Here is a 72,089-nt window from a genome sequence, read left to right on the forward strand (position 1 = left end):
TTATTTCGAAATTAATAAATAGATTAAACGGGCTAATTAGAATATAGAACGCTATCTTTAAACGTATTATAATTATATATAAGACGATTAGTCTAGATAGTTATCTATTATCGAGTTTATCGATAATAATACTATATTTATAACTACGAATATTCTATTATTCTTTATAAATAAGAGCTTTTACTCTTAAATAAGTTTTAGCTTAGATATTATCGACTATAATATTACTCGTAAGCGCCTTAACGCTACTTAAGCGAAGAATATTATCGAGTATATATAGTAAATTCTCGACTATATTTAAAGTAATATAAATTATATTTAAAAGGCTATAATAATCTAGATTAATAAGCGACGCTAGAAGATTACTTTTAAAGTAGACGATATAATCTTTCTTAGTAATAAGAATATTACTTCGAATCGATCGTTATGAAAGCTAAATAATAAGAGATATAGTTTATTTAAAGTAATAGATCTCGTAGAAACCTCTTATCGCTTAGAGCTCTCAGTGAGTATAAAGATTTATAATATATTTTATCTTAATCTCTTAAGCCTCGTATCGATAAACCTCTTATCTAAATAAATTAATTCTTTATCGAAGTATATTACTATCGAAGATCGAATTAAATAAGTAATAAAGAAGATTATCGCCTTTAAATTTATTAATAATCGCTTTAAGTATTAGATGAAATAGAAGAGTCTTAATAAGAATCTTAAATAATATAACTCGAATAGTAGCGAATTTGAAAATTATTAAGATATAATTAATAATTTTTATAAGTAATACTCGTAAGTAGTTTACTAAGCTCGATAATACTATAAATATCGTATTTTTAAACGAATTAAAATCGTTCGATATTTTATAATAACTTTATTTTCTTCGCGTTCGCGATTCGATTTCTTAGATCTATATTACTTTATAATAGCCGCATTTTAGATTTATTAGATCGTCTCCTCTTATTAATATAACTCTTAATATATTTCGAGACTATATTAGATTATACGCGAATCTTACTATCGTTATCGCTAGATATAATCGATATTAACTAGATAACTTATTATAAAGAAGTCTATATTAAACTAATTTAATACTAAATTAAAATTTAGCGTTTACGACTTAATTTAATTTAAGATCTCTCGATTAATTAACTCGCACTATTTTATTAATATTCTTTATACTAAAATATTAACTCGAAAATTATTATTATCTATTAAAATACTTATATTTATTACTCGTCTATTACTATATCGATTTCTTTTAGATTAGAACTTCTATACTCGTTATATCTTTAACTAGCGACGATATTAACGCGAAGATCGAGATATAAGCTCTTACTATCTATACTATCGTCGAGAAAGATCGTAGTATTAAAGATTCTAAATATTAAAAGTTCTTTATTATTTTATTAATTTTTAAGCGAGCGTATATATATACTAGTTTTATTACTCTTTTACTTATTAATTATAAGAGTATAATTCTATAAAAGAGAGAGGTAGTATTACGATCGTATTCTATATCTTTCTTAATATATTATTTAATTCTATAATCTATTAGAGTCTAGCGTATCTTAATAGAGTTATCTACTATTATTTAATATCTTCTATCTATATAGTTATTCGATATCTAATTATCTTATTTAATATATCTATATTAATATTACATCTATATCGATTCTAATAAATCTCGCGATTAAGATTTTAAAAATATATTTAATATAGAATTATAAGATAAGTTTAGTATTTAAATTAAATAACGAGTACGTAATATTAATAGCTATTTATCTTTTCTTATTATTTTTTTAATTAAATATATTATAATCGTAATAAAAGTTAATATTTATATATCTTTCTCGAAATATAACTTAAATATTCTTCTATTCGATTAAAACGACTAAAATATTTCGAATATAATAAAAGAATTTATAAAATATATTATTAGCTAATTAAAGTTAATTTAGAAAATACGATTAAAAGATAAGTAATATCTTCTATAGAAACTAATTTACTTAAAACTATATAGTTCTATATCGCTTAATTACTTATTTAAAATTAAAATTAATAAAATTATATCGATTAAACTCTAAGTTATCTAAAAAACTATTATTAGAAATCTTATTATTATTATAACGAAGCGCTTAGCGTTAAAATTACTCTTATTAATATTTATAATTTTTTATTTTTTTTAATATTAATTTAGATTATTATAATAATATAACTTCTTTTATAATTAATATAAAAGTATAATAATAAGCGCTAATCGTAATTTTATAAAGACGCTATTAAGTTTTTAAAGTAATGAAATAATTATTTAACTCGAGATAAGTTTTAATCGCTAATACTTTTAAATATACTATTTATCTATTTAGATAAACTAATATAAACTTATTAACTTCTTTAATTAAAAGTATCTAATAAAAGCGATAAGAGTCTTCGATAATTAAGATTTTTATCTAATTATCTATAGATAAATAGCTATTAATATTATTTATAGATAATATTAAATTATTAAGTCTCTAGATATTCGATAAAAAAGCGATAATCTATACGATAGTAATCGAGTAATCGTCGATATTAAATTCGTAATATATAAAGAATAGCTATTTTATATAGTATTTCGACTATATATTAAATAAGAATTTTATTTTTATTAAATCTTTTAATATAATAGCGACTCTTTACTTACTCTTTTTATATTCTTTAATTATATTAAGTTATTTTAGATAAGATTCTCGAGTATTAATTATAATTTAATTATATTAATTTACTTTAAAGTATTTATTAATATAGAATTAAGAGAACTCTAAGTCTTTAAAGTCGTTATTATTAAATATAAAATAATTTTTAAATAATATAGCGAATAGATCTTTATTATTATTATAAATCTTATTATAAATAAGATTTTCTTTATTTTATAATAGATTACTTAAGCTTAATTTAATAAAGATTAAATCTATATTACGCGTTAATATAAAAGAATATTATAAGACTATAAAATAATATACGATCTATCGAAGATTATAGAATTTTTATACTTATTATTTAAGATAGTATATTTTTTATAATAATATAATATCGTTAATAACGAAAATATCTTTAACTTTAATATTAAGTTACGTATTATTTTAACTTAAATAACTCTTATTATAAATATTATAATAGAATTTTATAAGCTTAAGAAAGTTATATTTTATTAAGATAAGACTATTATATTAAATTAAGCTCTTAAGATTATAAATTATAACGATTAATATTAAATTTATAAACTTAGAATATTTATTACTCTTATAAAATATATATTTTTAAAATTATTTTAATAAGTTAATAGATAATAAATAATTAATATTAATTAAATAATTAGCGTTATTAATACTTTACTCTTTTTTAATATATATCTTATAGTTTATATTAATATAGCTTCTCGACTAATACTATTATATATAATAATTATAAATATCTCTAAGCGTAGATTAAATAATATTATTAATTTATCTATTTTATTCGTTATTATTTAGATATATAATATCGAAATTAGCTATTAAAAAGTAAGAAAAGAAAATATAAATAGTAATTTTTAAGTCGCTATCGATAACGTTATAGTCTAAGCGAAGTTATTTTATCTTATATAGTTTTAAATTATAAATAACAAGTAAAGGCCTATGAATTAAATTCATGGAGTTGGATTTTTCATTTTTCTAAGTCAAATGGAGTTGGATTTTTCTAAGTCAAATCGAATTTTAGCCCTAGCCCTAAGTCAAATCGGACTCTGATCGCTTGCTGTACGTTTTTGACCTACTTCCACCACTACAAAATTGATTTAATCTATGTAGTATAGACATATATGTGCGGAGAGAGGCGCGCTAAGGCCTAATTAGGAAGGTATATCGAGTGTGGAGGATTGATCCGTAACAATTACCTACAAAAAACAGAGAAAGGCCATGTCCTCATGGCAAGAAGTATCGAAATACCGGAAAGAAATGGAGATAACGTGTCAATTAGTGCTGTGAATCCCACAATATCTCCTGCCGCAGTGAAATCTTTCGAATAATGAGATAGCTGTAGACATCGGACGGTTTCAATTCGTCCAAATATGCATCGTCCGATGTCCCTCCTGCAGAGGCCCAATTGACTGTGATCGTCGCAGTAGATCCTCCTCTTGTAACGTCATTGCAGTGATGTACCATATTAGTGGGGATGACAGGCCAAGTTGCAGTGGTGTTCTCCGCTTGCTGAGTGATGATTTGACGTGGGATCTTGGAGAGCTGAGCCGTGTTCTTGACGATGGTGGCCTTGTTGCCGCTTGGTTTCTCCGCAGTGTTCTCCGCATTTGCCTGTTGTAGTTCCTCCTCTTGCTCCTCAATGTAGTGGGGATAACAGGCCAAGTTGCAGTGGTGTTCTCCGCTTGCTGAGTGATGATTTGATGTGGAACGGCCAAGTTGCAGTGGTGTTCTCCGCTTGCTGAGTGATGATTTGATGTGGAACCGTGGAGAGCATATGACGTGGGATCTTGGAGAGCTGAGCCGTGTTCTTGACGATGGTGGCCTTGTTGCCGCTTGGTTTCTCCGCAGTATTCTCCGCATTTGCCTGTTGTAGTTCCTCCTCTTACTCCTCAATGCAGTGGGGATGACAGGCCAAGTTACAGTGGTGTTCTCCGCTTGCTGAGTGATGATTTGATATGGAATCGTGGAGAGCATATAACGTGGGATCTTGGAGAGCTGAGCCGTGTTCTTGACGATGGTGGCCTTGTTGCCGCTTGGTTTCTCCGCAGTGTTCTCCGCATTTGCCTGTTGTAGTTCCTCCTCTTGCTCCTCCTCTTGTAGAGTATCAGACTGAGTGGCTAGCTCAGTGGCTGACTGAGTGGATGACTGATATGACGTGGGATCTTGGAGAGCTGAGCCGTGTTCTTGACGATGGTGGCCTTGTTGCCGCTTGGTTTCTCCGCAGTGTTCTCCGCATTTGCCTGTTGTAGTTCCTCCTCTTACTCCTCAATGCAGTGGGGATGACAGGCCAAGTTACAGTGGTGTTCTCCGCTTGCTGAGTGATGATTTGATGTGGAATCGTGTGGAATCGTGGAGAGCATATGACGTGGGATCTTGGAGAGCTGAGCCGTGTTCTTGACGATGGTGGCCTTGTTGCCGCTTGGTTTCTCCGCAGTGTTCTCCGCATTTGCCTGTTGTAGTTCCTCCTCTTACTCCTTAATGCAGTGGGGATGACAGGCCAAGTTACAGTGGTGTTCTCCGCTTGCTGAGTGATGATTTGATGTGGAATGGCCAAGTTGCAGTGGTGTTCTTCGCTTGCTGAGTGATGATTTGATGTGGAATCGTGGAGAGCATATGACGTCCGGACGCGTTTGGTGTGACTACAATATTTGAATGTTAGTTTAACCTATCTACCGCTGGCTTGGGAGGAGTATGTAGGGGAGGACGTATCCGTTCGGGCTCTTTTTGAGGGCCTTCCAACGCGTTTATGAGCAGTAGTAGGTAGCTGTTAGGCTCACTTGCGGCCTCGATTGCCAGCAGTAGCGGATTCGCCGAGGGGTGGCCTGGGGGCGTCAGTAAGGGGCTCTAATTGGGCGAGGGGTACCGAAGACGATTGTGTTCATATTGGTGGAATTGATAGAATTGGTAGAATTGGTAGAATAATGGAAGAATAACAAACAGGTGGCAGGATTATTATCCGATCCCGGACGCGTCTGGTGTGACTACTATGACTATTATATTTGAATATTTATTTAATTCACCAATAGTAGGCCAAACTTCATAGTTTTTACAGCGTTAGAAAGCGTAAACTGAGCTCTATAATTTAGGAAATTATGAAGAAATAGTATCCGTAGGGAGCTGGTTATTTCAGAGTGTAAAACTTCTACACACAAATTTTTGATAAGGGAAGCGCGGAAGGGCTACCGGGCTGACTTAGCCGGTCTAACTAAAAAGCGTATAGGACCCGAATTTATGATTGGCTGCACATACAAATTCAAGGTTTTCTAGCTTAGCCCTATCTTATTTTTTTATATATACTAATTACTCGTTAATTTTAGATAATTTATTATAAAAATAGTAATTAAAATATAAAGTAAAATCTACGTCGATAAATAGTTAAGCTCGAAATATTAAATATTATATTATTAATATTCTAAAAGCGTTAAAATATAAGATCTTTCTTTTAAGTCTAATATAAAAAGTATTTTTTTAATTTATTAAAATTAATAATAGCTAAATTCTTATTATTTATAAAAAAAGCTTTCTAATTAATAGTCTTAAAATCGTTTATTACTTTATCTCGCTCTATAATCTTATTCTAATATAAGAGATATAAAGCGTTATTAAAGAAGAATTTTATAAAAAGATACTAGTTTTAATAATTAATTATTTCGCGAAGAAAAAGAGTATCTTTAAAGATAATATTAAAATTATTCGCTATTTAACGTTAGTTAGATTTTAAAAAAGAGTTTAATAATAATATATTATAGATATAATAAGTCTTTTAGCTAGCTCTAAAAATCTTTATAATATTATTATATAAATTAATAGAGAGAATAATATCTTTAAATATAATTTCTAATCTTCTAGATTTATTTATAAAAATTAAAAAGCGATCGCGTCGCTCTAGTCTAGAGCTAAGATTATATATATTTTTTAATCTATAATTATATTTATCTAAATATTTTAAAAAGAGATTAATTATTAAAAGATTAGAAGTATTAAGATTAATTAGATTAAATTTAATTTCGCTTAATATTAAAAATCTCTTAAATTACGAAGAAAGAAAGAATTATATTAAAAGAAGTATATATAGAAAACTCTTAAATTAAGAAGAAAGAAAAGATTATATTAAAGAAAGTATAAATAGAGAACTCTTAAATTAAAAAAAAAGAGAAAATTATATCGAAAAAAGTATAAATAAAAAACTCTTAGATTAAAAAGAAAAGAAGAGTTATAGAGAAGAAAGCGAAGATAAAAAACTCTTAAATTAAGAAGAAAGAGAGGATTATAGAGAAGAGAGCGAACTTAAAAGTCTCTTTATAAATATATAAATATTTAATTATAATAATAAATATAGAAAACTTTATCGCTTAATTTTAATTATAGATATATATTTATAGCTAGAATATTTATAATCTTAATAAGATTCTAAGTAGATAGAATAATATGAGCCTATCTACTTAACCTACGCGATTTACTAAAATTTAAAAAAGTTTTTTTAAATAATAATCTAGTTAAAGATTAAGTAATTATATTACTCTTATTTTAAAATCTAATTAAAAGATTAAATATAGTTAAGAGAAAGAATTATTATCGCTATAATCTTATTTTAATTAGAATAATATCGTTATTTTCTCTTAACTCTCTTAGTAAATTAAATTTCTTTATAGTATTAATAAGCTAATTATTTTTTATTTAAGTTATCTTTTATTACTTAGCTATAACTCTAAAGAATAAAAAATTTACGAGATTTAAAAATTACGATAAAATAGTTATATCTACTTATAAAAATTAGATTTTATATTTAATTTAATATCTAGCTCGAAGTCTAATTATAGTCTCGCGAGCGAAAACGAGTTTTTCTTCTAGAATCTTTTTAGAATAAGTTATTATAACGAAGAAAAGAGAGAAAAAAAAAAAACTATACTCTTATAAGAGATAAGATTAGATTAAATATATAATAAACGCGTAGTAAATATAAGTTAAAGATAAAATTTTATATTAAAGTAGTTAGAAATAAAGTAGAAGAGAATTTATTTTTTATTTAAATAAATATTATCTATAGATAATAATAACTTATTAATAATATTTAATTAAATAAATTATATATAATAATAATAGCGTAAAGCTAGATTTAATTAAATATATTATTTATAATAATAGATAATATTAATTTTTAAGTAAAGTAAAGCTAGATTTAATTAAGTATATTATTTATAATAATATATAATATTAAAATATTTAGCTTCGCGCGTTATAGTATATAAAAGTTATTATTAAATAAAATATATTAAAATATATATAGTCTATAGATTTTAACGTCGCGATTATAGATTATTAAAAGATTTTAAATAAAGTAATATATAAAGAAGAAAGTAAACTAGATAATTAAAAATCGAGAATACTATTAAATTTAGTATATCCGCTTTTATAATCTTAGATCTTAATATTATTATAAAAAGACGTAAAATAATAAAATGAAAATCTAAAAGAAATTTTTTTTTTTTTTTTTTCTCTAAGTTTTATATATTTATCGCTATAATTCTAATCTCTTCGCCCGTCTAATAAGAAGTATATAAAGAAGAATATATTCATTTAAGCTATTTTTAAGAGTCTTTTAACGCGTTTATAAGTAGTAGTAGATAGTTATTAAACTCGCTTACGATCTTAATTATTAATAGTAATAAATTCGTTAAGAGATAATTTAGAGACGTTAATAAGGGGCTCTAATTAGATAAGAGATATCGAAGACGATTATATTTATATTAATGAAATTAATAGAATTAATAGAATTAATAGAATTAATAGAATAATAAAAGAATAATAAATAGATAAAAGAATTATTATTTAATCTCGAACGCGTCTAATATAACTATTATAACTATTATATTTAAATATTTATTTAATTTATTAATAGTAGATTAAACTTTATTATTTTTATAGCGTTAGAAAGCGTATATCGAGTTCTATAATTTACGAAATTATAAAGAAATAGTATTCGTAGAGAGCTAGTTATTTTAGAGTATAAAACTTTTATATATAAATTTTTAATAAGAGAGCTTAAGAGAGCTAGCGAGCTAACTTAGTTAGTCTAGCTAAAAAACGTAATAATCTTAAATTAATAATTAGCTATATATATAAATTTAAGATTTTTAAACTTAACTCTATCTTATTCTTTTATATATACTAATTAATATTTCGATAATTAGATATAAAATAAATTATTTATAATTAATAGTTCTAATAATAGAATTAAGTCGCTTATTAATTATATTATAAATATATTAAGTAAATATCTTACTTAAACTTTCTCTTATTAAAAATTAAGATTTTTTAAATTTTAAAAAATATATTATATTTAAGTAAGTTTCTTATATTATAATAATTCTTAAATTCTTAAATATTATCTTTTTATAAATACTTCTTCTCGAGAATTAATATTTAAAGAATTCTTATTTATACTTAAACTATTTAATACGATAAAATATTTATTATTAAAATTATATTTTTTATATATATAGCTTATACTATCTTTATAAGTTATCTTAATAATAATTAAAATAAAATTTAAAAGACTTTTAATTCTAGCTAGTTTCTACTATAATATAGAGAGAAGTTTATTAATTAATTCGTTTTCGCTTTTATAATTAAAACGTTTTAAAGATATATTAATAGAATTTATCTTATCTAATCTATATAAAATTAAGAAATTATATAAAGAGAGTTTTATTATCTAGCGAGCTTATCTACTATTTAATATTAATTACTTTATAAAATACTTTAAATTATTATAATTAATAAGAAGTTTAATAAAGTAAAAACTTCTTTTTAAATAGTAGCGCTAATATTTAAATATTATAATAATTATAAAAAATTCTTAATTATATATTTTATAAGTATACTCTATATCGATTATCTTTCTTAAATAAAAAGCGATTAAATATTACTATTTATTCGTATATAGCTAAGTTAATATACTCGCTATAGCGAATAATAAGATATTAATTTTAATTTAAATTAAAAGCTAAGAGTTAAAATACTTAAGAAGAGACGCGATTATAAAAGCGTCTTTTAGCTTTTTAAACGTATACTTTATAACGTCGAGCTATAGAAATAATTCTAACTTAATATCTTTTTCGCTTCTTTTAAAAAATTCTATTAAAGAGTTTATAATTTAAAAATAGTAATAAATAAATCTTCGATAGAATTTATAAATTTTAAAAAGATTTATATATTATAATAATCTTTTAATTTTAATTACTCTTAAATTATAGTTACTCTATATTTATCTATAATAATATTAATAATAAATATTATAAAGTCGAGAAATTCTACTTCTATAATAAAAAACTTATATTTCTTTAGATTTATATAAAGACTATATTATCTAAATTAATTAAATACTTACTTTATATAATTTAAATACTTCTTCTTTATTTTAAAATATATAAGAATATTATTTAAATATATTATATAAAACTAGTTAATTAGTTTAATTAAAGTTTTATTAATATAAATTTAAAAGATTACTAAGATATTAGTTAAGTTAAATAATATTATTAAATACTTAAAGTACTCGTAATATATATAAAACGCTATTTTTTATTTATCGCTCTTACGAATTTATATACGATAATAAATATTCTTTAAATTAAATTTAATATATCGCTTAAAACTATTTAGACGATTAAGTATCTTATTAATTAAGAATAATAAATATCGATTTTTAATAGTTATCTTATTTAGTCTATAATAGTTAATATATAAATATAAATCTTTATTCTTTTTTAAAATAAATAGAATTAAAGCTTTTATTAAACTCGTAAAGTATTTTATTTAACTTTTCGCTAGAGCTTTATTAAGATAAATTCTTAGCGCTATTAACTCTATATTAAATAAGTTATATAATAAATTAAATAATAGCTTCGCTATAATTTTAATAATATAATTATAATTCTTATATAATAATAATTAAGTTACTTCTTTCGATAAGAATATATCTTTATATTCTTTTAAGTTATTAGAAAGTTTAGAAATAACTTCTACGCTATTTATATAAACACTTTTTATTTTAATTATATTAATTTTATATTCTCTATCTACGATTATTATTTTAATTATAACTAATATATAAATAATCTTATATCTTTTTAAGACGTTCGCGAATTATTATAACGTTAGAATCTCGAGCGATTACTTTTCGATATTAAAACGCTAGATTTAATCTTTTATATTTATCTTAATTCGCTTATCGATTAAAATCGAAAGATCTAAAATTATCGAGAGATCTTTCTTATTAATAATATAGAAAATATATTTATAGCGCTTAATACGCTTTTAATTATTTTATAGACGATAAGTTATCGAGTAGATATTATAATAATAAATTAATTTTTTATTTATTTATATAGATTTTAATAAGAGATTATTAATTTTAATTAGATTCTACTTAATCGTAAAACGCTAACTTATTATATTTACCTCTATACTATTATTAAAATAAATTTTAATAAAAGTTTATAACTCGCTTTAATTATTTAAAAGTACTCTATCTTTATAGATAACGATAAAATAAATAATACTTCTATTTTTACTCTCGTTATTACGAAGTCTTCGATAAGAGTTTCTTTTTTCTCGCTAAGTTAATTGCGTAAAGCTTATAATTATTAATTAAATTAATTAATATACTATTAAGATTTTTTATTTTCGATTTTTTCGATTTAATATAGATAGTAATATAATATTCTTTTTCTTTATAATTATAATATTTTACACTATTTAAATAAAACTTATTATTCTTAAATTTATTCTTAAACTTATAATCTTAAAATTATTTATTTCTTAAATTAAAGTTATTTTATCTTCGCGATAATTATAATTTTTTAAATTAAAGATTTTAATTTTCTCGCTACTAGCTCTCTTATAAGTTAGAAATACTATTTACTTTATATTCTCGAGAAGATTCTTATTTTTTATTATTATTCTCTAAGCGTATTATAAGCGTTAGAAGCTTATCTTATTTTATTAATATAGTTTAAATATTAACTAGCTAATAACGAAGATTTAAATAAAACTTTATAAATAAATAATATACTTATTAATTTTTAATATAGAAATTTATTTAGATTTTTAATAATCGAAGATAATTATCGAATTAATATATAGTTTAATTTTATTTTTAATTAATATTTATATATACTTAGACGACGTTAAGTCTAAGATTTATTAAATCTTTAATTTAATTTAATAAAAAATTAATAAACTTTTATTATATATAGTTATAATTCGAAAATCTATCTTTCTTATTAGTCTATAATTCTTTCTAATTATTATTAAAAGATTAATAAATTTAAAGAATCTTATTCTTTTTTATAAGAAAATTTTTCGAGATTAAGCGAAATATCTTATTTATCTTTTATATTAAAGCTCGATACTCTTAAATACTCTTTTTATAATAAATTAATAATTTCTTTAATCGAATTATTTTTCGAGGCTATTAGATAATATTATTATATTTAAAATTAATATTATTTATAATTCTCTTTATTTCTAAAATCGCTAATAATCTCGATCTATTATTATCGCTATTACGATTATAATCTATAAATATTTTATCTTATTTAAGCGAATTAATCTTCGCTTTTAAAGATTAAAGATAATATTCTTATATAAGCGCGTCTTAGTAATAAGTAATATACTCTACTCTATCGTTTAGAATATAAATAAATTCATTAATCTATTCGTTAATATCTTATTTATTATTAAAGATACTCTTTTAACTATTAATAGTAATATCGTTATTATTATTACTACTTATTATTTTTTTATTAAATTATTATCTATAACTAATAAAAAGATCTCTTTATTAAAGTTTATAATATATTCTAATATATCTAATAATATTATAATAATATTTTAATTTAATATTATATTAGCTAATAATAAATCGTTTTATAAATATTAAGATTATACTCTAATAGTAATTACTATATTAATTTTAAATCGCTATCTCTTAGAAGAGTTAAAGAATTAGAATTATTAAATTTAAAGAGCTTTAAAATTATATAGTAATATAAAATTAGAAAAATAAATATATTTATATATCGATCTAATAGTAAAACTAATTCTTAAAAAAGTAAAGAAAACTCGAGAGAAATCGCTTACTTAAGCTTATTTGCTAAGACTTCGCTAAGACTTTATTAAGTATACGTTAAACGTATATAAGTTAAGTAATCTAGAGTTCTCTTACTTAGAATTCTTAAGTTTCTTTTCTAATATTAACGCTAATAGCTAAGTATAAGAGATTTAAAACGCTCTTCTAGAGATAGATAAAGTAAATTATTAATAAAGAGTTTAATAATAGAGTTAAATTAGTCGTTACTAACGACTAAATATAAAAGATTTATTATTAACGCTAACGACTAAGTATAAAAAGTCTAAGACGCTTATCTATAATTAATAAGCGAGAAGTTTTTTATAATAAATTATTAGAGATAAACGAAGTAAGTTATTAATAAAAAATTTAAAGATAGAGTTAAGTTAATTATTATTAACGACTAAGAATTTCTTAAAAGCTTAATATTTCTTTCGAAAATAATATCGACTTTAGTCGAATTAATTCTTAAATAATAGAATTCTTAGAGAGTATTAAGCTATTAAAGATTTTAAAAATTAGAATTAAGTTTATTAATTAAAAAGTCGAAAATTATAACTAGTTCGAAGAGTTTAAATATCTAATTTTTTCTAAATATATATTAATATAAACGAGATTCTTAGTAGATAAGTATTATTATTTATAGATAATATTTATTTTCTAATTAATATTAAATATCTTTAAATTACTTATTTAATCGAAAAAGAGATAATTAAAAGTTAGCGAGTTATAAAAATAAATTTAATAGCGTAAATACGATATTAATAAGTATTATTATTTATAAATAATATTCGTCTTCTAATTAATATTAAATATCTCTAAATTATTTATTTAATTAAAAAAGAGATAATTAAAAGTTAATAGATTACGAAAATAGATTCGATAACGTAAATACGATATTAATAAGTATTATTATTTATAGATAATATTTATCTTCTAATTAATATTAAGTACTTTTAAATTAATTATTTAATTAAAAAAGAGATAATCTCGAGTTAGCGAGTTATAAAAATAGATTTAATAGCGTAAATATAATATCGATAAATATTATTATCTATAGATAATATTTATCTTATAACTAATATTAAGTATCTTTAAATTACTTATTTATAAATTAAATCTTCGAGTAAATATCTTTATAAGTTATTAAAAAAGTAATAGTATATACTAAATTTAATAGCTTTATTCTTTTTTTATTAGAAAGAATATCGTCGATAATAAATAAACTATTAAAGCTAACTTATTAAAAGTATAAAAATACTTTATATATTAAGAAAGTAAAAGTAACTTAAATTATTAGAAAAAGACTAATATTATTAAATAATAGAATTAAAGAAAGATTAATATTAAAAAGTATATTACGCTATAGTAGAAGCTTTAAATAATATTATAAATATTCGAGATAATATAATTAAATAAATAAGATTCGCGAATAATAATAAGAATAAAATAATAATTTTAAGAATAAAAATAGATTATTTTATTATAGTAGAATAGAATATATTATTTTAGCTAATTAATATCTCTACTAATTCTCTATCTATTACTAATCTTTTTTAATATTTATACTTTTTTTTTAAAATATTTTTTTTTATTTTTTTTTTTTTTTAAAACCTCAAATTTCTTTTTTTTTCTTTTTTTTTTTTTTTTTTTTTTTTTTTTTTTTTTTTTTTTTTTTTTTTTTTTTTTTTTTTTTATACTTATTCTTATAGAATATATTATTATTAATTAAAATAAGTAACTACTTTATATAAGCGTCGAATTTAATAGTATAATTCTCTAATACTTAGTTATTTCTAATTATTTATACTATATTATAACTCTCCTAAATATATTAGAAAATAAATCGTATATCGAATAATAATATTAATAATATTATATAAATAAAATATTAACTATAAAGGTTACTAAGTAATATATATATCGAAGTTATTAGAGTATTAAGTCGCTAAGAAGCTAGCTCGAATAAAGTCTAGCGTAAGTCTAGAGAAGAAATATCGATTAAAACTATAATATTACTCTTTTCTTAAATAGTTATATCTCTATAATTTAAATTATAGCGACGACGAGGTAATAATAGCGAGACGATCGTTATAATTTATAATATACTAGCCTTTATAATCTAAAGTATATTTACTACCCTCTAAAATAATAACTTTAAACTTTTTCTCGTAGATACTCTTAGTATTCGATCGTAGTATTAAGCTAAATCTTATATAGTAGATTTACGAATATAGATAATAGAGGTATTAATATAAGATAATAGCTCGAGAAGATACTTAAAGTAATAGTATAGGGTGCTGAGAGATAGTATAGTAGATTCGTAGTTTTAGCGTATTGCCGAAAAAAGGGGAAAAAAAAATCGAAATCGAATAAGGTCAATTCGTTTAAAAACGCAAAGTTCGATAATTTATCGAATCGAAACTAATTTAAATGCGCTAGCCGTATGCGGCTAGGCGAAACGATTATTACTAGTTAGAAAAAGAAGAAGAAATTTATTACTACTACTATAGATAAGATCTATATCGTTATTACTTCTTTATAGTCTTCTCTATAGTCTATTTCTTAATTATAATAGCCTTTATCTCTTTAAACGATAATATCTTTAAGATTATATATATCTTAGTCTAATTAAATCGATAACTATAATTAAGATATTTAAAATATTAATCTTCTTTCTTTAACTAATTCTTTAGCTATTTTAAATAAAGTAATCGCTATAAGCTTAATTTAAACTTCTATTTATTAATCTCTTTTATATTTATATATATAGTCTTTAATTAATAGAGATCTTAATTAGTCTTTCGTAAATACTTAATAACTAAGCGAAAGAAAGATAATAAGATATCGATAATTTATAATTAAAGCTTAAGAGTAATAAGTCTTCGTAGTATAGCGATCTTATAACTTTCGCTATAGTCTAATAGCGTAATAATAGCTGAAAATCGAGTATAGAACTCGTTAAATATCTTCTTCTTTTTTATAATAAACGCCGAGTTATAGAGTAAGATATTATTCTTTATTAGCTTATCGTAATTATTAAATATACTATAAAGCTCTAAAATTATCTCTTTTATAGTATTATAGAGATTCTCGCTTAGTAAATTTACTCGTATCTTAAGTATATCGAATATAATTAACTTATAGTAGTCTCGAATATAATTTATTTTATCTTTTTACTAGAAAATAATACGATACTTTATCGAAACTTAAAGTTCAGATGAAATCGCTACTCGTCTTACTTCTCTTTTTTACTATAGAAGTAGAGTATATTAGAGTATTTCTTATTATTTCCGATAATAAGAATAGTAGAAATAGATATTCCCGTCTTAGTAACTTCTAATTTAATTAATTATTTATCTATATCGAAATTTAGAGACTCTATTAAAGTAATTATTTCTTCTTTAATAATTAAGATCTAAATTTTAGTTCTATAATTTCGTATTCGTAGTAGTAAGAGTCTTTATATTAAAACGATAAAGGTCTCGTAACTCTCGAAGTCGTATTATAATTATATTAAGATTCTAAATAATAGTATTAAGATTATAAATCTAGGCCTAATAATACTAAATCGTTAATAACGATTTAGAACGAGTTTCTTCTTAATTCGAGTTCATAACGAATTAGATAGAGATCTCTCTATTAATGTAGATAGATAATAAATAAGATAAGCGAGAGATAGTCGAAATATCTCCTCGTAGAGGCTGAGTAGATAGATAGATAGAGAATCTCTCTACTAATATAGGTAGGTAATAGGTAAGGTAAGCGAGAGATAGTCGAAATATCTCTCCGCAGAGGTAGGGTAGATAGATAGATAGAGAATCTCTCTACTAATGCAGGTAGATAACAGATAAGGCAAGCGAGAGATAGTCGAAATATCTCCTCACAGAGACAGGGTAGGCAGGCAGGTAGGGAATCGTCCGAATATCTTCTCCACAACAAGGCGATTAAATAATCGATATTCGAGAGATCCTCGCAGGATAGGATAGGCAGGCAGGCAGGCAGGTAGGGAATTATCCGGATATCTCCTCCACAATAAGGCGATTAAGTAGTCGATATTCGAGAGATCCCCGCAGAATAGGGCAGGCAGGCAGGCAGGCAGGTAGGGAATCGTTCGGATATCTCCTCCACAACAAGGCGATTGAGTAGTCGATATTCGAGAGATCTCCGCAGAGCAAAGCAGGCAGGCAGGCAGGCAGATAGGGAATCGTCCGAATATCTCCTCTACAACAAGGCGATTAAGTAGTGATATTTCGGTATTAGAGATCCAGGGCAGAGCAGATAGGCAGGCAGGAGCAGGCAGGCAACAATAGCTTAGCTCACAACTATATTAAATAGTTAATATTATATCAGAAAATGAATCGTATATCGAATAATAATATTAGTGGTATTATATAAATAAAATATTAACTATAAAGATTGCTAAGTAACATATATATCGAAGTTATTAGAGTACTAAGCCGTTAAGAAGCTAGCCCGAATAAAGCCTAGCGCAAGTCTGGAGAAGAAATGCCGGTTGAAATTATGATAAAATATTATAAAAATAAAACGCTATCGTCTATTTTAATCGTTTATTCTAGAACTAGAAAGAGATATAGATAATAAATAATTCTTAAGTTAAGATTTAGCTCGTAGTTAATTTAAGCTTTAACGCGATTATTAATTATCTTATAATTTAAAAAAATGAGCGAATATCTAATATTAATATTAGACTATATTCGAATACTTTTTACTTATAAATCTTAGAAATAAGTTATTTAATAATATAGAGATATTAATAGATTTAGCGATAATTTAATAAGTAAAAGAGATTTATTAAATAGTTAACTTCTAGAATATATAAGTAATTAAACTTTAGAAATTTAATATATTATTTAGATTCTCTAAAGACTTAGCTTCGAATATCGTCTAAATACGCGTCGGTCGCACCGGCGGTACAGAACTTTCTGACACGAGTGGACTCCCACGCCCGTCGTCAATCTTAATGGCTAAGACACGGCTCTCGATACATGCCACCCCTACCTCTCTGGGCTCCTTCGGCGCTTCAATATGGAGCTCCAAGAGAAAATGAACAAATTGGGAGAATGGAACTCCTCTCGACCCCTACCGCCACCCCCTCAATACTTCAGTTGGAGAAATCGCAACTACGCAACCCGTCTAGCTAAGCAACACTAGAAACCAAATAATCGACCGAAAGCGTCGCAAGTTAGACGGGTCCATGTGCTGTGACATCTTGAGCGCTGATGTTGAGCCTCCAGGGTACAGGTGGCCGTGTAAGAATGACAAGCTGCAACCAAACTCCTTTCGCTGCTAAGTGTACCTTTGAGCACTACAAGGCTCGTCGCTAGCTTTTTGAATGGTCTGGAATAGAAGCACCTTCAAGTGCAGGTGCCTCCAGGATTCTCTCAATAGGGTCACGACTTGCTTCACCGTGCGTGCTTGAACAAGTGCACTTTCGGCGATCGCTGATGGATGATTATACCGGGGTGACAAGGCGTTGGGAGGCACGGTCAACATTTCCAGCTTCACCTGTGGATTCGGTATGGTTGAGGCATCTCTTCGAGGACCGTGGGACGACACACCTCAAGATGATTGCGTAGGGGTCACTACCGTCAAGGTGGCTTACTTGTGGGTACCCAGCATCCATAGCTCCCAGACTGGATGACGGCTCTTCAAAACAGCTTACTTTCGCCAGCACCATACCTCCATTTACAGACCGATCTGCCATGCTTACTCCTGTAACGACTACCATAATCCAGTGAACAGAAACTTCCTGCTTGCTCTCTCTGCAATTCAGGTCTATCATGCACAGCTTCTTTACCTGTGCATGTCACGGGGTGAAGTCGGCCCGTAATGTCAAGCATTGCTGAGATTTTCGCCAGGATCTTCGTTGAGCGAGTATTTATGTGATGTTCTTTTTTATTTTGTCTCATCCCTTAAGAAATCTCAGGCATCTATTTGTACTTTCTTCCTTATCTTCCGTCTTGTACATAGATCAGACCCTAAAAATAAAAATCATAACTAGTGATAGTCAGCATCCCAGCCTCAGTCCTTAACACTGGAAAGAAACATAAAAAAATGTGAGAAAGTAATCGTCCAAATGTTACCCTAGCAAGGTCAAATTGCAACAACAGCCAGATTCTTTGATTTGCTGAAATGCTTCAACGCGAGTGTAGAATTTTTTAAGAGAGCAAAGTTGTACAATCTCGGTCAAAAGACTTCGAGCTCCTGGCGACCTACCCCATCATGAAACTGTCTCTTAAAACCTTTGCAAGAACCTTGGCGCTATTGAGATACTCATCTTCTTGCTCGGGACGATGTGATAACCTGGACCCAGAAGAGTGGGCAATGGTATTTCATCTCGCCGTCTAGGATACCAGAACACGCGGAGAAACCAGCCTACGGCATTCTTCAAGCCAACACTCCAAGTGGAAGTTGAAGCTAACGATCCATTGACACAGCACTGCACCCAAGGTCGCCGAGGCGCCATGAATTATGGGCGTACAGAGTGTGAAAAGGTTTTAAAATGGCCTTTACCGAACTTGAATCTATGCTAATTGTGAAGGTCCTCTTGTTTCATCGGGCTGATGCTATCTCCTATAATGATTGTACTTCATACCTGTTGTTCAAAGCAACAGCAAGTGATCAGATCAAATAGTCTCAGTGTGAGGGTCTTGCTGTTCAATTGCAAGTAGCAATAAGTGTCCAAAATCTTGAGACGAGTCAGAGGAGATGCGGAAAGATGGGAGCTAAGCACAGAGCAAGCAAGAATACAGCTCCGTGGAAGCAAGCTGCAGCGTATGGGAACCATCTCATACCTTGGCATATACGACAGTACTATTAGCCTACAAAACAATCTAGACGAGGATAGCTAAGCTTTGCGACACACACTCACGGTACTGCCAGCGGTCTAATTCTAGAGAGCTACCATGGCTGACTCCAATGATGGCTTTGAAGTTTGAATGGGTTTCACGTCTTTCAAGTCGTCCGAGTTTAACGCGGGCCAACTTGACATGAGACAGGTGCTGCACGCATGAATGGACGAGTTGAGAATGCACAATCTCGCATCAAAAAGAGAGGGGCAACGGATCATGACATTGAACCCATCAACGCTGAGACCTTGTTGGACTGATATCACGAATGTTGTTCTCTAAATGCTTTTGCTTTCTGGTATCTAGTCATGGGTCGCAGCACATTTTGCAACCGAGAAAATACTTTCGCTAACATCGCGCAACGTGCTCCATGACTAAACTCTCTTCTTGATGAAAAATTGCTGAATAACAGACCTCCAGGCGGCATGCTTTGAGGGTGGACCCGCCGTAGAAGCTTGCGTCTGAGACTATCATGGCTATTTAGCGGTCTGTATGTCGTTTTGTTCCTGGCGACACAAAGGTTACTTCGTTGTATCACATTCGAGAAAACTCGGAGGCGGCTGGAAGTTTTCTCGAGACTGCGCGGGTCTTGTTTTTCCACTAGTGAGCTGCGCTTACAGGACTTTGGTGTGATGGCAATTTCGTATGTTAAGCCCCTGGTGGTGCTACACCCTTATCTCAAGATCCAAGCGCCACAAAGAGTATCTTGTTTATTCGAGAGTCTTAATTTCTGAAGGATCGCTAGGAGGTGTGAAGAAATCGGTCTTTGTGCGCTCCATCTGAGCAGGAGGTGTAGGCATGCTGATTTTTTCTGGCGGTCCTCCATTCTGAAGGTGATGTTGCAGAACGCCACCTGCGGGGACTGGTTGATCGTGTAGAGATGCAACGCTGAGATCTGCGTTCGGGGCAGGTTGGATACCCGTAGGTTGGCTTGAGGGCGTCGCCTGGCCTTTGGAGGCAGGGCGACCGGGTAGTGCTGTTTGATTGTGATGTGTGAATGGCCGACTTGCGGGCGCACCCACAGTCTCGGTTCCCTGACGCTGTGTATGTCTGCTCGAACTTGTGGCAACGCGAACAGCAAGAGAGTGCAGCGTTGCGACGGCCTCCTTCCTTTGTTTCCCGTCGATGCTTCCCACGCCCAAGGCTGTCATCTCGTCGTCTCCAGCATCGATCCATCTGACCGGTGCTGAGAGAAATAATCTTTCTGCATCTGAGCCTGCTGCTATGCTGAGACAGTCTCTAACTTGTTGGTCTAAAACTGGTGTTTTCCCGCATTCAAAGTCCAATTCCCCGCCGTACTTCATGGGTATGTTTGCGATATCGATGAAGGATATTAAAGTAGGTAGGACTTGTTTGTGAGAGAGGATGAATATTTTGGAGGTAGTAATAGGGTCGAACCATTTCTTAATCCAACCCCAGACAGTTGGGAAGAATGAGGGTGCACCGATAATCTGGGGAGTCTAGTCAGCACACACCATTCAGTGGCATGTCGGGTAGCAACTCACGAATATTCGATCCAATGTTTCGGGGTAATGAGCCGTAGCCAGCGTGCTTGCGTCCTGCATATGACTCTTCAGATTCCAGAATTGCTTAAGTCCTACATGTGAAATATCGACAATGTTGTTCGACTGGTCGACGGGTGTTTCAGGGTTGGGTCTTCCGGGTACCGCAGAGCATAGGGGCATGACAAACCGAGTGAGGTTCTCATACAACGCGAAAAGCCGGAGCATCCTCGAAGGCGAGGGACCTTTTTCCTTGGATTTGGAGGTGGAGGAGGAGTATGCTATCATCTTTTTGGAATCTAGCTTGCCAACTTCGTAGAGATAGACGGGAATGCCACGTCTGTCTCGGCGACCAGTCCATTGTGGGTACTTTGAGAATCAGCGTTCCGTGCAACTCATCTCGAAGAGCCTCTCTAGCTCACGACACTCCTAGCCTCCTGATAGTCATGGATATCTATTTTCTCATAAAGAGCGTCCAAGTCGTTATCCTTGCGCCATATCTCTGTGTCTTTGAACTGGGCAAAGGCCTCTTGAGGGACGAACTTTCGAGCTCGTAGGTAGCGGCTGGAGAAGGATTAGCGGTGGGCCAGTAGAGGTATGTGAAATGCATACATGAGGGTACCATCGTCATGACTGGCTTTCTTAACGTCGGTAGCAGGAGTATAGAGGCCTTCTTTTGCGGCCAGCTTCCTGAACTCCTCAAATGCCGACTCTTCTCCTGTGGTGAGATGCCCAAGGTGACCTTTCAGCCGGGCCTCAGCACTGGCCGCTTCAGCTGGTGGAGGCTGATGCTGATAATCAGGTGCAGCATCCATGGTCATGATTTCCCAACGTCAATCGGAGGTCATGGCCTGGTGGTGGTTCGAGTACGAGTATTTGAGCTCAAGTGAAATGACGCACTGGATTATTCATTACGTAGGGCTGAAAGGAGTCGGCACTGAAACATTCCGGACGCCAAGGCCTCCTGCGCCAAGATGTCGGATAACCGCCCCACCGGAAGAAGACCCGCCTGATAACGATAATGGCCAATATTGCCCGTACAGTAGTCGGAAGGGGCTTCCTGCGGGGGCGTTTTTTTTCTCTTTTTTTTATAAAATTTTTTTTTAAAAAACTTAAAAAAAAATAAAAAACCACCCCCATAAAAAAAAAACCCCCCCCCCCCCCACAAAAATAAATTTTTTTTTTTTTTTTTTTTTAATTTTAATTTATAATTTTTTTTTATTAAAAAAAAAAAAAAAATTTTTTTTTATTTTTTTTATATTTTTTTTAAAAATTTATTTAATAAAACTATATTTTTTTTTTTTTTTTTTTTTTTTTTTATTAAAATAAAAAATATTAAAAATAAAAATAAAAAAAAAAAAAAAAAAAAAAAAATTTTAAAAAAAAAAAAAAAAAAAAAAAATAAAAAAATTATTAAAAAAAAAAAAAAAAAAAAAAAAAAAAAAAAAAAAAAAAAAAAAAAAAAAAATAATTTTTTTTTTTTTATTATTAATAAAAAAAAATTTTAATTATAAAAAAAAAAAAAAAAAAAAAAATTATTCTAGCGAGTATTAGAAATCTTCTCGAGAAATTAGCTTATTACTATCGCCTTAACGTCTTAAATTTCTTAAGAATTCCTCTTAATAATAGTTTTACAAATTTTATAGTCTTATTATTAGAATTTTATCGAAGTATATCTTCTTTAAATTAGTCTAAAGCTCTTATATAGTTTAATACTCTTTCTAGCAATATTATAAAAGCAATTATATCTCGCTCTATATTTACTATATATAATAATTTCTCTAAGATTACTAATATATTAGTATTAAAGTAACTTCGAAAGTTTAATTTTAATATAAAGAATTATTAAGATAAAGAAGATCGTTTCTCTCTAGTTAAGTATCTGAAATATCTCGATATATTTCTTATCGACGATGCTTTCGAGTAATTAGAAAGTTACTTAAAAGCTATTCGACTTTTTATTAAAGTAGAGTATTTTAGTTTTTAATAAATAATCTAGTAGTTTTAAACTATATTTTATAAGAAGTTTTTCTTAAAAGCTATAGAAGTAAGTGCGATCTTTATCGATATCGAGATTATAAATCTATATTAACGTTTTAAAGAATTTCTTACTTTTTATTTTAAGCGTATTATTAACTTAATATAGAGAGTTAAGATTAAGAATAGACTCGCTACTATTTCTAATACTATCTTTAGTCTTCTTAAATCTACTATACTCGATATTATTCTCTATATATTTATTAGAGAATTAAATAATTAAGAGATTTAAAAGAAAGTAATAAGAGGTATAGTATCTTCTAATAGATCTTTATATATGATTTATAATCTTATAGAAGAAGTATAATATATTAACATCGAAATCTAGAAGTTTTTAAATAAAGAATCGAGATTCGACTAGCTATAGTTCTATAAATCTCTTATAAAACGAAACTTATTAAAGTAGTAGATGATTTTCTTACTTGCTTTTTATTAAGCTACTAAAGCTTTAAGGCCCTTATATTATTAATCTTAGTTTTTTTATACGAATTCATCGAAGTAGCTATTAGAGACTTTTATAAGATCTTAATATTTTATATAATTTTAATCTCTAGAGTATTATTATTCTTTATACGAAGTTTCGACTTTTACTTTAGCTTCGACTTCGATCTTAGCTTAGAATTTTAATAAAGAAAACGTTAGTAGAAGCGAACTCTCGAATTCTATAGCTAATAGTCGCTTTTATAATTATTAGTTTATTTTAAAAGATATACTCGATTATAGTACTTCGAAAAACTCTTATATTAATAATATAATTTATTAGTCTTATAGAAAAGATAGTTAGCTATATATTAAGTGTGATATTAAGAATTATATCTCTTCTTATTATAAGAATACTTTACTATCTACTTAGAAATAGTTATATCTAAGAATACTTATTTTCGAGAATAATCTATAATTAAACTTTGCTTTCGTTAGATTTGAGGAGTTTAATGAATCTTCTAAATCTTACGAAATTATTTCTTCGCCGAAGTCTTCTATAGCTTCTTCTTCTTCTTCTTCTACTAGATCGAGTTAAGTAACGCCTTTAAGCTCTATAAATTCTTATATTTTATCTTATTTTAATTTAGTGTAGTTTGAAGTAATAAGGCTAAATCGATCTCGTTTCGCTAATGTAAAAATCGCTAAAGCTTTTCTCGGTGAAGGATTAGAATCTAATAAGCGAGCTTATATAAAAGAAGTATTAGTACTAGTATCGATATCTTAGCGATAATAAAAAAAGCAATCTAAGAGGCTTTAATTAGTATTTATTTAATTATAGTAATTTATATTATAGTAGTTTTAGATATCTTAGTATTAGTAAAAGTAGTTTAATATTAATCTAAATTTCGATACTTCTTTCTACTCGCTATAAGTTTTTATTTAAGTAGATTTATAGTAGCCTTCGATAGCTATAGATTAAAGATCTTCTTTCTAGAATTAACTATATCTATTTTAAGCTATTTTGAAAGAAGAGTATCTTAAATATAAGAGTAAGAAGCGAGTTAATAAGAAAGTAGAATCTTAGCCTTTAATAGACTTATTTAATAGATTAGAATATAATTCTCTTATATTAATTTAATATATACTTAAGAGTATTAAAGTTAATATGAGTATAATGAATTTTATAATATAGTTATCTACTATATATAAGAAGTTAAAGCGTTTTTATATTTAGATTTTTAAGAAATAAACTTTAAAGTCTACTGCGGATGCTACGCAAGCTTCTTTAATTAGCTTTTAATCTACTTTTATCTAATAAATTTCATAGATATCTATATTATCTTTAGGATATCTATAAGTCTATTAATTTATATTAATATTTTCTTTTATATTAGTACTATAAGTATCTATATCTTAGCCTTCTTAATAGACTTTAGAAAACTCTACTATATTAGTATTCGTATTTTAGATTAATATTTTTACTATAAAAGCTAAGAAGTATATACGCTTTCTAAGCTCTCTTATAGATGTAAATAAGACGTTTCGTATTTCTATTATTATAAGGAAATAGAATAGATTCGACGTTAGTCTCGAGAAATCTTATATTTAGATAAATTAAGATTTCGATATAAATGTAATATCTTCTAAACTAATATACCTTCTAGATCTATATCTCTATCTACTTTCGAAGATTAGATTTAAAGATCTTTTCATATATATAGCAGATTATTATAATATTATACTAGAATATTAGATATAGCTTATAATTAATATAAAAGGAATTTAAAGAAATATTCGATACTTTATAACTTCGAAAGTTGTATTCATTACGAAATTAGAAAGATCTAAATATCTTAGTCTAATTCTCGGAATTCTATAGCTTTAAACTATAAATACTTTTATTTCGATTCGCTTTTCTATTATTTTCCTAGGAGATAGATCGGAAGACGAGGAAGTTCGAAGAATTATGGGTTTGGAAATAATTTTCTATAAAGATTATAATTTGTTAATATATTCTAAGTTCGCTATAATTATTTCGAAGGCTATTAAGTAGAATAAGTTAAAGGCTTTCTTTAAGAAAATTAATTCTTTAGAATTTAATAGTTTTTTTAATTTTAAGGATAACTTATTAGATATTAAAGAGATTAAGCGTTAAGATTTTTAGTAAATTAAGTCTATCTTAAGTAAAATATTAAATTACTAAAGTTTATAAAAGTTTATCTTAAAGATTTAAGCCTCTTAAGTATCTTTATTATTATCTTTAAAGCTCTTAATTCTTTTTTTTTATTAAAGTAAATAACTATTATAAGCTTTTTAGATTAGTTTATTAAAGTCTTTAATATTTCGAAAACGCTAATATTATTATTTCTATAGATATCTCTTAAGTAAGTATTTTCTACTAGAAAAATAATTCGCCGAAGTTTTTTATAGTATTTCTTATTACTAGAACTTAAAGAATAAATTAATAAACTAGAATTAAAATTAGTTCTTAAATCGCTTATTATTATAGTAGAGTAGAGACTATAAGTATTACGATTATTATATTAATATAAATATCTTAATAGAGAAGATCTAAGAGATCTATCTTATATGAATCTTATTATATATCGAGTATATATTATATCTAATACGAAGTCTATTTTCTCGAAATCTTAGAAACGCTAGCTTATTTATACGAAGTAATAGCTAAGAAAGCTCGTTTAAGACGACCTTAAAGGTAATATCTACGAATTTACTAAACCTGCGAATAAATATCTATCTTTATAAAATATACGGGCTATTATAATAGATAAAGTCGAGGATCTAAAATCTACTAACGAGCTCTAAATAACTTTCGATTATTCTTATATTATAAAGCTTTTTTTAAGAGCTTATCTTAAGCTAAGCTCGAAAGTTTATAATTATCTATCTAATTTACGTTATAAATATTTATTCTTAACTAATTTAAAGTATATATATCTTATAATATCTCTATATTCTAATAATAGATATTACTTTATTTTTATTATTTTAGATATTAATTAGATATAGTCTATAAGAATATAATAGAGATTATAATTTATAGACTTTATTATAATAAAGCTAGCTTATAGAGTATTTAATTCTATTTCTTCGAAATCTTCCTTACTATATTTATTAGATTTTAAGATTTTATCGCCTTTTATATTTTATATAGATGACTTCTTTAATAATTTCTACGACTTTAAGAATCTATTTTTCTTTCTATAGTATTACTTCTTTTCTAGAGTCGAGTAAATTAAGTTACTCTTATTCTTTAAGAAATTATAATTATTTATATTATTAATTAAGGCCTTTAATATAATTTATATTATTAAAAAATATATTTATATTTTTAAAGAATAGATTATTAAAGTAGCTAAGTAGTTTATTTCTTTAGATTAATTAAAAGTTCGAGGTTTCTTAGAAACTATCGATATTACGCGTCGGTAGATAAAGAACTTCGCGGAAATTATAAGATCTCTTTTTAGACTTATAGAAAAGATAAAATAGCGGTAAACTTAAGTAGAATAGCTATTCTTTAAAATTCTATATATTAAATATATTATAAGAATAAGTATATATAATATTAACTTAAGTTAAATTTTTTATATATTAATATTTTTTTATGAAAAAAATATTATAAAATTTTATTTTTTAAAAATAAAATTTAATTAAAAAAAAAAAAAAAAAAAAAAAAAAAATTTTTTTAAAAAATTTTTTTTTTATTAAAAAAAAAAAATAAAAAAAAAAAAAAAAAAAAAAAAAAAAAAAAAAAAAAAAAAAAAAAAAAAAAAAAAAAAAAAAAAAAAAAAAAAAAAAAAAAAAAAAAAAAAAAAAAAAAATACTATCTAGGCTCTCGAAATAAAGCTATCGACGACTTATCGAGAATCTTATTCGATGCTAAATACTTAGAGAATATTATATTTATAAGAGTAAAAAAAAAATAAAAAAATTAAACTCAAAAAAAATTTAAAAAAAAAAAAAAAAAAAAAAAAATATTTTTTTTTTAAAAATTATTTAAAAAAAAAAATTTAAAAAAAATATAAAAAAAAAAAAAAATAATATTTTTTTTTTTTTTTTAAAAAAAAATTTTTTTAAAAAAAAAAAAAAAATTATTAAAAAAAAAAAAAAAAAAAAAAAAAAAAAAAAAAAAAAAATAAAAAAAAAAAAAAAAAAAAATAAATTAATTAAAAAAAAAAAAAAATTTTAATAAAAAAAAAAAAAAAATTAAATAAAAAAATAAAAAAAAAATAAAAAATAAAAAAAAAAAAAAAAAATATAAAAAAAAAAAAAAAAAAAAAAAATATATATTTTATATATATAAAAAAAAAAAAAAAAAGTTTCTATAAAATTTGAAATTGCTAATCGCGCGTTAATCGCGAAAATTATAAAATTCGTCGAATTAGTAAATCTAATTAAAATTCGCCTAAATTCCGTCTAATTAGTAACTATAATTTACTTTTTACACGCTATTCGCCGATTTAGTAATTACTATTTATTATTAAAATGCTATTCGCCGATTTAGTAATTACTATATACTATTTAAATAATATTTATTAATTTAGTAATTACTATATATTATTCGAATAATATCCGCTAGTTTAATAATTACTATATATTATTTAGATGATTTTTCTAGTATATATAATTAAAATATTTTAAATAATAATCGTCTTATACTAATATTTTATTATTTTTATAATTCGCGATATTAATTTAACTTTATAAGTTAGATTTAACTTAACTTAGTTATATTATAAGCTTAGTTCGACTTAACTTAATAATACTATCGCTAGATATTAAATCTATATATATAAATTTATATTACTATATTAAGTAATCTATCTTTTCTACTAAAGATAAGAGTATTATCGTTTATAATATATCTTATAAGCGCTAATTATCTAAGAAGAAAAATCGTCGCTAGTATACTTCTCTATCGCTATAATCGCGTTAAAGTTAATATAATATATATAAAGATCGATAATATATATTTATATCTCTATTATTCGATCTTAACTCTACTAACCTCTTCTCTTAATATCTAAATTCCTTCGAAATTTATACGTGTTAATACTTATTAAAGTATTAGATATCTTTCTTATAAAATCGAAATCGACTTTCTTAAGTTAGAAGTTTCGACTTTTAAATAATTATATATATAAGAATATAGCGAGTAGTAGTATATATAAATCTCCTCCTATAATATCTTACATTAAGGCTTTCTTCTAATTTATTATATTTTTAAGATAATATATCTTAGTTCTAATATTATCATATAGACTATTAATAACTCTCGCCGTCTTATACCCTCTATAATAGTTTATATTAAGACTTTCTTCTAATTTATCGTATTTTTTAGAATAACGTATCTTAGTTCTAATATTATCGTATAGACTATTAATAACTCTTATCGTCTTATATCCTCTATAATAACTTATATTAAGACTTTCTTCTAATTTATCGTATTTTTAAAATAATGTATCTTAATTCTAATATTGTTATATAGACTATTAATAACTTAGAGAAACTTTAGATAATAGCCCTTATTATAAGTAATAACGTTCTTTAAGTTATAAGAAGTCGCGAATTAATTTAATAGTAGTCTTCGGCGTTAAAATACTTAGCTAAATACTTTTTAAAGCGTATTAATATCTCTCTAATTAGAAAAGAGCTCGCTCTCTCTTCTCTTTCTAATTACGATATTTACGTATATATTCTATAATTATAAAATTTCTCTTCGCTTAGCGAACTTTAAAGATAGTTTAAAAGTTATTTAAGTCGAGAAGAGTATTCGAATTAAGAAGGGTATTTAGATTGAGAAAGATATTCGAGTTAAGAAGAGTAACTAGAATCGATTTTACTTATTATATATTTAATCTTATTTCTAATATTTTAAAATTTAGATTTTTAATATCTCTATTATCTTATAGTATAGCGTATATTAATCTCCTTTACTACTCTATAACTCTTATTTAGAAAATTCGAATTATAAATATTATTATATTAATTAAAGTCGATAAAGCTATTAATATAATAAAATTTTTTATCTTTTATTAACGCGAGTATAATATATATACTTCTCTCGATCTTTACGAGGCTATAGAATCGTTATTTTTTGAGAGTTCTTAAATTCCGCGCTATTAATAGCTACGCTCTTTCTACTTTTACTATATTATAATATTTCTAAACTTATTTATTATATCGATACTTAAATATCTTTATAAAAATACTCTATAGATAAGTCGATCTTTATCTAAAATCTCTACGAGCTAGATCTATCACTTTTATTATAACTAATACTTTTCTTATTAATTTTCTTAAAAGAATCTTATTAATATTAAAGGTCTATTAATTATATTTATAAATTTAAGCGTAATCTCTACGCTATCTTTTTCGAAAGAGTTAATTAATAGATTTATAGATAACGACGTCTTTAAATAAATAAGCTATATCTAGAGAATTCTCTTTAAAAGTCTTTTAATATCGAATATTAAAATAAATGTAAATCGAATATCGAGTATACTTATTTATAGTTCGCCTTATATATATTAATATTATTATCTCTCTTAAATAGATAATATTTTTCTTAATTTTATTTAATCTATTCGAATAAAGGCAACTAGAGCTTCGAGAAAAGTATTTAACTTTAATTATTTAGTAATAGCCTCTATTAATTATTAATAACGACTATTATAATAATTTATCTATCTTATAATATTACGCTTCTTATTATTCGCCTACTAACCTTAGATATAAAGATCTAAAAGAAGTTTTTATCTTAATCTTCTTCTCTTTTTTTTATAATCTCTTAATTATAGATAATAATACTTCTATATCTTAATACTTAATAAGATTATATATTGTAATTATCTTCTAATATATACGATATTATAATATATAATCTATTTAATATAGTTATTATACTTATTTATTAATTCGTAATACTTTTTAAAGAATTTAATATATATCTTTTCTCTTATTTAAGTAGTTAATTTATCGAGTAGATTAAATAATTATATTATTTCGAGTAAGTAACTAATACTATAAAACTTTAAGAAGTTAAAATAACCTTTATTCGTCATTTTATCTAGAGATCTATATACTCGAAAAATCTCTTTTAGTAGATTAATTCGAGCTAGGGCCGCGAGTAGATATCGAATAATATTATTATTATAAGAACGATATCTTATTAATATAATAAGATTAAGAATAACGCGATCTATATATAGCGTATTCGAATTTAACTTAATTAAGATCGATATAAAGATAATTATTATTATCCTCTATAGAGTTTAATTATTCTCTTCTATTTACTATATCTTCTTACTTAGAGACTTAATATATCTTAGATTAATATAACTAGAGATCGCCTAAAAGCGAGTATTAAGAAGCTTATTTATCTTATTCTCTATCTTTATAGTTTTAATATATTTAATTTATTATTTAAGTAGATAGTCTATAAGTTCTCTTAATTATTAAGAAGTATAGAATATCGAAGTATTATAGTTAATATATATTAATAGCGAAGTAGTTATCAATAAAAGAATAACGGTTGTAAAGTATTATATCTTATAAGTATTTCGACGTCTTTTTAATATATCTCTTTTATAGTCTTAGCTACTTAATTATACGCTTAAATATTTACTTAGAATATAGAGATTAAGAAGTATAATCGCTCTCTCTCTATAGATAAGATCGTATATATAGAATAGTATCTATCACTTAAGATTAAAGTAATTATTATTTATTTTTTATAGTTTAATATTATAGTAGCTAGTATTAAATAATATCTTCGAGTTAAATTATTCGCGTATTATATATTAATATTATATTCGAAAGTATTCTTTAATTATTAAATATACTTCGTTAGTAAATAGTATATCGCGAGAGTATAAGAAGTTATTTTTAATTATTAAATTTAAGATATAGTAATAGATCTAGACCTTAGCTTCTTTTTTTATAATAATTAATATTATTTCTAGAATCGCTATACTCGATCTACTATATACGCGTTACGTGTTTTATTAAAGATTTTTAATTATAATATAAATCGACTAAGTATATTAATTCTTATATATTTAAGAGAGATAAGTTTTATTTAATATTAAAATAATAAAAATAACGATAGAGCTATTAGATAGCTTATTCTACGTTTTTTATTATTAATTCGCGTATATATATCTCGCTATAGACTCTCGCTTTATTAGTATTTCTTTAGCATATAAATTAATAATATAAACTTATATTAAAAGATTTATATACTAGAAACGCTTTAATAATATTTATAATATCGAAGTAAATAATATAATATATCTTCGATCTTAATTTAGATTTAAAGTTATAAATTTTAAAAGACTAACTAATTTAGCCGCCGTCGATATTATTATTATATATATTCTATATCTTATATCTTAATAATTTCGCGTTATTAAAGCTATAGTTATCTCGAAATCGCTATAAATAAATATCGCGAAAGAATTTATTAATATTATTATCGAAGAGTCTCAACTTAAAAAACTATAGCGTTAGCGTATAATCTTTCGAGATTTAAATAAATTTTAAAAATTATTTGTATTAAATATCGACTCGACGTTTAACTTAGTTTAATAATTAAATATCGATTTCATTTAACTAAGAGACTTCGATTTAAATTATAATTTTATCGATCTCTTAGCGTCTCGCTCTTTTCAAATATAATTCTATAGAGTTAACTATTAAAGACGAAATTATAATATTATAACTTAAGTCTATTATAGAGATAGAGAGTACTATTATCTTATTATTTAGATTTATTATTTATATCGCGTTTATTCTCTCTTTCTCTATCTTCTACTTATTTAATTACTATTATAATATCAAATTTATAGTTATATTATCTTCGAATAAATATATATCTTCTTCTCTTACGATAATTAGAGCTATTAGATTATTAATACTATTAACTATATCGCGATTTATAATATTAAAAAACGCGTATAAAAGAATCGATTTTCGCTTTTTATAACCTCATAGATATCTAATAAGTTTACTACTATTTTTATATTATTTTTTATAAAAGCGATATACTCGATATATATTCTCTTATCTATTATTAATTAATTATAAGATATATATTCTTTAATAATTAATAACGTATTAACGTCTTAACGAACGTATATTACTACTCTAGTCTTACTTATCGTAAAGTCTTAATTTTAACTTTATATTCTTTATAGTTATATAAAAGATATTTATAAATTTATATATAAAAAATATCTTATATTAATAAATATTTATAAAAAGAAAGAGTCTATAACGAGCTATCTAGAGGAGAAATACTTTTATTACTTTTAAATATTTCTTTATATTTAATATATATATAATTAAAGCGCTTTTATATATATAAAACTACGTTTATATATTTACTTTAAAATAGTAAAGTCGTCTATAGAGTATATAATTTAGAGATATATATTTTATATAAAAGAAATTAATTTTACTTTAATTTAAATCGTTTAATTTAGATAGTAGTACCTCTAAAAATAATCTTAAGTATTATAAAAGAAATATATTAAATCTATTTATTATTATTTATAATATATAGCTATTTTATTATATTTAGCTAGCTAATATATCTTTATATTAAAATAAAAGTCTTTTAGATATAAATAATCGAAGTTAAACGAACTATTAAGAGTTATATATATTCGAAGAGAAGATAATCTAATTAATCGATTTTTATAGATATAAAGAAGAAAGAAGATTAATATATCTACTAAAAAAGAAACTCGACTATCTACTAATCGATTAAAGAGTAAATAAAAATTATATAGATATAGTATTTATTAATCGCTATATCTTACTATTACCTCTTATATTAAAGAGTTAAAATAAGTATTAATTTTCGAAATACTAATTATCGAAGTAATTATTACTACTTAAACTCTATCGAAGATTATTAATTTCGAAATTACTAGTAGAGAATAGATCTTAGAAAATTTATATTATTATTAAATAAATTTATATTCCTAGTAGATATAGTAGCGAAATTTATATTTTTATTATCGATATATATATTACTAATTTTAACGCTAATCGAAGCTTCTATCGAAGTTTTTACTAGTAATTAATTAAAGTTAGTTAAAAATATAATATATTAATATTTAATTAAGACTATCGAGATAGTTATTAATAAAATTAGTATTAATTAAAATTTACTTATAATTAATTAAAGTTAATTAAAGATATAATATATATTTCGAAAAATAATATCGAATATTCGACTCGAACTCTATAGTCTTATTTAAATTTCTTTTATCTTATATCTTACTTAATCTAACGTATATTTTCTTACTATCGTATTATATATATTATTATATTAATATTTATATTTTCTTTAAACGATATACTTATAATAGTAATATCTATCGAAATCAATTTTTATCTTAAAATCGACGTCGCTAAGTTAGACATCGTCGCGAATTAAGATAATATTCGCAAAGAACTTTAATTTTTAAAGCCTATATTTAAAGTAATAAAAGAGAAATTCTCGCGTTAATTAAGATATAAAGGTCTTTAAAAAAAGTCTATAAGATTATATAAGAGAAAGATTAATATTATTATAAGCGAGATTATTTAATTACTATTTATTCTTAATTATATAACCGCGTAAGACTCTAGCTTTCTTCTTAAATTCTTATATAAATTAATTTTATTAATTAATAAGATATTTATAAAGTAAGAGAAGTAATTACTTAAGAGGAAATCGATAGAAATATAAAAAGATGGATATATAAAGATCTAGAAGCTCTTAATAATTAAAAGATTAATAAACCTCTATTAATTTAGTAGACTATCGATTAAAAATTCCCTTAATATTAACTCTCTCTAACTTATTATTATCGATAATCTAAATAAGTATAAACTTATCTCTATTTAGAAGTTAATAAATAATTTAATAATAATCTCTCGATTCTAAAAGCAACTTAGTCTTAAAGCTCTTATTACTTATCTTTAATTAAAATAATTTTAAAGCGATATTAATAAAAATTCTATAATATTATTTTATCTAATTTATAAAGTAGATAATACGAGCTTAGCTATAGATAATAATAATAACTTATAAAAGATATATAAGTATTAAAAGCGAGTATATATATTCGAATAGCGGATATTCTTATAACGCGTAATTAAAGATTTATTAATCTCGCTTTTTTACGTTAATAATAAGTATTAATATTAATTCTAACTTCGATTAAGACGTTAGATATCGAAGCTAGTATCTTTAAAACTTCGCGAGACTTATTAATACGCTTATATTCTTAATCTTAATAATTTTTTAAGATATTTAAGCGTTTAGTTTTTTCTTCTATTAAATTAAAGTAAATCTCGAAATTTTTAATTTTTTCTAATTTTTATAATACTCTATCTTAATCTAATTTTATCGAAATTCCGCTTTCTCTTTATTCTATTATTACTCGACCTTCGATCTTATTATCTAATCTACTTAATATTTATAAAGAAAATAAAATAGATTCTTAACTTATTAGTATTAGCTTAAATAAGAATAACTCTTAACTATAAATTTATTATTATTTTCTATAAAAGAAGTTCGTTAATAATCTAATAGATAACGTTATTATACTTAAAATTTATAAAAGTAATAACGCGCTTTCGCTATAAAAGGGGAAGCGTTTAATAATAAAAGATACTATATTAATAAAGCTCTTAATTAAATAAGATTATATTCTTCGATTAGCTAATTCTTATAATATTAAAATTAATAAGATTATAAGTTAAAGAAAGATATAGAATAATATAAAGGCCGGCGATAGAGATCTAATATTAAAGTATATATTCGAGTATTATTAATTATTTATTTTTTATATTAATTAATATAATAAAAAGATAAAGCTCGATAAGAAAGGGAGATCTTAGTAGTTTAATATAACTTAATAAATTATAAAGTAAGTCTTATAGCTTAATCGTAATAATATAAATATCGATAATACTTAAATATTTAGAGACTTAGATTATATCTTAGATTCGTAAAAAATATTAATTTCTATTATTTTAAAGATTTATTAACTCTACGATTTAATATAGCGACGCTTTTAAGTAAATATCTATAAAGAAGCTATTAATATAAATAAGCTTAACTTTAATAAGATAAATATATTTAATTCTTTTATTTAACTCGCTAATATAAATATTTTTTTAGATTCTAATATTATTAATAAGTTAAATATTTAAATAATAACTTACTCTATAATTTAATATCCTCGAAAAGTATTAAAATATTACTATCGTTAAAGCTTTTAAAAAGTCTCCCTTCGCGAGTAAATATCTTATATTAAGATTTATTCGAAAAGATTAATAATCTTAATATCTTTTAATCGAGATATTTAATATTACTTACTTATATAAAGATAAAGCGAATTATATAGCTTAAATAATATCTAAGATAAAATTCTTTCTTATTATTATTCTAGCAAAAACTTTTATAAACTAGTTTATAAAAATTACTAAGCTTATAAATTTTAATAACCGCGATATTATATAACTCCGCGTATTTTATATATATAAATCGACTCGATATTATAGAGTTAGCGCTAAGCTCTTAATCTCTATAAATATTAAATTACTTAAATATATAGTTAACATCTACAAATCTGAAAAGTAAATTTCCATACGATTTCCGTCGAGTCTATATTATAAGTACGATTTAGTACGATTTAGTTTATTAAGTAAACTTTATCTATATCTAATTCTTTTCGCCAATTCTATTAGTTTAGTAACTTTAAAAAATTTTTAGTAACTTTAAAAATTTTGCGTAATACACTTTAATATACTCTAAGTACTATTCTATATATATATAATATTAATATATATTATTATTAATATACGTATTATTGTACGCTATATTAGAGTATTACTTACGCGATTAATTTTATTAAATTATCTAATTTTATAGCTAAATTTAAGTTAACGTTAATACTTATCGTTATAAAATCTTATTATTATAACGTCGATTATTAGAACTTTTCTTTTTTTATACGTATTACTACTAAATTAATAGAACTAATAAAAAAGATTAAGATAATTACTAAATCGGCGGAATTTAGACGAATTCTAATTAGATTTACTAATTCGACGAATTTTATAATTTCCGCGATAAACGCGCGATTAGCAATTTCAAATTTTATAGAAACTTTTTAGATTTATAGATGAATAATTAAGCTTAATCTAAATAAGAGAGATTCTTAATTTTAATAATTCTCGAGTTATATAAAAATTATATAAAAGCTATAATTAAAGATAAAGGGAAATTCGAATATAACTTCGTTATCGACTAGATCTATATTAATAAATTTTATAATATAAAATTAGATATCGTCTTAACTTCTATATTAATTAACGTTTATAAGATAGAGTAATTTAGAATTATAACTAATAATCTCGTAAGTATATAAAAATTATATAAGAAGAAGCGAGTATATTATAATAGACTAGCGAAGGAGTATAAGTATTATTTATTATTCGTATATAAATACTTAGTTATATTATAGACTAAATTCTTTATAAATATAATAACGATAGTTCTCTTAATAAAATAGTCGTAATAGGGAATAAATTCTATTATATTGATAATAATAGAGAAAGTATATTATAAGATTAGAAAGCGGATAGAGAATATAAAAGCTCGCTTACGTAGCCTATCGAATAAGAAATTAAAGAGAAATATTAACGAAATATAGATAATTCTAGATAAGCTAATAATTAAACGAATAACGAAGATAAGAATTATTAATAATAATACTTTATTTATTAAACTTTTATTATATAAGATAAGAAAGATTATCTATATATTAAATAAGGATTAGAGAAAGATATTATAGAATACTAATTAAACTATTTAAAATTAGATTAAAGCGAAATATATTATATAATATAAAAAGATTATAATCTAAGATTATAATATCTCTAACTTTATCTATAACTTATATTTTAATAAAGTTTATAAGCTTTAAATAGTAATAGTAATTTCGAATATCTTTAACTTCTTTAAATAATATCGACTAAAGCTAATTAATTCTAAGTATTAAAATAATAAGAATTATTACGAAATAAGATAATAATAATTAAACTTTATAAAGCTAGATAATAAGAAAAATAACTAGCTTTAATATCTAGAATATAGTATTTATAATTACTATCTAGATGAGTTAATATAAAATACTCTTAAGCTTATCGCCTTAAAGTAGTTAATTAATACTCTTAAGGAGGATATATATAAATATATTAAAAAATTAATCGTTTTTATAAGTTTCTCTATCGTTAATCTTATTATTAATTTAATATATTTTTCTTCTTTATCTAATTAATTTTAAATAATATTAATAGACTCGCAGTAGCTTAAATAAGAGTATTCGAACTACGAAACTCTCTAATACTCCTTAGCAATTTTTTTTAAGAATCGTAATAATATAATAGTACAGCCTTTTAAGGATAATAATAAATCTCGCTTTCTAATTTTTATTAAATATTTTATAAATATAGATATAATCTTAATAAGATCCTTTCGCTCTATAAATCTAGATATCGATTAAAAGAAATAATAAAATATTTAAGTAGATAATAGAATAATACGACTATTATAGAAAAATAAAAAGATTTATAATTATTATTTAATATTAAATAATCTAAATAGCTTAGATAATAAGATATTAAATCGAAATATATGAAGAGAGATAATTTAATCTTAAGTATATAATAATATTAGAGATAAAAATAATAATATTAGAAATATAAATAACGCGAATATATAGATAGCTTAGATATCGCTTATTTAATTTTGATACTACTACTATATTTAATATCTAAATTAAATAAATAATATATTCGAGTTAATTAATAGTAATAGTAGACTTAATATTTAACTTTTACTAAATATCTATAATTCTTTTAATTATAATCTTTAACTATTAATATAATCTCTAATCTAGCTTCTAAATAGTATAAATTATAATCGAATATTTAAATTAAATAGATAATTTGAATAGTCGATAGACTATTAAATCGAAGTTAGATAATTAATTATCGCGCTAGTTATTAGCGTTTATAATATTATATTCTATTATTTTCCCTTTATAATTTATTATTTAATATTTACTTTATAAACTTTATACTATAAACGATATTTTTTAAAATCTTTATCGAAATTACTTTTAATTTTAATATCGAGTTTTATTTAATATAAATTTTTTATCTTAACTTTTAAGACTAGCTTTCGATCTAAATAAATTATTAATAATATATTATATTCTTCTTTTAAACTCTATTTATTATTAAAGTAAATTATTAAATAAATCTCTATCTACGAAGAAAGTTAAGTTATCTATTAAAGTATTCTAACTCTAACTTTAACCCTTAATATTTTTCTTTTTTATATCTTTCTTTTACTATACTTCGTATAAGATAATTTTTAGAAAATCTTAAAGTTCTTAATCTCTTTTAAACTTACTAATATCTCGCCTTAACTTAAATTTACTAAAACTTCGCTTTCTTCTTATTCTACTATCGCTCCGCCTTCGATCTTATTATTTAATCTACTTAATATCTATAAAAAGAATAAAATAGATTCTTAACTTATTAATATTAGCTCGAATAAGAATAACCCTTAATTATAAGTTTATTACTATTTTCTATAAAAGAAGTTCGTTAATAATTTAATAGATAACGCTATTATATTGAAAACTTATAAGAGTAATAACGCGCTTTCGCTATAAAAGAAAAGATATTTAATAATAAAAGATATTATATTAGTAAAGCTCTTAATTAAATAAGATTATATCTTTTAATTAATTAATTCTTATAATATTAAAATTAGTAAGATTATAAGTTAAAGAAAGATATAAAATAATATAAAGATCGGCGATAGAGATCTAGTATTAAAATATATATTCGAGTATTATTAGTTATTTACTCTTTATACTAATTAATCTAATAGAAAAATTAAGCTTAATAAAAAAGAAAGGTTATAGTAATTAGATTAAACTTAAAAAATTATAAAATAAGTTTTATAACTTAATCGTAGTAATAGAAATATCGAAAATACTTATATTTTTAGAGATTTAAAGTATATCTTAAGTTCGTAAAAGACTTTAATATCTATTATCTTAAAAATTTATTAGCTATATAATTTAATATAAAGACGTCTTTAGATAAATCTTTATAATAGAGTAATTAATATAGATAAGCTTAATTTTAATAAGATAAATATATTTAATTCTTTTATTTAACTCGCTAATATAAATATTTCTTTAAACTCTAATATTATTAATAAGTTCGATATTTAAATAATAACTTACTCTATAATTTAATATTCTTAAAAAATACTAGAATATTATTATTATCAAAGTTTTTAAGAAGTCTTCCTTCGCGAGTAAATATCTTATATTAAGATTTATTTAAAAGAATCGATAGTCTTAATATTCTTCGATTAAGATACTTAATATTATATATCTATATAAAGATAAAATTAATTACATAGCCCGAATAATATCTAAATTAAAATTCTTCTTAATAATTATTTTAGCTAAAATTTTCGCGAATTAGCTTATCGAAATTATTAAGTTAATAAATTTCGAAGATTATAACGTAATATAACTTCGTATCTTTTATATATATAAATTAATTCGATATTATAATATTAACTCGAAGTCTTTAATCTCTATAAATATTAAATTATTTAAATATATAGTTAACGATAAAGCTTAACCTAGATAAGAGAGATTCTTAATCTTAATAATATTTAAATTTTATAAAAATTATATCTAAATTAAGATAAAGGACTTATTTATATATAACTTCGCTATTAAATAAATTTATATCGACGAGTATTATAATATAAAATCGAATATCTTCTTAATATCTATATTAATTATCGCTTATAAGATAAAGTAATCTAGAATTATTATCGAAGATCTCGCTTATATATAAAATTTAAATAAGAAGAAATAAGTATATTATAATAGAATAGCGAAGGAGTTTAAGTATTATCTATTATTCGTTTATAAATATTTAATTATATTATAAATTATATTCTTTATTAACGTAGTAATAATAATTCTATTAATTAAGTAGTTATAGTAGAAGATAAATATCGTTTTATCTAAGATAATAAAGAAGAAATATTATAATATTAAAAAGTATATAGAGAATATAAAGTTTCGCCTACGCGCTCTATCGAATAAGAAATTAAAAAGAAATATTAATAAAATATAGATAGTTTTAGATAAGCTAATAATTAAATAAATAGTAAAATTAAGAATTATCGATAGCGACGCTTTACTTATAAAGCTTTTATCTTATAAAATAAGAAAGATTATCTACTTATTAAGCGATAATTAAAAAAAAATTCTTTAAGATATTAATTAGATTATTTAAGATTAAGTTAAAGTCAAATATCTCGTATAATATAATAAGATCTAGAGTTAAAGATATAATCTATCTAAATTTATATATAAATTATACTTTAATAAGACCTATAAACTATACGCCGTAACTATTATTTTTAATATTCTTAAATTTTTTAAGATATATTAATTAAAGCTAATCGATATTAAGTATTATAATAATAAGAATTATTATAAATCTAGATAATAGCGATTAATCTTTTAAGTTAGATAATATAAAGAAGAAATAACTATAATATTTATAAGATAATATATATAATTACTATCTATACGATTTAATAAAAGATACTTCTAAATTTATTATATTAAAATAGTTAATTAATACTCTTAATAAAGATATCTATAAACGTTTTAAAAAGTTAATAATATTTATAAGTTCTCTCGTAATTAATCTAATTATCGCTCTAGTATAATCTTCTTCTCTATTTTATTAAATTTAAATAATATTAATAAACTTATAATAGTTTAAGTAAGAGTATCTAGATAACGAAATTCTCTAATACTCTTTAGCTATTTAATTTAAGAATCGCGATAATTTAATAATATAATCTTTTAAGAATAACGATAAATCCCGCTTTCTCATTTTAATTAAGCGCTTTATAGATATAGATATAACGCTAATAAGAGTCTTTCGCTTTATTAATCTAGATGCTAATTAGAAGAAGTAATAGAATATTTAAATAGATAAGAGAGTAATACGATTATTATAGAAAAATAAAAAGATATATAATTACTACTTAATATTAAATAATCTAAAAAGCCTTAATAATAAGATTTTAAATAGAAATATACGAAGAGAGATGATTCGTTCTTAAATATATAATGATACTATATCGTTTTTTTAGATACGCTATTTATAAGTATACTCGATTATTCTAAAGCTTCTATATTATTTTAATATATAATTATAATTTAGTATTAAATAACTTATAAGATCTAAATAAGAAAGTTTTAAATAAGAAGATCGAATAAAAGATACTTAACTCGAAGGTTAATATTTACGATAAATATAAGAATAACGATATAAGTAAAGAAGTAAAAGATAAGGTAATTTAGATATATAATAGATAGGGGAATTAGAGAAGATATATATTATTCTTAAATAGATATTTTAAATATTTAAATAATATATAGTATAATCTAACTTCGTATTATATTATTCGACTTCAACTATTTAATTTAATTATTAATTAATTCTCTAAATAGATAGAATAAATAATATAATAAGATTTATTAAATAAAGATCGGCCTGTAAGATTTATTTCTAAATTAAAATTCTTATTAATTCTATAATATTCTTTTTAATATATCTTTCTCTAGAATTATTCTACTTCTTCTAGAATTCTATAATTTAATTAATCTTAGATATAAAATATAAGTTTTTATAAATTAGCGTCGCGTTATCTTTATCTATTTTATCTAAATTATTCTATATTAATATTAATTTAAAAATCTAAATAGTATTAATTATCTTACGCGATTTAATAATAGAAGAGTCTAATTATAAAAAGATTCGCTTCTTTTTAAAATAAGAGATAAAAAAGAGATATCTAATTAGAAGCGCGCTTAATATTCTCTACAATTAAACGAAGCTCGGCGAGACCTTTAAATAACTAAAAAACGCCTTCTTAAGAGTCTTTACGTCTAATATTTTAAGAGAATAATTAAATAATTACGAATTAGATATAACTATAAAAATTAATTATATATATATATAAGCTTATAAATATAAGCGACTAAACGAACGATCTACCTCTATTAATAATATCGACTTTATATTATAATTATATATCTTTAATTAAACTAGTTTCTATATATATTTAAAGAGAACTATAATCGATATACTAATATTATCTCTTAATATTATTAAGACTTAAATATTAATTCGCGTTATAATAAATAATATCGATTTCGATATATTTATAAATATATTAAAAGAAGATAAAGTATATAACGCTATAATAGATTAAATTATATATTATATTAATAATAAAGATATTAAAATTAATTATTCCCGAAAGTTTAAGATAATTATATTATCGATATACGAGCGAGATTAGAATTCTATATTTTTTATAATTAAAGAATATTAGATAAATAAATATTTATTTTTTATATATATCTACTATTACTAATACGCGAAGAGATTATTTATTTTAAAAAAAGAAAAAGATAGCGAAGATATTAAGAGAAATACGTAAAGCGATATAATAGCTTAAGTCGACTATTCTCGCTATTAGCGAAAGGATTTAAAGTTATAATATATATATATATAAGAAATAATTAGATATTTATACTATAATCGTTATATTCTCTAAAACTTAATTAGTTTTAAGAAATTCTATAATATAAAGAATCTATCTTATTAAAATAATTTATAGTCTTTACTTTCTCTAAATATCTTCTTACGCTTTATATAATATAAGACCTTCGTCTTTAATATAGCTAATATCTTATATTATTTAATAATATTAAACTTAAATAACTTCTAGAAAATTCGTTAATATAAATTTTCTTTATAGACTATATTCTAATAGACTTCGATTAAAAAAAATATACGATCTTTATTAAATAGAGAGAGATAATATGAAAGGCGCTAAAGCTAATATTTAACCTCTATATCTTATCGATAAAAATTATAAAAAGATAATATTAATTATAGTAGAAATATACTATTATATATAAAATAGCTTTAAATTATTAAAAAAAATTATATATTATCTTTAATAGTTATAAAGTTTATAATAATATCGTTATCGATAATTACGTAAATTATAGCTTTATATATAACGCTATCTAGAAAATAAAATATATTATTAATATATCGAAGTAATTATTATCGATAAATATTTATACTAAAAGATTTATAATTATATATACTAAAATAGATATTATTTATAAAAAAATACTTAAGAATAAAAAAGTAAATAAGAAAGTGTAATTAGGGTAATAATATTTAATAATAAATAATAATTAACTTAATATTAATTATTAATAGAAAATTTATTTAATTTAAATAGAAATTATTAGCGAAAATATTATTTAATTCGAATAGAGTATTTAAGTTAAATAGATAGTCGAATTTAAATAAAAATTTAACGCGCTTTAATCTAAATAAATTAAAAACGCGTTAATTAATAGCCCCCTTTTTAAATTAATAACTTTCTTTTATCCTTTTATTTTTTTATCTATTTAAATATATTTACTTTTATATTTTATCTATTATCGTCTTTAGCGTTTAGTATTAATTTTATTCTAATTTTTAATAACGATAGAAGACTTATAATACTTCGTATTTTATTAAGTAAGCTTACTACGTTTAAATTATAGAGATTATAAAAACTTTAAAATAGAATATAAAAAAGAGAATAGCGATAAAGAGGGCTAAAAACGCTAGAAGAAAGAAGAAAGCTAAGAAGATAGAAAATATAAACTATAATTTACTTATTCGCGAAGATATTATTAACTATATATTAGCAGAAAGCGAGTAAAATAAAGAAGATTAATAAGAAAAAAAATACGTTAAAGAATATAGATAGATAGATTCTAGATTATCTAAACGTTATAGAATATATAAGCTTAAAAAGAATATATATATAGTATCTAATTATAACGATAATAAATTCTTGAACGATTTTATTAATTTAGAGAAGATAAAGAAGTTATTAATAATTATAATTATTATATATAACGAAGCTTCTCTTAATATTAATAATACTCTCTTAGTTTTATATACTATTATAAATATTAAAAAAGATTTCTCTTCTAAAGTTAAAGATAAAGGCGAAGATTATAAACTCGATATATTCTTATTTAATCTATATCTTCTATCGAGTTAATATCTTAATAGAAAGCGATAGAAAAACTTTTATCTAAATCTTAATTAAGTATTAAGATTATTAAATCTAGAATAAAGAGTAGTAATATTAATTATTAGTTAATTAATTCTAAAATTAAGTAATATTAATATAAACTAGTTAATATAAACTATAGAATTTAGAATAATTCTTATTAGCGATAAAGAATTAGAATTAATAGAGCGAAATAAGAATATACTATATAATTAAATATCTAAGTTAATAAATATATATTAAGTCGAAATAGAAAATAACTTATTAAGAGAAGTTATCTTTACGATAACGAAGCTAAAGCACTTCGCATAGAGCTTTAATATAAGAATAAGTATATATTCTAAATATAGTAGAATAATAACTAAATCGCTATAAATAATTTAATATTAAAAAGTATTATACTAAATAGAGTCGTTAAGCGCTATTATATCGAAGTTACATTATTAATATATAACTCGTTTAAGCTTCTTATTAATACGTCTATTAAATAAGATAGAGAAATTTAAAGCTTTATTAATATCTTCAATAATATCAAATTATATATTATCGATAGATTAGAATAAAGAAAGATATATAGATTATACTTTATAAGATAACTCGAATAAAGATAATCGTTAGATCGCGCTTTAAGATAATTTAATATAATAAAAAGAGCGCGATTATAATATTAAGAAAGAGCATCTTAATATATTTAAGATAATAAAAATTATTTTATTTATAATAATTATAACTAGCGAAGGTCTTAAATATCTAAATCTTTAAGAGTTAAGTCTCTAGTTAAAGTATTATATTAACACGCTTAGTTAAGTAATAATTAAAATATAAAGAGATTAAAGATAGTAACTCTATAAGAATATTCGATTTATACGAAGTATTAATAATTAATTTATATATTTTAAGGCGAGAAAGATATTAATACTCTTAATTAATTATTATTATTAATATTTTAAGCTCTTTTTAATAAGAATATAGCTTTTCGACTATATAGACGATTTTTGTTTAACTTTAATAAAGAAAATTTAGAATATCGTTTAATCTTATCTTAAGATTTATATAACGTTATTATCTAAAGATATAAAGACGATAATTAACAACTTATTAATCGATCTTTAATTTATATATTAAAATCTATAAAATAGATAGAATATAATATATTTTATGAAACTTAGATCGACTAGCTTCTTTAGCTAATAATCTCTAAAATAAAAAATACTTCTTATTTTAATTAATAGTTATATCGTTATATAAAATTTTCTTCTATAGTAAAAGAGTATCTCTCGAATTTAGATAAAGAAGTAAATATCTTTAGTTACTCTTATTCGATAATATTATAATTCTTATAATAATCGCCCTTCATTATAGTCTAAAGAATTATAATTCTAGATATTTTTATATTAAAAGATAAGATAATAAGAAAGTCGAAGATAAGCTCTTTACTATTATTCTACTACTTATATAATTATAATACTTCTTAGAAATATATAAGTATATTAAGAAGTTCTAAAGAGATATAAAATAATAGAAAAGATTTATTATATGCTATATATTATAATAGCGTATTCTAGAGATATATCTTAGATTAATAAGAAAGGTATAAAGACTCTCTAAATTAAATAACTTATATAAGAATTCGCTAGATGATATTACCGAGAAATCGAGCTTCGTAAATATCTTAAAAAAAGTTATACTAAGGTTCGCTAATATTAAATTATTTAAGAGATTAAATTTAAGTCTAATTGAAGATAATAAGAGAATCTCGCGAGTTATTAAGAAATAATCGATATATAAAATAATTAAATAGAAAGAAATCGATTTAATAAATAATAATTAGAACTTAAATCTCTCTAAGTCTAAAGTATAAATACTCCGCGTCTCGATAAGTAGAGAGAATAGATAAAAAAGATTAAACTTTAATATATCGTCTATAGTTTTATTATAGCGAATAAAAGAAAAGACGATTTATAAAGAGAATAAGTATTTATAAATTAATAAAGTTATACTAAATAGAGAGGAAAAATATAAAGAATATATAGCGTAGTAAATAGAATAGGGAGAATTAGTCTCTTTATCTACTAGGCGAATTAAATAAGAATTAATAAAGAATTAAACACCGCTATAGCGCTTAAAATTCTAATTATTTAAAAATCTATATCTTAGAGATTATAAATATTATTAATATTATAATAAGATACCGCGATAAATTTTAAATCGATGACTTTTACTAGATATTTAGAGATATCGAGTCTAATTTGAATTAGATACTCTAGAGATATTGTTATAATCGACGATATCGTCTAATTTAAATACGCTATAAATATTAATATTATTAGCGAGACTAACTAATCTAGAATTTTTATAGATATTATTATAATCGATAATACTATCTAGCTCGAATAATTTCGAAAATCTTTTTAATATATATTTAATTAGTCGGACTAAACTTTTAATAGATATTATTATTATTAATAATATTATCTATCTTAGATAATTTAAAAAATCTATCTTATATATAGTCTCTTAAATTTTTAAATATATACTATTAAATTGATAGCTTACAGTTACTCTAAAATCTAATTAATCTAAATAAATACTATCTTAGCTTATTAAACGCGAAGTTTACTATATTTAGTTATTAAACTAACGAAAAGAGTTAAATATAGATAAAGTCTACTTAATAGACTAAATCGTACTAAATCGTGCTTATGATACGGACCCGGCGGAAATCGTGCGGAAAGAAACTTTTCAGATTTGCAGATATTGAAAGGAAAAGTACTTATTATACTTCGAAAAGTTTATAATAAAAGTAGATATTAGGCTAAGATTAATATTCTAATAAGACTATATAGCTATTACTAGCCTAAGAAAGTATAAAATATTAAGAAGTATATTGCTAGATATCTTAAGTATACTAAGTATAAACCTACTATTAGATCTTAGCCTTTATATTCTATTAAAGTTATATACTCTTTTTAACTTATAAAAATAGATTTTATAGATTTACTTAAAATTACTAAAGTGAAATCTACTTTTATACTCGTAAAAGTCTACTATATAAGTAGATTTATAGTTTTCTTTATTACTATCTTTATTAATATAAAGAATATTATCTAATATCTTAAGTTATTCTTTACTATATATAGAAAGTCTTATATTTATTATCTCGATTATAATTAATATTTCTTTAATAATAAGTTAAAAGAATTCTTAAGATTCGAAGGTATTATCGTTATATATAGCTCTTTTAATACTTTTAAGAGTATAGAAATAATTAAGATTTATAATAAACTTCTAAAAGTAGTACTTCGCAAGAATTCTCTTTATATCGAATTGAAATGGGATTAGCGATTATTAAAGACTAGAGATTTCGTTAATATATGAGTTATTAAATATCTAAGAATCTCTTCTATTAATATTCTTTTTAAATCGCTATCGAAAGCTTCTATTAATATATCTATCTTATATATACTTTTTAAATATAATATTTCTACTTAAATAATTAAGCTGAAGGATTCTATTAGCTATACTTAGATCGTATAATAATATCTTATTTATTAGATGAATCTTTATAATATAATTAAATAGCGTTCGAATTAATAGAAGAAGAATATGGCTTTCTAATATAATAAGAAAATTAAGTAAATTACGTATTATATTAATAATCTAATTATATTATATTAGAAGAATATAGAAAAATTAAAAGCTCGCTAAAGAGATCTATTTCGAATAAGTAAATATAGTAGATTCTATAAAAGATTCTTTACACTTATATAACTTAATAGTCGAAAAATCAGATATATATTTCACGAGGATTATCTTAAGAACTTCGTTACTCGTATAGACTATCTTCTAAATTCTATTACCCTCTTATTATTATAATAGCAAACTACTAAATATCCTCGCTAGAAGCTTTCCCGAAGTTTATACTTTCCCGAGAAGTTTATACTTTCTTAAAGATATATATACTTACGAAAGGCTTTAGCGTTCTTACTTTTTATAGTATTATATAAAAATAATTATAGAAATAATAGTAGTTAATTTTATTCTTACTTTAGATACTATACTATACTACGGCTTTATTTCTTTTACCTATATTTGTATATAGCTTTATAGTCGCTAAGGCTCTATCTTATTTATTTCGTAGTAGTCGAAAGGTGCTTTCTACGAGGTCGTTCTTTCTAGCTTTATATAGTATAGTTTGCTTGGCTAGATTCTTAGGGAATCCTTGGGATCCTGCCTTCATAGAATCTACATCCTCTTCTACCCACACGATACCGTGATCATTCTTATTCTTTACAGTATCACGCCTCTGAAATGCAATTCAATCCTTTGATTCTTCAAAACAGCCTAGTCTACGGAGGTCGGCAGGTAAAGTCCTGAACATGCCAAGAAGAGCTAGCAGTAACCCTAGCCCTAGTTTCGGAAGGTAAGCCTATGGCGTAAATCTTTCTGGGAGCTTAAGTTTGAGCTCCGGGCGCCTCTATAAGGCATTGAGCCCTACGTTGAGCCTTGGAATGCGCGGCTTAGGCCTGATCTCTAAGCGCATTGTCTAGGTAACCTAGCCCGAACTTCTGGCATGTTTGGGCATGTTCAGTACCTTACTTTGCGTGCCAACCTCCGTATAGGGCTGAGAATAGAACGCCGCCAGGCAATCGCTCCCCCGCTAGCCACGCTGGAGAACCATCACATCCGTTCATATCCGCGTGAGTATCCCCGACGATCAACTTCCCGGTCTCCTAACGAGCGGTGTGGTCAAACCTTACATGGCTTTGGAAAGAGCAGCATCCCATGACTCCGACTTACAGGAGTTCGCCGAACCGAGTAATGACGAGACTGTCTACTCCATTGGAAGGGGAATTCCTCAACCATTGCCTGTTCCTCTGATCGGCGAGACCAGATTCATCAAGGATCCCAACGGATGGCTTCATTTGATCAAAGATGGGAAGGAATCACAAGCGCCAATGCTGTATGAATCTCGGAAATCAATCGCGCCTCCTGGTATGACGCTGAACGACTTGGTCATGGCCCACGAAGAACGTACTGCTCGATGGAAAGAGGGTTCCTGCTGTGCGGAGATGATTGACTTCTTCCAAACTACCATCTCGAAAGTACAAGACTTTACATTAAAGTCTTGCATTTGCATTGGGATAGGCACATTTACGGGTACTCATCCCTACTGTCCTGGAGATCGGTCATTCGATCAGCTCATTGCATTTGAGGCTATACTTGATATTCTTCGTGAGTGATATACAGCCTGTCTCCCCTCCGTGATACCCTCTCCAACTGTCGGACATTCGGACGTCTTCATTGCTGATACGGCTCGAGTATCAAGGACAGACACACGAAATTCCGGACGTTTTCATCCAAGATCCCGTCATGAATTCTCTGGATGCGGAATTCCTTCGATCCCGAGGCTTCACTGTACTCGAAAACCCTGCTGCTCAGAATCTTGCCACGCCCACTTCGTTACTTTTCGCACCGAACTGTGAATGGCATGTCATTCAGGAAACATTTGAGATAGCTTATCCAGGACTTTTCATCGGTGTAGAGCTAGAGCACTACCTTGATTGTATAGGATATGGTCCTGTTACGAGCACCTCAAAAGAAGAACGGGAGGCTCAGGAGACGTTCGGACAGCGATCGAGGGAGAGAAATCGCCAAATGTTCGAGAGAGTGTACAAACCGTTTTTTAATACGCGCTTGTCCCGTGACATTGTTATGGAACCAGATGGCCAGACGGGCAGAGTGTACTGGAAGGGCTAGCATGTAGACCTGCCCGCCGCAAATCGTCACGACCGTTTGCGGATATAACCCAATCCGTCTCAAACACAGGCATCAGGCATCGCAGACAGTGAATAGTATAAGCTCGGTATTTCGAAGCAAATTCTTGCACATTAGCTCTGAGGATGTACTCAACGACCTCCCAGGCAAAAGTTTCAGCGTATTTGGCGTCTCTAGCTGAAATTATGCCACGGTCATCCTCAAATAGATCATCAATGCTAAAGGACACGCAGTGATGGGTATCTGTGTCAAAGTTATTCAGCTTGAGGTTTTCACTGACGCTACTGGAGGATGGGATCCAGTTGCGGCCTTGAAGAACTGTGGGTGTATCAAGAGCCCAGGAGCAGAATTCCAGGAATAGTCCCTTCCCCGGACAAGGTAAGAACGAAAGCACACGCTTGAAATGGTAGATGCCGTGTTCAGACGTGATTTGTCTGATTCTATACTATATTCCTGAATCTCGGAGATGAAACAGTATGCCCTTCGCATAGTCCAGCGAGCGATCGTCACCGCGGCCGTTCTCAAGATCGACCTCGTCAAGCATACCAACATCCACGATGTAGCGATTGACTACACCCACTCTCAGAGCTACAGATAGAGCCTCCTTGGTGTCCTCTTTCTTCAAATCCGGAGACGTATTGTCCCAAAAGGCGTCCCAGAATGCAGCCTCCAACACCTGACCCACGTTCTTGCCGCCGTACTTATCGCCTGCAGGCATATCGTAGGGAGACCAGTGACCATCTTCCATGTTGCCGACGAACCATTCGTAGAGCGTGACGATGTTCATTCCCAAAGCCTCGATTTGCGCATCATCGAAATCAATCACACCCGTGATACCGCCTGTAATGCGGTCGACGAAGATGTTCAAACCGACGAGATCAGTGTGGGTGAGGACTAGAGGGAGGTCTTGAAGCAGGTGGAGCTTTGGCGTGACGGAGGTGACTTCGGCGTATATATCTGGAGCGATCTCTTTGAGCGACGAGTTCTGTTCGAGTCTCTCGAAGGTGTCGCGAGCGCGTTTCGTTCTGCTGCTATCTTTGCACTCGATTGGTGGATGAGGAAAGTGAGATGATCTAGCAATAAACTGGGCTAGATCGATGATGGTGTTCAGCTCGCGTTCAAGCGGGAAGTGGTCTCGAGAAGGCTCCTGCCAGTAGTGTGCTACCCCGGGAACAATGTCGATGGTGTAGACCGGCAGAGTGAAGCCGCGGTGATGAACCACACGGCTGACAAGATGACCGTAGATCTCCTTGGCCTCGTCGATGAACTTGGTGCAAAGTTCTTTCAACCGGAACTGGATGATATGGTTGCTTTCCGGGCATGCTAGCGTGTAGCTGTGGAATCCCTGGTTGTTGACCAGAACAATCTTCTTCCCCTGCATGAGCGTCTGTGCAAACTCGCGACACTCTGAAGCCGAACAAGTTGTTTCGGCTACTTTCGGGACTCTCAGCTCGAAGAAGTTGTTGATCAGCAGTCGTTCACTCTCATCCCAGCCCTCTGGCAAGTACAAGTTCCGGGTCTGTCTGCATTTCTTGAGCCATCTAGCTCCTTAATGTGTGGTCTGATGAAATTCTATTCGATCAGAAGTAAGCCCTGCGAGTTGGAGATTTGATGAGCAGAGGAGTTCTGGTGGGTAGGAGGTGTTGATTATTCTATGAAGCAGGAAGGCTGCTGCAGACATATGCTCCCACCAGGCCAAGCCGCTACGCTACATGTGGACTAGCTGTGAAAGCCTGTAAGGAAGCCACGCCCTATAACTACTCACACAAGCACATGCTTCCTCCTCGACAAAAACTTTCGCACAACGCTCATGCTATATTATTGAGCTATAGAAAGTAGATATATATATTCAAAGCACTTAGTAAGGCTAGTATCTCTTTAATTGACTTTAGAGAATATCTATACTTCTATAATTATATCGAATAAGATTAATTAATCTTAATGAGATTATAATAGTTATAATTTTAAGAAGTATATATTTATACTAAAGTTGTTAATAAATACTATATTAAAAATAATAGATAAAGATTAAAAACTATTAATAGACGAAGTAGCTATTACTCTTAGAGCGGCGATAGTATTTATAGAAAGAATAAACGATAAATTTAAAATTTAGATAGTCTTAAATAAAGTATATAAACTAGCTATTAATTTAAGTAATTAAGATAATAATATAAAGAAAAAGATTATATATATTAAGTATTAGATAGTTAGTTTAGAAAGTAATATATCGATAGCTAGCTATATTAGCGTACTAAGCTAATTCTTAATATTCTTCTTTACTATTAAAGAAATTTCTATTATATTATTAATAATATTAAAATAAGATTAAGTATTATATAATAAGCTAAATAAGATTATTATAAAGTTATAAGATAAGATAATAAGTAAAGTATTAAAGAGAAAGATATCGAGCGAGATAATTACGATAATTAATAAATATATAAAAAATATAGATATTATAAGAAAATCTATTAGAATAACTAGAAGGCTAGCGAGTAGCGATATATATATTATAGTTATAAATAAGAAGAAGACGAATAAACTAAGAAAAAGTAAGAATTAAACTTTAAAGATAAGTGATAGCGCGAGAGTAATTATTAAAACGTATAGTCTTCTACTCTATAAAGTGAGAATTAATATATTTAATATTAAAGATATAATTATAGTAATTAAAAGAATTTAGAATAAGAATATTAATACGCTAAGTCTTAATATAGTATAACTAGACTAATTCGACGCGAATAAAGAAAGTTATAATAAGAGTTTATTAATTATCGAATTAGTATCTCTAGAGAAAGAAAATAGAGTATTAAAAGAAGGTCTAGTTATCGATTCGAAATTATATAATTATTACGTCTATAATAAGTAGTATAGATTAAAGTAATACTTTATATACTAAAAATATAATTATCTATCGACTATATACTCTAAAAAGAATTACTTAGTATATGAGAAATACTTAGAAAAGTATTATTATAAAGATTATATAGTCGATACTTATAAATATTCGATTTATAAGGAACTATATAAGACTTAAAATAAGATATATATAGTAAAGAAGAGGAAGATAGCGAGAATAAGAATGACGAGATAATAAATTTCTTTATAATTTATAATCATCTATAAATCTGAAAAGTTTCTACAAAATTTGAAATTGCTAATCGCGCGTTTATCGCGGAAATTACAAAATTCGTCGAATTAGTAAATCTAATTAGAATTCGTCTAAATTTCGCCGGTTTAGTAACTATTCTAATCTTTTCTATTAATTCTATCAATTTAGTAGTAATACGTAAAAAAAAGAAAAGTTCTAATAATTAACGTTATAACGATAAGGTTCTATAACGATAAATATTAACGTTAACTTAAATTTAGCTACGAAATTAGATAATTTAATAAAATTAATCGCGTAAGTAATACTCTAATATAGCGTATAATAATACGTATATTAATAGTGATATATATTAATATTATATATATATAGAATAGTACTTAGAATATATTAAAGTATATTACGTAAAATTTTTAAAGTTATTAAAAATTTTTTAAAGTTACTAAACTAATAGAACTAGCGAAAAGAATTAGATATAGATAAAGTTTATTTAATAGACTAAATCGTGCTAAATCGTGCTTATAATACGAACCCGACGAAAATTATATGAAAATTTACTTTTTAAATTTATAGATAATAATAAAGAAGATATTAGCTAGCTATTAAATAAGCGATTAATTAAATAATTACTTTTAGAATACGTTTAATCGTAAGCGAAATAAGAAATTTTTCTTAAGACTAATATTTACGCGCGATAAGCTAGTAGATAGAGATAGAATAGTTAATAGAGAAGAAATTAGAGCGTTAAATCTTAAAAGAATTATTATATTAAATCTCTAGCCGAGTAAAAGAAGATATATTTCTATATTATTAATAAGAGTCTCGTCTAGAAATAGATTACTCTCTAAAGTAATAGATGAAGTTAAATAATATAAGAACGATATAGCGATAAGAGAAATTAATAATCTCGAGAACGATAGATAGTCTCTAAGTTAAAAGAGTGATAATAAGAGAATTACGATTCTCATTAATAGAAATAAAAAGAGATATATTTAATCTATCGACGATTAAGAAAAGAAAAATATTTAGAAAGAAGATATAGATTTTATAAACTAGGCGGAGCGAGTAAGTAATATTAATAATAATATTAAGAAATAATAGTATATCTTAGTTAGCTATTAATACTATAATATAATATAAGAAAATTTAAAATAGTTATAATAGAACTCTTCGATAATAAAAAGATTTATAATATCGATATAGTAGTAATTTAGAAGCTCTAAAGAAATATTAATTTAAATATATTATATTATTCTCTAAAGAATAGATTTAACTTAATTTATCTCTATTATAATAACGTATAAATATACTTCTATATTAATAAGAGAATATTACTAAAGTAATAATATTTATTATATTATTTATTAAACCTCTATACTTTTAATATTAAGTTCGAAAATAATAGAATTATATATATATATAATATCTATATCTACAAATCTGAAAAGTTTCTTTCCGTACGATTTCCGCCGGGTCCGCACTATAAGCACGATTTAGTTTATTTAGCAGACTTTACTTATATCTAATTCTTTTCGTCGATTTAGTAACTATTCTAACTCTTTCCGCTAGTTCTATCAGTTTAGCAACTTTAAAAAAATTTAGTAACTTTAAAAATTTTGCGTAATATACTCTAATATACTCTACTAGTAAGTATTATTCTATATATATATAATATTAATATATATTATCATTAATATACGTATTATTATACGCTATATTAGAGTATTATCTACGTGACTAATTTTATTAAATTATCTAATTTCGTAGTTAAATTTAAATTAGTATTAATACTTATCGCCGTAGAACCTTACTATCACAACGTCGATTATTAGAACTTTTCTTTTTTTATACGTATTACTACTAAACTAATAGAACTAGCAAAAAAGATTAGAATAGTTATTGAACCGACGGAATTTTAACTAATTTTTGAGATAGTTACTAAACCGGCGGAATTTTAGCTAATTTTTAAGATAGTTGCTAAACCGACGAAATTCTTAATTTCAACTCTATTCGCAAGATTAGCAATTTAAAATTTAGTAGAAACTTTTTAGATTTATAGATATATAATCTCGATAACTAATAAATAGACGAACTTAATAAATTATATAAGACGCTTACGAAGTTTAAGAATAACGAATAAATTATATTAAGCGATTTTAATCTTTATTATATAATATAGAAAAGATTAAATACTTATATCGATAAGAGAGTAGAAGAATTAATATTTATAGCGAAAGAATTCGTTATAGAATAAGTATTACTAATAGAAATAATAATATATAAAAAAAACTATTAAATAATAATAGATCTACTATTTACTACTCTAGTATTAATAGTAAATATTATTAATTATAATATTAAAAATAATTTTAAAAGCGAATTTAATTATTTCTTAATTTTTATAAAGCTTAAGCTAATCGTAATAGAGTTAGTATTAATAATATATCGAAACTTTAATAAATTAAATATCGAGGTCTTAAGAGAGATACTCGCTAGAGTTATAATATCGAAAGAGTATCTAGTTAATCTTTAAGGAAATAGTAAAAATCTTATTAACGATAATATCGATTATTAAGTAGCGACTATTATTAACTCTATTTAAGCGACTATAAAGAAGTTTATTTCGATTATTAAATTATCGCTATAGTTTAAATCGAAATTTATATTAGAATATAAAGAAGTATAAAGATATTATAAATCGCTAAAAAGAAGTTAAAGAATAACGCTTTTAAAGAAAATATAAGATAAGTATAAAGTCGTTAAGAACTTTAAAAATAATCTAATTAAGAGAACTACTTAAAAGGCGTTTAGAGAGTTTATAATAGAGGCGTATAAGTCGTTATAAACGATATAGAAAAAGATTAAGTAGACTAGAAAACAACTTATAATATAAGCGTATCTCTCTTTATTATTTAATAAAGATAAATAAGAATATAACGAATTAAGCTTGAAGGTAGATCTTCTTATAAGAACGTTCTTTCTACTATCGATATAGACGAAGTTAGATAATATTAGCATTAATACGATATATTTATAAGTCTATTTAATAGATATAATTATTATAAATAAGATAAGAAAGACTATAACGCAAGTACCGTTAAAGAGAGTCTCGAGAGAAGATACGATTCTTAATCTAATTCTTAAAAAGATCCTAAAGTCGTTACTCTCTTATCTATATAGAATATTTAATATATATATAATAAACGGCTACTATTTAGAGTACTTTAGAATATTAATAATAATTATTCTTTCGAAGTCGGATAAGAATTATTTAATTTCTAAAGAATATTAGCTAATAGCTCTACTTAATATTATAGAAAAGATAATAAAGTTTATTCTTGCTAAAAGAATAGTATATCTTATAAAGATATATAGACTTCTATCGACTATATATATGAAAGGTCGTAGATTACGATTATATAAATACGATATTTACTATCTTCTAGAAAGAATATATTAGATCTAGAACTCTAATAAAGTAACTATAATGTTACTATTAGACATTTCAGATATATATAATAAAGTCTCTTATTCTCAACTACTTTATAATCTTTAAAAGCGAAAAATCGATATAAGAGTAGTTAATTAAGTAGAATTATTCTTATCTAATAGAATAATAATATTAAAAATAAGTGAATATTCTATATTAAAGACTCTTATAGTAATCGAAATTTCTTAAGAATTACCGCTATCGCCTATACTTTATCTCTTTTATAATTTAAATCTTATTAATAAATATAATAGTCGCGTCGACTTAGGAATAATAGCTACTAACTTTATAAACGATATAGACCTTTTAATAGTAAAAGACTCTATCGAGGAAAACTATAACGCTCTTTATAAAATCTATAACGAAGTTTATATAAAGTGGGCGTTATAATATAGATTGAAGTTTAATTCTAGTAAATATTAACTATTATATCTTAGTAGAAAATAGAGATTTAATTTAGATTATTCTTTATAACTTAATAAGAGATAATATATTAAGATAAGACGCTTTATTCGCTATCTAGAAGTCGAAATTAACTTTAAACTTCTATAAAGTTACTATAATAAGAAGATTTAGTTTAAGACTATTAAAAGTATCGATATATTAATAAGAATTATTAAATCGATATAGAGTAATAATTATAAGAGTATAAGATAGCTCTATTAGGCGGTAATTATTCTATAAATAACGTATTATTACTTAATATAATATTAGTCTAAAGATACTATTAACTATAATAAAACTTATCTCTTATTATTATAAAGGATTTAATCTTAGATAAAGAGAAAGATAACTAAAGTATTTAAGACTATATCTATTTTAATACTCGATATAAAAGTGTATCTTCTATTAGTTAAATAATAGCTAGATAAGATTATCTTAAAAGCTATCTTATAAATCGCTATTAATTTAATATATAATAAGATTATTAAGTTATAATTCGAGCGATAAAAGTCTAAAAGAAAATCTAAGAAGAATAGAAAATTAAGTTTATTAAAGCGATATATTAATAGATTCGAAGAACGATATGACGATACTAATAAGATTAAGAAACTACGCTCTTTTAGCGTCGCTTTTAATTAAGAGTCTTCTAAAATAATAATTTATAAGATTAAAAAAGCCGCTAAAGAACTGGCTAAAAGATCGATTAATAAGAGTTATATAATAATATATATAGATAATAGCGAGATTAATAAAAAGATAAGAGCTTTAGCTATATTATTAGATATTAATTCTACTTTTAATATCTATTTAGACTTAAGCGACTAATATATAATATACTTAACGAAGTTATATAATATTCTTTAAGCTTTAACTATAATAGTTATATATTAAATAAGATTATAACTTAATAGAGTTATAGTAAATATAGATAATTAAATATCGATTTAGACTATCGAAGACTTAAATAAGTATTTAGAGTAGATTTATATAATATAGATAATATAGATTATTAATTCGCTAAGGTATCTTAGAGTAGTAATAGAATTATACTAGATTTTAATATATATTAATATTAATAGTAATAAATAAGTAAATAGAAAGATGAAGAAGGTTATTAATTAGCGAGAGTAAGTAATTTATAATAAAAGAGTAGAGGTAAATACTAATAAAATAGTTTAATTATTAATTATATAGATAAGAATAATATCGATAATTAAGATAGCTATTAGAGATTACGCGATAAAATAATAAACTATTAAATAGACTAATAAAAAGTAAAGTAATATTCTTAGAAGAATTTAATTAACACCGTTAAAATAAATATAACTTCTATATTCGAGAGTTAAGCGCGCTAAGACGTCGCTAATAATATAAATAAAAATTAAGAAAATAGGTCTTAAGGTCTTTCTTTATAATCGATAAATATCGAATATAGAGGATAAAGAATACGAGTGTAAAGCGAAGTAGATAACTCGATATATCTTTTATAAATATAGATTATTTAGTAAGAAGCGAGGAATATAGTAGATCGAAGAGAGAAGAAAGATAAAAGAGGAGATTATTACTTATAAGAATATATTAATAAAATTACGTTACGCCTCTATAGCGGCGAACTTTATAAGAAATATAAGATTTATTAAATAATATTAAGCTTTTAATAAAGATTAATAATAAGAATTTACTAGAGTAAACGATTAAAAAGAAGAATACGGTTAAAACGGAAGGGCCTTAGCGATATAGAGTATATTCCTTTCTAAGAATTAAGTATAATAAAACGTAGAACTATAACGATAACTTATATAGTCTCATTTATTTGAGATTATATAATTAATCGAAAGGATTAGATAGATTACGTAACTCGTATAGTCGGCTACTAGGGTAAGACTTTAGGGTAGTATAATGTAATCAATTAATCAAATTAATAACTACTCACACACAAACAAGACGGAGCCCCCGCGACCTGAAGCAATGTACTAAGGCTTTCTGTAAGCACTAGTAGGACTGCTTTCGTAGCATAGCAAGCTAATCAACCCCCATGATAGGCCACTATAACTTCCTCAGCTCGGTTACCAGATTTGAAGAAGAGGAGTTCTGGTGGGTAGGAGGTGTTGATTATTCTATGAAGCAGGAAGGCTGCTGCAGACATATGCTCCCACTAGGCCAAGCCGCTATGCTACATGTGGACTAGCTGTAAAAGCCTGCAAGGAAGCCACGCCCTATAACTGTTGGTGTGATGAGCTGAGGTGATTTTGGTAATTCTTGGCTGCAGGAAAATGATTATAAATGAGACATGGATACCTACAGGTGGCGCAGACTACGCTAGACCCGGCGCTCTTCCCCTTCACTAGCAGTAGGAGTGATTCTATGCAGACGGAGAGAAATCAGCGAATAGCAAAAACCTCAGAAGATTAGGGGCCCCGACGTTTTCCTGTTTCCCCGCTACTTCTAGTAGTTGGGGAAGCAGTCACGGTTGGGAGCCAATGCTGTGGGGTTATCTGCTGCGGGAAAGTTGTTAGCGCCAGCAAGAGACTTAAAGTTCAACATATCTCAGTATGGGAGTGTTATCTTTTTCGATTTCCTGTTGAGTGGCGTAGTGAAGGATTAGGTGCATTGCTGCGGTCTGGGTCATCAAACGCCAACGACTAGCTCGCCAATTGATGGCGGGCTCACCTCAAATGAAGTTATCCTTGCCGCTCTTCAGAGCGACACTAAAATGCTGGGAACGGGTCTGCCAAGAGGGATGGAGTAAACTGCCGCTTCCTAGTCGCCTCGTATTCATGGCCGTCAAGTGTCTCATAAGCGACTTCTAGGCAATGTAAGTTTGGGAAAGTTCCTGCCGTGGATACTAGGACACCTACGCTGTTGGTTGAGAAACCTGCTTCTGAGCAATGAGCTCCACAATAGTATCTTGGACAGGTTACCGAGTCTAACACCGAGGTCCTTAATCATCTGCAAGAGATCAGCCATCGCTTCATGTGGCCCTAACATGCGTGCACATAAATAGTCTGTAAACTCCCTTTCCTATGAGCATCTTCCCTCCTCAAAATTCCCAAACTTCTTGATTATCCCTTACACACATCAGCATCTATCCTTTTCCCCATCATCTTTCTCCCTTTATCTTGAGCTTCGACACCTAAACACGAGTCACTAGTGGAAATGCTCTCGTCCAACTTCATCTCCCCTTCCGTCTACGGCGCCCTGCCTGACATCGATGACACTTCCGCCCTCCCTGATGCCACCCTTCAAGCTCTCGGCCATTTGATCGTGGCATTCAATGTTGAGCAACTTGTTGGCGTAGGTCTCCTTCACAAGCATTTTGAGCTGGCCCAAGATACCATCATGGTACACAATGGACATGTCTGCAAGCCTGAACCCATCCAAAGTTCCCTCTCCACAACCGGCACTTCGTTCTTTTGGGACGGCAATAACTTTCAAGCCTTTGAATACGGACAAGAAGAGCCCTTGGCTCTCCCCAACGACTTCCTTAACGCCTTTGCCAATCATCTTGAATGCTATCAACTTTCGAGCAAGGTCGCACTCTCTAAGCTTGACGCCAAACAGGCTGTACGTCATCCCATGTCCTCTGATGAGGCAGAACTAATTGCGCACAAGTCTGGACCAGGTAAAAGGCTATTGATGGAACACCTAGATTTTGCAACCAAGTCGCATATCGTCGAGGTAGCCCCTAGCATCCAACCAAGAGAGGCTACCCAGTGGATCTTCGAGGGAGGGTTTCCTGTGGTTACACATGGATGTGCTCGAACGAGCTGTGGTCAGGGTGATTATATCCACAAGAAAAAGGTAAATGAGTGTGTCTATAATTATCAACATACGAATGCTGACACTTAATTTAGTAGACCACTGGGTTCTCCGACGTCGACACTGGGAAACCTTGGCTGGTTGCTTTCATAGGTGTGCTGGGTCGGAATCTGAGGGTTAGCCAATTAGTAAGGGCTGGGAGGTCACACTTGAGATAATGACGAGCTATGCTTGCGATGGAAATTTTGTAGCGGATTGCGTACTAGTTTGCCACAAGAGATACAGAGGTCTGCACCGAAAGTCCTGCACCCGCCAAGACTCTTGCGCTCAGACTTCGGATAATGCCCCACCTAAAGGGTTACCTGGATAATACGTCTAAAGTTCTTCGGAATCGCATCTAGCCCTAGCCAGGTTTCGGGGCTTACTGCCTCTATTAAGGCTAAAAGAAGTATCTTAAGTCCTATTATACGCTGTGAGAAGATATTTTTAGGCTTCCCCTCTACAGGGCCGCTTTCCGAAAGTAGGGTTAGGGCTGCACTAGTGCGGGTGCAGGACTTTCGGTGCAGACCTCTGTACTTGTTATTAGAAAAACGTGCAGTGCGATCACAAAACAACCAGAAAGGTGTCCAAATAAGATTCTCAGCCCCTTCCCAGCCACCTTATTGGTGGGGGTATTTAATTCGTTTTAGTTTCGATTCCTAATGTCGCGGTGCTGCTTATTTTCTCACCTGTTGGAACAACCACCTAATTTATAAGAGGTACAAACACTCGCCCGGGTAAGTCCTGAGAAAGCATAGCTGATGCAACCTATACACCACTTTTTTTAACATCCCTGAATTCTGACAAAAGGTATTTGCGAAGACCGTAAAGACACAGTACCCAGTGAGAAGCTGAACAATGCACTGGTGGATGTATCTGCGATTTTTGTAGCAAGACAACGTGAGTTTGAAACCAGACAGAGTCAAAGTGATCTGCAGAAAAGAACAGGAGGGAGGGCCGAGAAACAAGGTATGTCGAGAGGTTCGATAGTGGGGTCGGAAAAGGCAGATTTGTAGGACTCACAGATAGAGAAACGAGGAGAGACAGCACAGTGTGGTTTGATGGGCGAGTTCACATCTAACTGGCCTAGGTAATTTGCGAGCCTCAGCGGATTCTTGATTCCTTAATCATTGCGATGCCTCAAGGTCGTTAGACATTACAGCTAAGTCTCCAATTGTAGAGTCTACGATGTTGGAACATCCCAAGACGTTCAAGAAAGATCCGTAAGCACATCTTTTGAAAAGGCACAATTGCCGATGATATGGAAAAGTGAAAGGGACAGTCATAAAATACTGACTGAGCTTAATGACTAATTTATCTCCAGCTTTCGCCGAGAACTGACTATCCAGATTCTAGAGATCAAAGCGGGACCAAATCTGGCAGCAAGGAACCTTTGCATACATCGTGTATCAATCAAGCCAGGAAAGACCCCAATACAACTCGTTTTGTTGGGGAGAAAGTTGAAGTTCCTGCAGCCTGCGCGGAGGTTGTTGCTTTCATCGAAGGCACCGCTTGCTGAGACATTCAACGAAGACATTTGAAGATGACTGGAGGTTCACCATTGAGTCAAAGACGGGAGGCTATAAATGCGCGGAATGGAACCATTCATTACAACTAGTAGTAAGTGAATTACTCTAGGTAGCAGAAGTTGCCCAAGGAACTATGGCAGGGCAACGCCTGTTTTTCGTGGCTTTTACTCCTCAGAAGCCGCGGATGAAAAGAATTGGTATGAGCATGAACGGAGATTCTGCTGTCATTATGAGGGTACCGAGATGTGGTGCGTCATTCATTGATTGACTGAGCAGCAATCGACGCGTCTTACGTGACTTTAGGCAGTCGAGCTTTCGAGCAGGGCTTGTAGTATATGACATGCTCACTCCACCATGGAGCTAGCTCGGACCGCGGCAGCGCCCTCACCATGGGTTGACTGATCAATGACGCGGGAATCAGAGTAGGACATGAAACCTCTTGAAGGTCGTTCGTAATTCGTCGCACAGCAGCAAAGGTGGCGAAGCGAGTCGAATTGTATCTGATATCACTCCAAAGAGTTGCATGAGGCAAGAACTGCCTGAGGCATGAAGACCAAAGGGGTCGGCGAAACGTCGCTGAATGCTTGAGGGGACTCTAGAACAGTGATTCCTCGCTGCTCCAGGGACCAGCCGCGGGATCTAGATTGTACGGACTACTTTCACTCTTCATTCGTGGCTTCTGAGCCTAGTATGTTGAAGACCCGACAAGCTACGTGCGCGGATCTCTGCAGAATTGATTATAGGATCGCATTACCGTTGCTTTTTGAAAGTCACGCCTTTTCGCATGTCGCCTAGGGCGAAAGTGGCGATATCCGCCTCAAAGTGAGCTGTTTCGTAGACCAGCGTCTTTCTTTTTACAATTGCGTTGAAGCTGGATTGGCTTTTGGCATGTCATGGGTGAGAGGTCTGTCTCCCAGTATTTGCGGCCAGCAGCGAAATTAAACACCTTCCTGATAGTTCAACTTTACTGTTCTTATTTGGTCTCTACCATTCTGAGTCCCTTACCGGCTAATGGCACAAGAAACACACTCCCGAGCCTCGTTCTTCCGGTGAAGTAAGCCAGCAGGAGTATCTATTCCACAAACAGCCTTATGCTGATTCTTGAACTTCTCAGCGCCTCGACGCTTGCTGCTCCAGCCCGTCCTCCTGGGTTCGAGGTAGAGATCCATTACGATACAAGCAAGCCTTTCGGCCCTCTGGGAGTGTATCTATGTGCCATTGACTGCATGTATCACTTCGCACAGATAGGATGGCATGAGGCGCTCGCTGGGGGCTTAACAGTCTGGGTGGATGGCTTCGACGTGGAGATTGACGTTGAATCCGAGCAAGGGCCAACTGGTCCACTTAAGCTGGAAACCAGTAACATCATCCAGGGGCTCTACGAGACAATGTTGGATGTCTCTGCTGGTTCCCATTTCTGTGAAGTGCTTACGACGCTCTCGCTGCACAGAAGGCAACTTGGTACTTTAGTCATAGAGAGGAGAGCACCAAGGACACTGGAGAAGGGTAGTGCCAATACTACGAATACAGGTCTCACGAAAGCATCCGCACAGGGCAACACTGTGACCTACCCTTCGGGCTATATCACTGATTCCGACGATCATAGTTCCTCAACGTCCTACACCTATTCCGGCACCCGTCTCAACAGTAAGGATGTGTTCCTAGCTGTCCTCGATGCTCTAGCAACCGCAGCGCAGTTCTCTCCAAGCACCCCCTTTAGATCTCTCACCGCATTCAGCGTGTCCGGCAACTGCGTTATCAACATAGTTGAAGTCGACAGCCAATTTCAGGTGAATTACAGCTTCGTCACAAAAGCGCTGAGAGTCATGGTACTGGACATCATGGTCACATTACGAACATTTGGAGAGGTGACGTTCCAGTTGAAATGGAAAGCCTTGAATATTGCAGAAGGGTCAATTCAGCTAGCGGGTCAAAATATAGCGCGATAGACACGTAAAATCTCGTTGCGTTAACACGTTGAGAAGCTTTATTGGTGCCACTGCTGCTGTCGCAGTATCTGGAATCAATATTAGGGATCAGCTGCAAGAAGTGACCATGACGCAGCTAGACTGAACATCATGTCCAGTCATGGCGAATTGAATCTCAATGCTCCCAATAGTCCGCCCCCAATTTCTGGACTACTAGTCGGACTGGTCCATGAACTAGTCCACAGTGGACTGGTTCAAATACTTAGAAATTATTCATTTTAAATATAATCAAAGAAATTCTCTTATTTCTATAGTCGAATAGACTAAATCGCGAATTATCTTCTTCGTAGTTTAAGGCTAGTTTAATAACTTATCGAAGTATACCTTAAGCAATAGTGAATTATCGAATTATATCCTATATTTGGATGGAAATTGGTGTAGAGATATGATTTTTTTTAACAATCAGGGGTATGATTCGGTAAGGATCCATACTTTCAGGGTATGAATTAGTAATTCGCCTTTCGGGGGTTGGGGGAAAGGCTTGTTGAGGCTGCCGGAACACTTTTCAATGAGTTCGAAGCCTGAACAGCATCGAATACAGTCAATTTCCCATGTTTTCTGGAAATGTGATACATAAGAGACTCGTCTTTGAGGAGTGCAACATGAGTTGACCTGTCAGTTCAAACACCAAACCGGATCTAGAAAACCCCGCAAGTCGCCATGTTCACCCCACTTTCTACAAGCGCTCGATCTACGTCGCTCGCATTTGGGCATCTTCCACTGCTATCCTTGGTGCTCTTTCAACTCCTTCTATAATTACCCATCATGGCTTCCCGTACACACCTTGATGCTTCATCCCGAAAGAGCCCCTACGAGATTCAACCGACAGAAATATACTACGGTACAACCAAAGACATCGAACCACCAGTCAAGTTCCGAATCGCCACAGGCGGAGCCGGTCAATCTGGCCTCCTCAAAGCCTTGGCGGAAGCCTTCATTCACCATCAAGTGAGCGAGACAAACTGCCCGCCCTTCGCCGTATCCTGGATCAAATCCGACACCACGGCATCTTTCAACCACCTCGCCGACGATACCGCCGATCTAAGCATCACATACAACGCGGCGGCGGAGCAAATCGCGATAGCGCAGGGCATCGCAGACAAGCACGTTTACGCGTGGCGAGACCACTTTCTGCTCGTCGGTATGCACATCTACCGTATAGCCATTATTGCCCAAAACGCTCGTATCTCACCAGGACAACGAAAGGACCGAAAACCAACCCTGCAAATCTCACCGTCTCCCCAACCGCCACCATCGAAGCGCTCTTCTCCCAGTTGTTCATCGCCGCCATCGCCTCCGACAACACCGTGCGCTTCCTCTCGCGGTACGACAAATCCGCCACCAACATCAAAGAATCCGCCATCTGGACCTCCATTGGCCAGACACCGTGGTCCTACCCCTTTTCCTTCTTCTACCACATCAACCCTGACTTTCCCTACCAAGCACTGGCGACGGCTGCGAAGCTGCAGGAGTACACGCTCATAGATCGCGGCACCTGGTACGGAGTTGAGCCGTGGATCAGAGAGCATATGAAGATATTCGTATGACAGCGAGCCGCCTAGTCTCTATGAAGGCGGATTGTACTGACCGAGGTCCAGATGGAGGGTAAAGACGACGACAAGACCGACATCCTACTGAACCCCGCCCGGGTACTCGTGGGTGCGTATGGTAAGAACAAGGCCATGGCGGACGCTTTTGCGGAGTGGGTCTCCAGACCTGAGGGCGGTCAGAAAGTTGTGGGTGATTTTGCGGTGGATGGTGTTGTGCTCTACACGCAAGCTCCTCTAGAGATCCCGAGCGGACTGTGAGCTTGGATACCTGCAATGGCACTTCTGCTGGTTGACGAGTCTGAGATTTCAACAAGCTCGGAGCATAATCGGCAGTGAAAGAAAGAAAGTCATATTCTCGATAGCATAACAAAGTGATGTTTCTCGCTATGAACACCGATCTAGTCAAAATGTTCCTGTCCTCGACCTCATACTGTGAACATTTACTAGTTCCTTGGAGGTCACTTCTGATGTGTGGTCATTAATTATAATCTCCATGTTTGGTCTCCAGCCACCAAACTCAAGCACCGTCTGAGGGACACACAAGACTTGATCGTCTGCCCTGGCGTCTACGATGGATTCTCTGCCCGCATTGCGCTGTCGGTGGGCTTCGACGCCAATGTATATGGTATGACTTCGCTCTCTTGAACGGTTGAAATGAAGGATGAGGGCTGACCGTCGTGTAGACAGGTGCCGGAACCACTGCCTCGCGGTCGGGCATGGCAGATCTAGGCGTAGCCAGCCGCACCGACATGAAGGAGCATGCGGACATGATAGCGAACTTGGATCCTAGCAAGATCCTCATAGCTGCTGGCTTGTGACATGGACACGGGTTACGGTGGTACAAATTTCCCGTCTTCCCCGTTCCGTGATTTCTTTCTTCTTCTGATCCGCGCATCCAGGCCCTATCACCATCACGACGACCGTCAACCAGTACATACGTGCCAACGTTGCAGGCTTTCATATCGAAGACCAGCTCCTTACGAAGCGCTGCGGCCATCTAGCCGGGAAGAAGGTTGTCTCTCAAGAAGTCTACCTCTCACGCATCAGAGCCGCCAAAGCAGCCAAAGACAAAGCACGCTCGGATATCGTCCTGATTGCAAGAACTGACGCGAACCAACAACACGGGTATGACGAATGCCTCACCCGATTGCGCGCTGCTCAAGATCTTGGCGCGGACGTCGGTCTGCTGGAAGGCTTCAAGAGCAAAGACGAAGCGCGCCGGGCAGTACAGGATCTCGCGCCATGGCCTCTGCTGCTGAACGTCGTTGAGAATGGTCACAGTCCTTTGATCACCGTAGATGAAGCGAGGGACATGGGTTTCCGGATCATCATCTTTTCCTTCGGAACCCTGGTCCCAGCCTATTTGGCGATCAAAAGCGCATTTGAGAGGTTGAAGGTCGAAGGGATTACAGGCGTCCATGAAACAGAGATTAGTCCAAGGAGTATTTTTGATGTCTGTGGCTTGGAGGAAGCGATGGAGGTTGACGAAAATGCTGGAGGAGAGGACTTTAAGGGCGGTGTTTGAGTTAAGTCTCCCTGCATCAGTTGGCGTTACGTGTAGCTCGCCAGGAGATGCTGTACTTAGGGTTCTAGGTATCTCATTTTTTTCAGCTGCTGTGGTCTAAACCTATTCCCGGTAACCAAGGCGTCCTCGTGGAATCCGGCTGCCATCAATCTCTGTTCAATGTCTCGCACCTGGTCCATTGACGTCTGCAGCAGTATCTCCACGTTTGGATCGCGACTTCTATTACTCGTATCTCGAACAGGTCATGAGCAAGTCCTCGCATTCAGAACTCAGGACGTATTATATTGTAAATATGACAGAAAACTTTTGCCAATCTGAGATCATCGGTGCGAAAGAATTCAAACTGGCTAATAATGCCCTAGTAAGTGTATCCAAATATACTGAACCTTAAGATTTGAACATATCACGCCCAACTCGGCGGTCGCAGCCTCATACTCAAGTTCCATCGTGTCCTCGTGGGAGGGTAACCGACTATCATTGCGGTATAGTCCCAGCACTGGCACCCCTGGCTTTCTCTCTTCGGTTAGCGGCAAGTTTGTTGCTAGTCCTTCTCTTCATTCAGAAATGGACTACATATCTACCGATAATTTCTGGGCGCATATTACCGTATAATGCTATCTATCACACCTCCCGAAGATCCAAACCACCAACTGTGACACTTTTGACCCCTGAGCTTCTGGGTACCTCCGCTGAAGGCAGAATTTGGTTGAGGATTTGGGTAGCGCAAGGAGTATTCCACGTACGGTCGAACCGCTTTCTGTAAAGAGACTCGTTGTTAGCTAGCGAGGCAAGACCGTGTTGCGAACGTGCAACCGAGACCTCTGGTCGGAGCGGAATCTAAGTCTCGTATCATGGGCTTTTGTCGGAAATTGGACAGCGGTAGTGTCACTATTGATGTTTAGTGCCCGCACAATGGACATTCTTCTTGATGACTTTGCAGTCTTGTGCTAGCATCATTCATCTTCGAAAAAGCGGTTACCAGGACAGCAGAACCAACATGCTGGGTACACCAAACTGTGAGATTGCAATCAGGCTGTGCCACGATGCGGGGTCGATGGTGATAAGGAGGATGCCGACCCCCTGCGCAAGTGCATGATAATGGTGTGTGCGGCCGTTCGCTAGGCTTCCCGCTGACAGCTCCAACTCCAAGTTCTGGAAATTGTTCGATAGGACAGGGAAGGGAGTGGCTCGAGCGCCTGATACAAGTAAGCGAGCCAGGTGGTAAGGCCAACCGAGCTCCCAGCCAATAATCCTTGGAGCGGGACGGTGGAACTGCCACGAGGCCCTGAGCCCCCCGTGCCCCCCAAATAAAGATGATAACGCTCGAGATGGAGATGATTGGAGTGCACACCTCGTGATGACCGTGCCACACACTTAGCTCCGGGACCCTGGGTGTCACAAAACTTGATTGACACGAAGATCGATTCCCCAATCCCCCTCTCATCTTTCGCCAGCCCATATTGACCCTCTTCCCATCTGCCTCCCGAGTCTGCTGTTTCCTATGCTCTTTCCATGAGGCTTTGACTTCGTGCGTCGTCTGGTGAACGCTGTCGTTGTGTCGATTTGTCGCTTTGCTTGCCGCTGAGATGGCTTTCTTGCCTCGAGCCATGTCTAGCCCCACAATTCCTACCGCGGCTGAGGATCCTTCGCTTTACGCCAACCGCGATGGCCAAGTCATCAGCGCCTCGGTGACCCTGCTTGTTCTCCCAACTGTCTTCGTCGCTTTACGCGTCATGTCACGATACATGTCTGGAGCTGGGTTTTGGGTATGCTTTATCCAGTCGCATTGTCCGTAACGTGATGCAATTAGCGAAGGAAAGGAATTGACATCTTCCAGTGGGATGACATGACTGTGGTACTTGGAATGGTAGGCTGGAATCTCAGAATGTTCGGAGCTTGTTGTCAGAATTGCTCAGAACTTACAATGCTGCAGATGCTCTCCTGGGGTCCGAATATAATCAACATTCTAGGCATGAAGCACCACGTAAGAATGATCAGTACCATTTCTGATAACGCCCGCAGCCTCTCATCATTCACTGGGACATCATACCGCCGTGCTATCCCAAGCAACCCTGATGTCTTTCTATCAACACCTCTATGCTTTTGAAATACTATACTCGCTCGGCATAGCTTGTGTGAAGTTCTCAGTGTAAGCATTGGTGCATCCGTATAGCTCGGATTCTACAAGCAGCTTGCCTGACAGCCCTCCGTCACAATAAGTATTCTATTCCAATACCGAATCTTCCCGATCGTTTCGTTCCGGCGCATCATCAGTGCTTGCGGTGCCTTCGTGCTGGCATTTGAGGTCGCATCCACCGTCGTTTTCATCCTCGAATGTACACCTGTTCACGACTTTTGGGTCGCTTTGGGCGGCTATCTCGCCCCAGAGCTCGGCGGTCGATGCATCAACCTTGTCAAATTCCTGCTGGTCAATGGCTCCATCAATACAGTTACGGATTTTGCTCTCTTACTCACGGTGGGTGATGGCTCTCCAGGGGATCGTGGCGTTGCACTAATGCGAGCGAAAGCCCTTACCAGTACTCTGGCGTCTGAGAGCAAGCACGCTGCAGAAATATATCCTGACCGGCATCTTCATCTCTGGTCTAGTGTAAGCAGAACCACCAATCTTTTCTTGTGAATATCTGGGACTGAAGGTGTACTTCTAGTGTCACTGCAGTGAGTATGGTACGGCTAGTCGTGATAGCTCGATACCATGGAGACGATGTTACTTGTGAGTAACTTCCACCTGAGGCCCGCCCCCTCACATTAAGGCCCCGTAATTCGCTAACACTACCCACCAGATGACTTCGTCCCAACCTGCATCTGGACAGCCGCCGAGCCCTCAATAGCCGTAGTATCCGCCTGTCTCCCCTCGCTGCGCCCGCTCTTCGTCCGCGTTGTCTGGGGCCGCGCTCAGAGGCCTATCGTCGAGCAAGACGACTACTTCGGCCCTTCCAACCATATAACCCCGACATGGCGCAGCGGCAGCAAAGCACACGACCGATGTTTCAACAGGCTGCCCGATAGCGGGAAGGTCACGCTTGGCTCGTGGACCAATAATGTCGCTGTATATGGAGGCAAGGGAGTGCAAGAGACTGAAGAGGAGATTTTGGAGCTGGGTAGTCCCCGGGAGGATGAGATGGAGACCCCGATGAATCGTATCAGGGCGAAGACAACGGTTGTGCTCACGATTAGTGAGAGGGTTGATTGGCAGGATGATTTGTTCTGAAAGAGAAAAGGGATACAGGCTTTGGGTGGATTTTTTTGGGGGGAGTTCCTACATGTTAGTCTCGGAATCTGATAAAAGGACGAAAATCGCCTGGTTTCAAGAAGAAGTCTTCAGTAACGAACCAATCAGATCCTTAGATGCCGCATCAACTGCACAGTGATCACGTTCGCAAGATTCGACGCTGCAGTCACATCAGTTTCAGGATCACAATGGTACTGAGCCGAGGGTCGCATCACACGAAGCACTGTAGATCCTCATGTGAAGGGCGATGCAAGACGCTGGACGGAGGATGCGTCGATGGGGGCCAGAGAGCCGCATTGTCTCTTTGGCTTTTTGGGATTTCTGCATGTTCCACAGCTAGCTCTATGGGTACTAGTGTAACTTCACTTACATCTACCGAACGTCCATTGATTCCCCTTGTATTCTCTCAAAAAAACAGATTCAATCTCTTTCAACACCCTGTCTCCCTGTGTCGAAAGACCGCAACATCCACCTCTTTTCTGTTCTGCAACAATTCCCTAACCACAACAGAATACGCCAACTTCGGGGCCGCAAATCTTGATGGCTTCGAATCCAATTAAAACAACGAAGAAGAGATCTGCCATCCGCAAAACCCACATGCTTTAGAACGTTTTGGACCAGGCGTATCTGGG

General features: G+C 28.9%; 9 protein-coding genes across 9 annotated transcripts; 6 read left to right on the forward strand and 3 right to left on the reverse strand.

Annotated features, from left to right (window-relative positions):
- Positions 1 to 3,989: 3,989 nt before the first annotated feature.
- HO173_012628 (uncharacterized protein) lies at positions 3,990 to 5,596 on the reverse strand (the record flags this gene model as incomplete). The annotated part of the gene is made up of 4 exons (XM_037314463.1): positions 3,990 to 4,823; positions 4,870 to 5,353; positions 5,455 to 5,536; positions 5,578 to 5,596. The coding sequence occupies 4 exons, from the start codon at positions 5,594 to 5,596 to the stop codon at positions 3,990 to 3,992; spliced, it is 1,419 nt and encodes a 472-aa protein (XP_037158628.1).
- A 14,835-nt stretch (positions 5,597 to 20,431) lies between these two features.
- On the reverse strand, positions 20,432 to 22,044 carry HO173_012629 (uncharacterized protein; the record flags this gene model as incomplete). Its single annotated transcript, XM_037314464.1, has 4 exons — positions 20,432 to 21,172; positions 21,227 to 21,592; positions 21,646 to 21,787; positions 21,836 to 22,044. 4 exons carry the CDS (start codon positions 22,042 to 22,044, stop codon positions 20,432 to 20,434), a joined length of 1,458 nt encoding a protein of 485 aa, XP_037158629.1.
- Positions 22,045 to 49,753: 27,709 nt separating this feature from the next.
- Positions 49,754 to 50,753, forward strand: HO173_012630 (uncharacterized protein; the record flags this gene model as incomplete). The annotated part of the gene is made up of 2 exons (XM_037314465.1): positions 49,754 to 50,228; positions 50,323 to 50,753. 2 exons carry the CDS (start codon positions 49,754 to 49,756, stop codon positions 50,751 to 50,753), a joined length of 906 nt encoding a protein of 301 aa, XP_037158630.1.
- A 463-nt stretch (positions 50,754 to 51,216) lies between these two features.
- On the reverse strand, positions 51,217 to 52,152 carry HO173_012631 (uncharacterized protein; the record flags this gene model as incomplete). Its single annotated transcript, XM_037314466.1, has 1 exon — positions 51,217 to 52,152. One exon carries the CDS (start codon positions 52,150 to 52,152, stop codon positions 51,217 to 51,219), a length of 936 nt encoding a protein of 311 aa, XP_037158631.1.
- Positions 52,153 to 60,973: 8,821 nt separating this feature from the next.
- On the forward strand, positions 60,974 to 61,674 carry HO173_012632 (uncharacterized protein; the record flags this gene model as incomplete). The annotated part of the gene is made up of 3 exons (XM_037314467.1): positions 60,974 to 61,381; positions 61,430 to 61,618; positions 61,672 to 61,674. 3 exons carry the CDS (start codon positions 60,974 to 60,976, stop codon positions 61,672 to 61,674), a joined length of 600 nt encoding a protein of 199 aa, XP_037158632.1.
- A 2,363-nt stretch (positions 61,675 to 64,037) lies between these two features.
- Positions 64,038 to 65,093, forward strand: HO173_012633 (uncharacterized protein; the record flags this gene model as incomplete). The annotated part of the gene is made up of 2 exons (XM_037314468.1): positions 64,038 to 64,198; positions 64,259 to 65,093. 2 exons carry the CDS (start codon positions 64,038 to 64,040, stop codon positions 65,091 to 65,093), a joined length of 996 nt encoding a protein of 331 aa, XP_037158633.1.
- An 804-nt stretch (positions 65,094 to 65,897) lies between these two features.
- HO173_012634 (uncharacterized protein) lies at positions 65,898 to 66,940 on the forward strand (the record flags this gene model as incomplete). The annotated part of the gene is made up of 3 exons (XM_037314469.1): positions 65,898 to 66,273; positions 66,339 to 66,673; positions 66,731 to 66,940. The coding sequence occupies 3 exons, from the start codon at positions 65,898 to 65,900 to the stop codon at positions 66,938 to 66,940; spliced, it is 921 nt and encodes a 306-aa protein (XP_037158634.1).
- A 561-nt stretch (positions 66,941 to 67,501) lies between these two features.
- Positions 67,502 to 68,207, forward strand: HO173_012635 (uncharacterized protein; the record flags this gene model as incomplete). The annotated part of the gene is made up of 2 exons (XM_037314470.1): positions 67,502 to 67,520; positions 67,582 to 68,207. The coding sequence occupies 2 exons, from the start codon at positions 67,502 to 67,504 to the stop codon at positions 68,205 to 68,207; spliced, it is 645 nt and encodes a 214-aa protein (XP_037158635.1).
- A 1,607-nt stretch (positions 68,208 to 69,814) lies between these two features.
- On the forward strand, positions 69,815 to 71,436 carry HO173_012636 (uncharacterized protein; the record flags this gene model as incomplete). The annotated part of the gene is made up of 8 exons (XM_037314471.1): positions 69,815 to 69,973; positions 70,045 to 70,074; positions 70,141 to 70,177; positions 70,230 to 70,356; positions 70,428 to 70,683; positions 70,736 to 70,815; positions 70,874 to 70,938; positions 71,009 to 71,436. The coding sequence occupies 8 exons, from the start codon at positions 69,815 to 69,817 to the stop codon at positions 71,434 to 71,436; spliced, it is 1,182 nt and encodes a 393-aa protein (XP_037158636.1).
- Positions 71,437 to 72,089: the final 653 nt, after the last annotated feature.

The sequence above is a fragment of the Letharia columbiana genome, assembly GCF_014066305.1.
Source record: "Letharia columbiana isolate WasteWater2 chromosome Unknown Sc0000087_s0, whole genome shotgun sequence".
Classification (NCBI taxonomy): Eukaryota; Fungi; Ascomycota; class Lecanoromycetes; order Lecanorales; family Parmeliaceae; genus Letharia; species Letharia columbiana.